Genomic DNA, 72089 nt, shown 5'->3' on the forward strand with positions numbered 1-72089 from the left:
ATAAATAAAATACCAAATCGTTTGTCATGCTTTATTAGGAATAATCCAAAAATATCAAAATACATGTTCAGCACAGCGGAAACTCATTTAACAATGTTATAACACATTTCCGATAAAATCAACGGTACATAAACCAATAATGGCAAACAATGTATCACAGGTAACTCTAAGACTATCGTCCCCCAGTGTTACAAGATCAGAGCATGACCGACACGACCCAACATAACCGGATAAACTCTACGAGTCATCCTCACCGATCGCTTAGGCCGCTACTTCAATCTGAAATCATCAAAGTAAGGGTGAGACTACATCATAATTAAATAGCATTATAAATCATCAGATATAGAATTTCATAAGCAATTATCCACCCTACTTAGCATATTCAGATTTATCAATTTATACCAATTACAAGCACAAGTCGAAAGTATGCACCAATAACACAACACAAATCATAACACTAGAATTCATCCTGACATGTCACAATTTATACAAAGACCATGCAGACTCTTATGCATGTGGTACCATACATGGGATACACCCATCCAACTGATCTTTTTCATCACCGAGATACAGTTTAACCAGCACAAATTCCACACAATGGGAATTATGCCCACCATTTTGATCCATTTCATCATCGGGATCCATCACCAAAAATGTATGCGAATGAATGCGACATATAACATGCTTACAACATCACCAATCCGATGTATCACATCGTCTCATTATCATCACCAATTCATCACCAATAAGCATGCACATGTATCATGCATCATTCAAAACAAATCAATCATCATTATACGATCACAACAATCATCACATGATCAAAATGAACAATGTCATTACCAATAACTCACCAAAACAACACCGAATAATATATTCGATTTCAGCACCATCTACAATTATATCATATATAATTCACACCACATATAACGTCAAATCACAGTTATATCATTATAACATCACCACATTGTCACATTAACCAAATCATGCACACAATGTACAAAACACGCCATAAACGAAATAAATCACGATTTCCAAAATAAATTCAAGTTATTGTTGTTTTCTTTACTTTATATTATAGATTATTTAATTTAAGAAACAACGTCCAAAACGGCGTCTAAAACGGACTTACGGTTTGAAAATTAGAGCTGTTTGAAGTTAGAATAGTTTTCAAAACGTGCTGCTGGAAATTTGTACTGGAACCCGGTTCGTCCCACATGGGAACCGGTTCCTGGACCCAAAAATGCTATTTTTAACGTTCTAACACAGTGGAACCCGGTTCCTCCCACATGGGAACCGGTTCCCACGAACCCAGAAGCTGAAAAACATGATTTTTAAGGCTTTTATGCATCCCAAACACATACCAACTCATACCATTACGAAATTGATCATCAATAACATCAAAATACTCCAAATACATGATTCTAATGCACAAATAACATACCACAACACCATATAACAATGCTACATCATCAATTGCAGTCAATTCATCAAATCATACATGTCAGTGTTGGAATTTCACAAAACCTAGCATCCCAAATAGAGATTCTAATTCCTTAATTCAATCCTATCATCATCAAAATCATAATACCATATAATTAGAGTAATCACCCCTTACCTTAGCCAAATTCTTCATTTTGGTCCTCTTCCTTTTTAGTTCCTCTTTACGTTCTTCAACTCTTCTCTTCAACTTCTCATTTTTCACGTACCGACTCCTTTTTCCATATTTCCCTTATTTTATGAAAACATAAAATGGTTAGTAATGGGCTTACTCACTTAGCACCCCCATACTACTAACCTCACCATCCAGCCCAATGGCCCTTAAATCCATAATTCTACAATAATTCAACCAAATACCAAAATAATTCTAATAAATAATTTAATTTCCAATTAAATTAAAATTAGAAAATATGGGGTGTTACAACTCTCCCCCACTAAAAGAGTTTTCGTCCTCGAAAACATACTTCAAGTGAAAAGTTCCGGATAGGAGTCCTCCATCTGACTCTCCAGTTCTCAGGTAACATTTTCCTAGTCGATCCTCAAGATTCATCTGACATAACCAACATAAGCATGTCTCATGCATTCAATCTCAGCTCTTACGTCGCATTTGACCACTCAAAGGTGTACTACTCGTTATACCTCCAAAAGGATAACAACAATAGTACATTGAGGTACAACTCATGCAATACGCCCAATAACTGAATAATATAATTACGCCACCATGGTATGATCACATTGATCAACACTGCAGTAATGCATTCCATCTACCAAAGGTACCAACCTTAGACACACTCTTCTATCTGAGCGATAAAATAATACTTACACTTTTCACCAACTGCTTCCTTCAAGAAACTCAATACTTATATTCCTATACCATTGAATTCCAATTGTCTGACTCCTCTTAAGTCACACCATCTATTATCCAACATGTTACATTCTGCTTTTGCTGCACTATTCTGATTACTCATTTCAACCATCATTACCAATTAGACTTCTGAGTTATACCCAACTCTGGCCCTCTTTACTCATTCGTTCAAGAATCATTCTTTACTATCCATGGTACTAATCCACCACTCATCAGTACTTACTCGCACTAAAAAAAAACAAATTCCTGATTTACTTCATCTATTAAACATTGCAACCATGGAAATGAGTGCACACGAGTTGTTATAATCACACTCATCGGCCTCGATATACCATTGCTTACATAATAGCTCAAACTGAATCCTACTCTCCTTTAAGAATTAAATCAACTTCGTCCTTCATAGAGTATAATTCCTCATTATATCTGGAATCCACGATACCACTTTAACAACGAAACAAAATTATTATAACATCATATAGTATAAACTCATCATCTTAGTTTTGCCAAATACATACTCGTCAACCTTGCACAACCACAATAACATATTCATCGTCTCGGCAATTATTCAAAAGAGTTTTAATCTCCGACACGACATCCTTACATCCACTAGATTCTAAATCCAACAGATAGATCAACACGTATTCTCTGCGTAGGCTCCCGACATATTAATTCCTCACTTCCCACGAGTAATACTCATAACACTACTCCACATCACACTTTCATTGCGTGATTCTGATTACCCGTCTTAAGTCTCCGTCCAATATATTGCACTCTTTCATATCCACTTATTCATAAATTCACACAACATGGTGAGTGATTATTCTCACGGCTTAGTATCCATCATATCCTAAACCATTAAGGTAACAAACAAGCTCATCCTATCTATATGATTCCGTCTACTATCAACAAGAGATTAAGGGTGATCAAGTCCTCAATTTGTCAATAGATAGCCGATAACCATATTTAAGCATAAACCGTCGTTACTACATAATAGTATCCTTTCCGAGTTTGCACCCAAACTCATTAACATCGCCATAGTCTAATAATTCACTTTGAGTCTTTACAACTCGCACACTTCCCTCTCATTGGCTCTTGTCGGTGAGACACCAACGTCCAAACATTTTACACAATCCGCTTCGTAGTCACTTAGCATCACACACTTGTTAAGTACTTCCAAACTTCATAATCACTAGTATACTCGTACATTATTATCTCGTTCCAAATTAAAATCCTCATCTTAGAAAAAGACCGCGACAACATTCATAACTCGAGGTTTTAATCTAAATCCCATGACGTCTTTCACGTCCAAATGTCATTCCACTCGGAATTTCCACAAAGTCTTCCTCACATCAATAGGTGTTAGAAATTCTCTACAATTCTTCTTTTATACCTGTCGTTACTTTGGCATCACAATTACGACTTCAACTGTTCCCGAAGTTTGTTCCACCTCTCCTACTAATTCACTTCTCACTAAAATCCATTGGAGCTCAAATCATCTTTATTACCGAACATCTCATTCACTTATTCCTTAACAACATATTCTACTCAATTTTGTTTCAAACAATCGTGGTAGTAGGCATTCCTATTCAACAAGTTTTACGCTTCCTTAACCGACTTCAGAATATCTCCTCATAGGATCAAAAGTTATGGGTTTTTAAAGTAGAAATAATTTTTCCAAAAACACACAGTAGAACCCGGTTCCTCCCACACAGGAACCGGTTCCTGGCTGCTTCCCATAACTCATCTCTGATTTTTACTATGGGGAACCGGGTTGTCCCTATCTGGGAAGCGGTTCCCAGCAACCCAGAATTCTCACGCCTCTGTTTTTATAATGGGGACACATTTCAAACAAGTTTTAAACATCAAATAACAACATATATCATGGTTATTAAGTCAGCTTCACAATGCCCCAAACGGCACTTAACTCAGATACTTGGATCTCAAGATATGAATTTTCCAATCATTGTCAAAAATTGCAACACTGACGCCATGCAGCGACACTCTAAATGATATTTTCAAAACTCCTCAAATGGTACACTTAATTCCTAAAATTTCTTCTCAACAAACCTTTTAATTATTCCTTCAATCCGTTCAACTCTGACACTGACATCCTGTGTCGTACCAACAAACAAGTCTAGTTCTAAGAGCACGCGTAACCGCAACTTCACCTCTTTCCAACATCATCCTGTCACAATTAAATATGTTACAGCTGCTGCAACCATTTTTATAACAAAGTTCATCTCTTTATCTTTCCGACGCTTCAAACGGAACTCAAATCAGATGTCCAGAACTCCAGTTATGAATTTTCGAAGTTCTGCAGCTATTCAGCAATTTCCTGCGTTTTGCTTACGAAAATTTCACTCCAAAACTCATTCTCTTCAACTCGGTCACATTCCAAACAGCCCCTTATCATATCTCTTCACTTCCAAACATTCTCATAACTTGAGCAACACATCCCATTGCCGAAGTGCGATTTCTGAAACATTACGACAACAATCCTCTCTGCAAACTTGCAGCTGAACCTCTTCCGAGGCGCACGGCTACTCAACTGACAACTTCGCAGCCCATCAGCAGAGCTGATACATTACAACTTCCTAATTTCCCTCTCCTACAAATAATCATCAATTACCTCTAATCATCTTCCTTCAAGACGTTCCAACTTAACTACCAGACAAGTCACCTTCGATTCGGAGAACAACAACTCCAACAACACTTGCACGGTTGCCAACAACAGCCTACTGAATCAATCGTCTTACAACCGAAACATAACCGAGAAGCGAAGCTTCTCCCCCACTTGTTTCAATCCAACACCTACAACAAAACAAACAAGTACCGACAGTGATTCACTCACATGCCGTGTACCAAGGGATAAAACACCGACAGTATACAACTGTCGCGCAACTCAACTGACTCGACAATTGGCCGGACGGACCGACCTGCTCTGATACCACTATTGTAACACCCTGCTAAACCTCCGCGGAAATATAATAAAATCAGAGTAAATATACAGCAAGGATGCTACAATTAATAAAATAAATAAAATACCAAATCGTTTGTCATGCTTTATTAGGAATAATCGAAAAATATCAAAATACATGTTCAGCACAGCGGAAACTCATTCAACAATGTTATAACACATTTCCGATAAAATCAACGGTACATAAACCAATAATGGCAAACAATGTATCACAGGTAACTCTAAGACTATCGTCCCCCAGTGTTACAAGATCAGAGCATGACCGACACGACCCAACATAACCGGATAAACTCTACGAGTCATCCTCACCGATCGCTTAGGCCGCTACTTCAATCTGAAATCATCAAAGTAAGGGTGAGACTACATCATAATTAAATAGCATTATAAATCATCAGATATAGAATTTCATAAGCAATTATCCACCCTACTTAGCATATTCAGATTTATCAATTTATACCAATTACAAGCACAAGTCGAAAGTATGCACCAATAACACAACACAAATCATAACACCGGAATTCATCCTGACATGTCACAATTTATACAAAGACCATGCAGACTCTTATGCATGTGGTACCATACATGGGATACACCCATCCAACTGATCTTTTTCATCATCGAGATACAGTTTAACCAGCACAAATTCCACACAATGGGAATTATGCCCACCATTTTGATCCATTTCATCACCGGGATCCATCACCAAAAATGTATCCGAATGAATGCAACATATAACATGCTTACAACATCACCAATCCGATGTATCACATCGTCTCATTATCATCACCAATAAGCATGTACATGTATCATGCATCATTCAAAACAAATCAATCATCATTATACGATCACAACAATCATCACATGATCAAAATGAACAATGTCATTACCAATAACTCACCAAAACAACACCGAATAATATATTCGATTTCAGCACCATCTACAATTATATCATATATAATTCACACCACATATAACGTCAAATCACAGTTATATCATTATAACATCCCCACATTGTCACATTAACCAAATCATGCACACAACGTACAAAACACGCCATAAACGAAATAAATCACGATTTCCAAAATAAATTCAAGTTATTGTTGTTTTCTTTACTTTATATTATAGATTATTTAATTTAAGAAACAACGTCCAAAACGGCGTCTAAAACGGACTTACGGTTTGAAAATTAGAGCTGTTTGAAGTTAGAATAGTTTTCAAAACGTGCTGCTGGAAATTTGTACTGGAACCCGGTTCGTCCCACATGGGAACCGGTTCCTGGACCCAAAAATGCTATTTTTAACGTTCTAACACAGTGGAACCCGGTTCCTCCCACATGGGAACCGGTTCCCACGAACCCAGAAGCTGAAAAACATGATTTTTAAGGCTTTTATGCATCCCAAACACATACCAACTCATACCATTACGAAATTGATCACCAATAACATCAAAATACTCCAAATACATGATTCTAATGCACAAATAACATACCACAACACCATATAACAATGCTACATCATCAATTGCAGTCAATTCATCAAATCATACAGGTCAGTCTTGGAATTTCACAAAACCTAACATCCCAAATAGAGATTCTAATTCCTTAATTCAATCCTATCATCATCAAAATCATAATACCATATAATTAGAGTAATCACCCCTTACCTTAGCCAAATTCTTCATTTTGGTCCTCTTCCTTTTTAGTTCCTCTTTACGTTCTTCAACTCTTCTCTTCAACTTCTCATTTTTCACGTACCGACTCCTTTTTCCATATTTCCCTTATTTTATGAAAACATAAAATGGTTAGTAATGGGCTTACTCACTTAGCACCCCCATACTACTAACCTCACCATCCAGCCCAATGGCCCTTAAATCCATAATTCTACAATAATTCAACCAAATACCAAAATAATTCTAATAAATAATTTAATTTCCAATTAAATTAAAATTAGAAAATATGGGGTGTTACAATAACAGGATTATAAATACAATAAAGGTTGTCATCGAGCAAGGATTAATTCAACAAAGAGTTCCCTCATAGATACACTCAAGATGTATCTAGTCATAAAAGGGGTTTATCTTAGAACACCTCAAACTTACAAGGATGCTATACGATAACCTGGAGGCAAGTATTAGTCCAACTAGGGCAAAATCCTGAACAAAGATGCATAAATAAGATGGAGAAAGGCGACGTGTGTTAACTCCACGCCAAGGGGCAAAAGGGTCATAGGCGTTCTCTCTATCAATCTACAAACTTTGAAGGTTGCAATGGTGTGATACTATCCTTAGGGAAAGCAAAAGAGGTTCAGTCAAAGGAAACTCATGAAGTCTCGATACGACGAAAACCCACCGCTAACAATTTATTCTCGACAGGTTTGACGTGCCCAAGGAAAATTCGAGGTTGCCCTCACTTCTACAAGTCTAAAGAACTAATGAGTGAAACAAGGTCAGTGGATCTACAAAGGAGATTATCCCTAGGCTCAATAGGTGTTTACCATGCTCACAATTTCAACCCTTACGACCGCTAAGTGTTACTCAGGATAGAAGTTGTACCTTCGGATTTAGCAATTCTAATGGGACGACCATGCAGGTTTTGGAGTCAATTCATTCGATCACTACTACGACTCTCCACTCGCACACTTCTATTTTCAATTTCAGATTTAAGATTATTAACAAACTTAAGGGAGAATAACGAATACAAATAACTAAATCCAGCTAAACATATGCTTTCAAGGTAAGACCGAACCGACGATGTACAGGCATTGTTTCAATTCCCAAATAGTGGAGATATAAGGATGTTAATCCCTCATTACCCCCTCGAGCCAGGAGTTGGAGTTTGTTTCTACTTTTTCAAATAAACCTTGATTTTAACCAGGGGCAGGGTAGATTTCAATTAATTCAATGGCGTACTTTGGTTGTCAAGAGAATCAATCAATCCGAGCAAGGATTCAAGCAAAGGTTCAAACATAAGGTTCAAGCACATCTTTTTCCTCGTATTCATCCAAGAATGAGGGAGCAATGGAGTTATATCCACAACAATCTTCTTCCTCATTACATCATTCAAGATCGAGGAAGTATCAAAGTCGAAGCTTACAAATCAAATTCAACATGGCAGTCACAACATTCAATATCCGTGGATCAATATTCAAACAAAAAAAAGAAGAAGAAACGCCCGCTAAGTCAAAATAGAAAATTTCATAAAAGAAAACAAAAATGACTTAGGCATAAAAGTAGGGCATCTCGATGGATCAAATTTAAAGGATTTGGTTCATGCAAAAATAAGGGATAAAAACAAAACAAAGGCAAAATACAAAGGATAATCCTGTGACTGCTAAGTCATCGAAGCTTCACATCAATGCTTGGATCTTTACAACATTCTCATCAACGCTTGGATCTCTACTAAGGCTTCTGCTCAACACCCAAACTGAAACGATTCTCTTGCAAACAAAACACATCCATTGGATTAGGCGAATTTTTAGGATCTGGAGAAAATCAAGGAGAAAAGGGTGGGTTAAATAAATTTTGAGCCTTGTATCCATTGTTCCTTAAAACCGTGAACCAGGCCAAATTACAACATTCAAAAGTCCTAATTGAGGCAAGGTTAACCACGAAAGCATATTAAGCAGGATTTTGTTATACCGACTCCTGAAGTTTGTTAAAACTATTTCTAACCGCTATGCTTTTTCAAGCATTCATTTCTAATCATTCAGTCCTAATTCATAACGGACTTCGATTTCAAAATTTGCATACGCATCGCATTGGATTTACTTCTCAAAAGGGTACAACGCCGTCTACGAATATACACTTAGCATCGAGGAAATCTCGAAATGGGTTTAATCAAAGGTGATCCTTTCTAATAAAGACTCTGGAATGGGGGAACCACATCTAGGGAGTTCTCCTAAACAGGGGCAAATTATCAAGGATTTCAGGGGCATACAATCAAAGATCCTATTCACTAGGGGCATTCTTCCTAAGGTTCAATCGACTTGGGGCACACCTCAAAGCAATAACAAACAGGGGCATGTCAAACATGGGAAGAATTCAAATTCAAAAGGATAGAACACTATGGATAGCCCTCCATATCCTGGAGACCAAGGGAATTCCCTTCAACCTAAAAGGCGAAGCATCCGACAAGGTTACTTCTCGGGACACTTCCCTTATGACTTGGAGATCATAAGCATCTTTCTCTACAAAAATATTGGGGCAATGGATATCAAATCCATAAGTCACACAACATAAGGGAAAGGTGCTCTCACACTTTACTAACATCCGAGAAATCTTTCTCCTAACTACGATCTTCAAAACTCAAAAACAGGGATTGGGAAATCGCGCTAGCATCCAACAACCATCCAACATCGGCGAGCTATATACGCTTGGTTATCAACAACCTATCATTGGGGCATCATGCATATACATACAAATCATGCATTACATACATTGGTCGATACATTACACCACACCATTTTTAGGTAGTCTTCTCTAAGACAAATCCTACGGTCCTTTCCAAGAACCTTTTTAGGTAGTCTTTTTCAATACATTCTACGAACCTTTTCAGGTAGCCTTCTCTAAGACAGTCATCGTCATTTCCAAGAACCTCTTCAGGTAGTCTTCTTCAAGATATTCCTTTTCAAAGTACCTTTTGAGGTAGTCTTCTTCAAGACATTCTTTTTCTAAGTACCTTTTCAGGTAGTCTTCTCCAAGACATTCTTTTTCTAAGAACCTATTCAGGTAGTCTTCTTTAAAGACACTCTAAGAACCTTTCTAGGTAATCTTTTTAAGACATCTTTCAGCCTTTTCGGGTAGTCTTCTTTAAGACAATCTCTTTCCAAGAACCTCTCCAGGTGGTCTTATTTAAGACAAATTTCTATCCTTGCTAAGAACTTTTTAGGTAGTCCTTCTTAAAGACATCTCTCAGCCTCTTCAGGTAGTCGTCTTTAAAGACATTCCTCATCCATTGCTAAAAAAAAATCTTTTCAGATAGTCTTCTTTAAGACAAACATTCACATCCATTCCAGAAACCTTTGCAGGTAGTCTTATAGAAGACATTACTTCGTTCTACTCATTACATCAATCAACATATACATGAGCATAAGCATTATCCACATACATATACATTACCAAGCCAGCATAAGCATAGTCATGGCATACGTGCAAGCATGGTTTAAACAAATTCAATAAGGAGATAACATCTCAGGATTACATCAGCATACATACATACGCATTAGCATACGCATATCATCTAGCGCGTTCACATATTACAAAAATCCAGTTTCCAACCCTCGTGTTGTGACAGGTGTATTTCCCGACCCACGTGTCGTGAGTTACCAACCCTAGTGTTGTGATAGGTGTTTTCTGACCCACGTGTTGGGAATTTCCAATCCTAGTGTTGTGATAGGTGTTTTCCGACCCACGTGTCGTAAGTTTCCAACCCTTGCGTTGCGATAGGTGTTTTCTGACCCTCGAGTCGTGAGTTTCCAACCCTCGTGTTGCGATAGGTGTGTTCTCTGACCCTCGAGTCGTGAACGTCCGACCCTCGAGTCGTGAGCTTCTAAACATATGGTTTCCTTTCCGACCCTCGAGTCATGAATATTTGACATGCTATTTTCTCCGACCCTCGAGTCGTGAGTCTTCAAACAGGTGAATATTTTTCATGTAGGTACGCTTGTCAGAACCATGGCAGGCAATTCCTTTGTGACAGGTAAGTTTGCTAGAACTATAGCAAATGATTTCTCTTATACAGGCAAGCTTGTCCGAACCAGGGCAAGTGATCCTAATCGTGCAGGTGAATTTTTCCAAACCAGGGAAAATGATCCAAATGGTGTAGGTGAAATTTGTCCGAACCAGGGCAAATGATCCAAATGGTGCAGGTGAAATTTGTCCGAACTAGGGCAAATGATCCTATTGGTGCAGGTGAGTTTGCTATAACCCTAGCAAAGGATCCTATTGGTGCAGGTGAGTTTGGGATAACCCTCGCAAATTATCCTAATGGCGCATGTGAGTTTGCTATAACCCTAGCAAATAATCCTAATGGTGTGGGTGAGTTTGCGATAACCCTCGCAAATTATTCTATTGGTGCAGGTGAGTTTGCTATAACCCTAGCAAATATTCCTAATGGTGCAGGTGAGTTTGCGATAACCCTCGCAAAGGATCCTATTGGTGCAGGTGAGTTTGCGATAACCCTCGCAAATGATCCTATTGGTGCAGGTAAGCTTGTTAGAATCATAACAAGTGATCCCTCTTACAAGTCCTCGCTATGTAAGACTCAGGCTTTAGCAGGACGATTCTTTTCTCTCAAAGGGGCTTCACAATGAGTTTACAATAAGGTTTTACAAAAGGTTTCTTCAATTGGGTTTATCACGTGAGTCTCTCGGCAGTGATATTCTCCAAAACACCATCAATAACAAACAAAGGTTCTATTTTTATTTTCCAAAGTTACTAACATACTTCAAATCATGCATCATTCAACTAACATACCTCATTCATACATAACGCATATACATACATCGCTCTCATTTATTTTGAGAAGCCCACTGCATCATCCATCGCATGCATCATAACATTGCATAAAATCCAGGTTGCCTTTTTAGGTCATGCTACAATCAGAATCACCTGGGTCCTTCCAAAAGGCGTTTGCTTCACACTCTGAAAAATGTTATTCGCCCCGGGAGGCATCTTTAAGCTCATCTTCCACGAAAATTTTTCCTGAAAAATGCAAATTTCAGGGCATTTCAGTATCCAATCATCTTCTACCTTTAGATCACGATAGGCAGACGTGCCTATCTGATTCTTCAGGTTTAAGAAGATTAAACAGGGGCAGTTGTCATACCCCAAAATTTGCCCGATCAAATCTACATCCATCAATTCAACAGGGGTATTAAAATAAGGGTCGCGGGGTTTAACATCTCTATTGTTAAACTCATTCTCTTATAAGCCTTTTAATTAAATATGGAGTATATTTTGTGGAGATTCTTTCAAACCCAATGAGAATTTAGGTTCATTAACTTAATCGTAATTACTAATTCTTAATATGGGTTTAAATCATATATAACATTTATCATTTTTACGTATATATTAAAATATGTTTGTTTATATATTAATCTCTTTCATATACGAATATATATAAATTTTGTCTTTGTTTTAGTATAAATTGATTAATGGGGGTGTTAAATAAGAATGTATTATATTAGTATTTTACTATTCTTATTAATTGTTATTATTTTATTCATTATTATTACTATTAATTATTATTATTATTATTATCATATTTTTAAAATAAAAAAAATAGAAAAAAAGGGAAAAAGAGACCAAAACAAAATAAGTTTACGTTTCACGGAAGAAGGGGGATCGGATTTGCAAGAACAAGGAATATCCAAAACAAATATCGCAATAGAATCCCAATCTTCTAAATTAGCAAGATTCAAACCATATTTGTTGACCTAAAGAAATCACATATAAGAGGACAGAAGGTTTTCATAGGGGGGAGGATTGGCCGCTGCAGAACAGGATTGATAGCAAAAAATATCGTGAAACCAGTGCCATGGCCGAAGGAGATTCGAGAGGACTCAAGCAGTTTTAAGGATCAATAACACGATTACGACCTTCCTTGGATCGAATTTGGTGGTCGCAGACGCTCGAAGCATCCGGAATCGTCCCTACACTTGCTCACGTTAGACTCTTTTGGCCTTATGCTCGATCACGCTCGTAGGGGCATCATGAACAAGTTTTGGTTATGTAGTTGTGTTTAGATTGATGATGAGATTATTTCTGCACATTTAATTTGATTCTTGTTGCGATTTGAACAATTCACCATAGCTAGGTTTTTTTTTTTTTTGACAGAACCATCCTTGATTTTGGGGAAATTGGGCATAAGTAGTTTTAGGTTGAATTAAGAGGTTTAATGTATTCGGGAAATTCCATATATTCAATCTGGGTTCATATTTACGGTTTATTGTGTTGGTATTGTGAGTTTGGAATCTGCAGATCGATGGCTATGGAAAAAAAACTGTTGCTAAAGGCTCTGTGCTTTTTACGAAGAAGACGAACTGGGGGTGACGTGCATTTTTTTAATTGTTTCAATTATTTTAATTTGTTTATGTAAGGTTATGGTGAACTAATTAACAACAGATGCAGCTAGCTCGTATGGCAAAAGGCGCATGGGATGTCCATCCGCAGGGTCCTGGGATCGATCCTTACCTGTGGCATATTTTTCTTTATTTTCTTTGACAATTCACACTTGCAGATCCGATACACCTGCGCTCCACAACCCTACGGTGAACCCGCAATTTCTCACCATCAGATGCGCCCAGGACCCGATCCAATGTCCAAAGATCCGCACCCCTACCATACACCATCAATAAGCTGATTCACAAGATTTCTGCCCAGGTTTCTATTAATTTTTTTATTTATTTATTAGTTTTTTAAACTTGTTTATTTGTATTTTTAGAAATAAATTTAGGGTTTCTTTTAATTTTAAATTAAGTTTAGGATTAGGCTAATAATTAACATTATGATTATTTCCCGATTATTCAATTATGTCAAGTAATTTATTTAATTAATTTTAATTATTATTAAATAACAAAAACCCTATAAAGAGTATTAGGGTTTACCCCATCCTACTGCCCATTTGGCAAAAACATCAATCCTTAACTAATTCTCTCCTCGACCCGACTAAATCTATTAGTCGCATTAGACGAGAGATAAAAATAATAAAACATTAACCTTCGATTAATTCTCTCCTCGACACGACTAAATATATTAGTCGCATTAGACGAGAGATAAAAAATATATATAATTCAAAACACATTTAATTTGCTGTCCGCGACATTCAATCTATCAATCTGAGTAACCAGCAATGCCCCTTAATCCGTTAGCTATACTGACCAAATCTATTGGTCATCGCATCTAACGGTGCCATATCAAATCAGGGTTGTACGCCCAAAACATCTAAAACACACTAAACCATAAACCACAGATTTTCATCTCTTCAATACTGCGAAACTACGAAGGTTATTCAAAATACCTTTTCAAAACTGCGAAACGGTAATTCAAAATACCGTCAACACATTCATATCAAATTCTAAGGCGTACAATCATGTGCCCGAACTACGTTGACTCTGATTCTCCATAAGGAGATACGTAGGCACTTGGATAACCAAGGCGAGTCCCCCACCCTAAAATCTCAATTTTCCCCCTATTCACCTCCTTAGCTATAAAACCTAAATATTTTAGCCATAAACTGTTACCTTAGATTCAAAGCCATAAGAAAGGGTTGAGGGTGCCTAACACCTTCCCTCAACCTGATTATAATAACTTACCCCGATCTCTAAACTGCGTAGGGTTTCCTATTCGCCCTTCAGAATAGGTGGCGACTCTAAAAGCTATATTTTTAGGGCAGGTTGCTACACTTATGTTATGAAGAGGGTTGACCAAAATTAGAAAGTTTTCATATGATTTCCAAACAAATATCAATCTTTCTAATTACATGAGATCCAAGCCCAAAGGTTTGACCTAATTGGTTTACAATATATACACAGCATGGCCAGATGAAGAGAGGACCCCTTTGGTTTAGGCCCGTTTATTTCGGACCCCTTTGGTTAGATTAATTTACATACCGACACTTGATTAATTTAGCTAAACATACTTATTAAATTAAACATGCATAAACAATCATAGTTAATATATTTAGACATATTCAATAATTTATAAGAAAGAAATATAAAACTATAATTAAATAAATGATAGAAACCTGAAAATAATACTTGAATTAATTCTTGAACTTAAAATTGAGAACACTCCACCACAAGTCGGTTGGATCTGTTCTTAAAGTTCTTCGATCAAATAATATAAACAAGGAAATAAAATAATATGATCTAACGTAAGGTTAGATCCAGTAAAAATTACACAATAGTTTCCAGTGAAGAAACTATTGTGAGAAAATAAAATATATGCCTAGAACTATGATAAGAAGAAAGAAATTATAACTTGAACTTGAATGCTGGAAAATAGTGCTGGAATTGAAATTAGGAAAACTCGACGAAAGAAACTGTGGCCGGAACTAAAAATGGTCCAACCCCTTTTACATGAATATTCCATTCTTTATATAGTGATAATTGTTGGAAGTTAGATAATGGAGATCATGGTTGAAGAAGTTGATAAAATAATGGGGTGAGTGGACTTAGTGACTATCTTTGGTGGTTGGGAAAATGCTAACGTGTGAGGAATTATAGGGAGCACTTAAATTGATTTATTTACTTGGTGGAGTTCAACGTGCATGCGAAAGTCTTGGAAAGAAAATCGGAGACGTCTCCACTTGAAATTGAATAGTCTTGAGACGGGGGTTTCAATTTGTTGAGATTAGAGACGGGCGTCTCCATCCTTGGAGGCGGGCGCCTCCCTTTGTGAGGTGGGCCTTGAGGCGGGCGTCTCCACTATTTTCGTGGACTTTTTGTTTCTTCCAATATCTTTATTTCTTTTCTTCTTCTTACCTCCTATCTTGCTATTTGTATTTCTTTTGCTTTTTGAATCAATTTTTTCTCAATTTCTTTTTCTTTTGTTAAATAATTCTCGCATGCACTTAATACCTGAAACAATGAAAATACCAGTATAATACTGTAATAAAATATAATTATAAGAAAATAAAGAAATTATTTATCTTATAATCGAGCCAAATATACGATATAATTACGTGTTATCAAAAATTGTGTTTTTCCTATATCATAATTGTCTCATGTTTTTTATTAAAACAAATATTTACAACAATTTTTAGCATTAATTAATATTATCATTTAATCATTAAAAAACTATAATTTACATAGGTATATAGTTGTGTGTAATTTCAATGTGCATATTCCTAATTCTAAATTAAAATATAACATAAATTTTAAGTTGTATTTTAGTCATAGATATCAATAGATTAAGTGATGTATAAAATAAAATAAAATTATTTATTATTAGTAATATTATTAAATTTTATAGGTAATTGTAGCGGGGGAAATCCGAGATCAAAGCCATTGGTTTGTCTTGATTCGTTATATCAGTAAAAATCGCCACCGCGCCTTATTTTTTCCAAAGGAAATGGGAAAAGAGCAAAATAAACCCAAAGTTTTTTTTAAAAACAAAAAGAGATCTTAGGAACGGATGTTGATTATACAAGGGGAAGGTTTAAGCACCCCTCATATCGGGGGTACTCCACAGGAATCTTTTTGAAAATATGTGTTTATAAAAAGATATCGTGTGCGAAAGAAAAGGGTTTTGTTTGATTTTTAAAATAAGTTCGACAAGACGTTACATCTTGTTCCTACATACCTCCTCGGTGCAATGGAGAAGTCAGGGCTAATGTAATTCCACTTAAAAGGGAAGATGTTTTAAAAAGGAATAAACACTTTATCATCGTCAGAGAAAATACTCAGTCATTGATCTTAAACATGAGAACAGATGGATTCTTTGCATCACAAATGAAAGAGGGGCTCCAACTTGGATAAAATCAACAAGTATGCCACTAGCTCTCTCAAGTGGAAAATATTCCATCATATCAATCAATATCAAAATTGTGGGGTATCGTAACTCACTACAACAATTAATCGTGTCTAAACTTTAAAAGAAACGCCAACAAGGGCAAAAAAAAAATTTTTAAAGAAAGATTTTAAAAGAGTTTGCAAACATAAGAAGGTTTTGGAAAAAGGGAGAAGATTTTGAAAATCGAAGAAGGGGAAGGAGATGAAGGGACTATCCTAAAGCATAAAATAAAAGCCAAGGAAAGAATGATCTCACCAAAATAAGAAACCAACACTTGACATTAAGAGTCAAGGTAGATTTCCTATCCTTTGGACTACCAACACTAAACCAATTATGCATTACCACTTGGGGAGCCAAATGGACTTGATTATCTTTAGCACCACTTGCACCAAATCTTTGGATCACATTTTAAAATTATGACGAAAATCGGGCAGAGTAGCGGCTGTGTACAGATGAATTCCTTATCACAATGTCTTGGAATTAACCATCAAGGACTTTCGAGGAAATACCTGCACACACAAACAGAAAACAACCCAATGCTAGACAAAACAACAATAGAATAACAAGGTCCATAGGTGCTAAGTCCAAAAGGTCCAGGTCTCCAAAATGCTCGGAATAGTAACTAATAGTCCATAGAGCCTTAATTCTTTTTTTATTGTTTTATGTTGTTTATTAATGTTTTAGCACAAAAATAGAGTATGGTCCAAATGGACAAAAAGAAAATGGCGGAAACATAAACATACGTCCAAATGGACAAAAGGAAAATAGCGGAAACATAAACATACGTCCAAATGGACAAAGAGAAAATAGCAGAAACATAAACATGATGAATGATAAAATAAAGGATAAAGCGAGAAATATAAAGAACAATATAATAAAGTACGAAAATTAAAGTCAATTGTTAATTGTTAGCGAGATAACCATCTTGAAACTTGTCAAGTATATCATCGAAATGTTAGTAATGAAGATCGATGGTCAGTGAATGATGATCTCGGGTTTAAATTCAATGAAAGTTCATCAGAAGCTTGATAAAATCATAGCGACTACACGATAATCTTCCATAAGTCTTAAGCCAACCGCATACAATCTCTGCCATATTGGATCTTTTTATTCGGGGCACGAAATGTTGCGCTATGTTAAGCAGATCGTCAAGTGACTTATGTATAAGTCACCCTACAACGAGGCCAGTCAACAATTTTTGTGTTAATGCATGCGAGAGAAACGATATATAGATCGTTCTCTGAAAGCAATACCGCACTAAAATAAAATAGGTAGTGGTCTCATCTTCATTTAGAATTCAAAATAATTCCAATGATATTGAAGATTGTCGTCGACCAAAGTAAAAAGAAGAAGAAGAAAGATGGAGTTACATTAAAATAAAATCACCCAAACTATCATTAATATCATTCACCTAATATTATGGATTTGGTTCTTTCAAACTTATCAACATCCTAGATCCGATGATATTAATGAAGTAGAGGAAGAAGAGATACCAAAAACAAGTTTAAAAAGGCAAAAAACAGTATTCTGTCAGCTGCAATTTGATTTACACAGTGAAAATCGATTTGCATAACTCAGATTTTCAAATTCTGCGTAGAAAACAACTGTGTAAATCGATTTGCACAAGATGCAAATCGATTTGCACTGCAAAGTTTTTCAAAAAAACAGCAAATAAAGAGAGAAAGACTTGTTTAAACATAAAACCAATTAGAAAGGATAAGACACTTTCTGCTTAAAGTAAACACTCTAATGGAGAGATCACACTTTGGGGAATAACAACATCAAATAGAATGGATCAAAATATTAAGAAATATGAGATGAATATGAGTTTTTATTTATTTATGCATGTTGTATGTATGAATGAATGAATGAATGTCATGTATATGCTGAAAAAAACAAACATAGAGATACTGGAAATGATAAGACATCACAGCACAACAGATACTCGACGGATCTCAATAAGTTGGAGATATCAAAGGAAGCCCTTCTAAAGACTCCTGCTGGGAATACCACTGAGGGTTCAATTGGAAGTAAACAGACGCCACTTGAGGAACAAATTCCTGCTACAAGGCTCAAGAGAAAGATACTGATTCAGGTGAAGACCCAAAGTCACACTTAAAACATCAACCAATACACTGAAGGGATAACAACATGCACTTCACACTGAGGGAAAACTTGTTTGGGATACACACCAAATAACTTTCCGGGAATTATCAACCTCTGGGAGAAATAACCAATCATCCATTTCTACCAAAAGGGATGGAAGAACCTATCCTTGCAAGCTCTGTTATGGGGGTCAGAGAAAATCCTGAACTAGCTGGAGAAATAAAAAGTTATCATCATAGCAAAAGGTTGACTAGCTGGATAAGCTATATTAGTTTTGTTTCGTCTCATAAATATACAAATTTAGTTTATCATTGGTTCTACGGTGAATAAAGTTCATTTTAGGTGAATTGATTATATAAAATTAATTTTTATTAAAAGTAATTTGAAGATAAAATAATTTATAATGGATAATTTTTTACAAAAACGAGTTAAATAATAAAGTTTATTATAAAAATTATGTTTAATCTCAAAATCTTCAAATTTTAATTTGAAGTGGAATTAACTTTGAAAATCGAGAGCAATAATAATTAGGTTAGAATCAATTCTATGCATCCAACAATTATGGATGATCTAAACTTGAAACTTTGAAAGTTAACTAAGCCCCATACTTAGAAAGTTGGCTTTCATTATTGTGGTTATCATCTCTATGTTCCTTTTCACTACTTGGAGTAGTAGTGACAAGAATGTGAAAAAATATGCAACCTTAAGGCTTTTAGCGACGAAGGAGACAGACAGTGGCTAGTAGCCAGCACTAGTACACAATTAATGTAGTGGTCCTATTATATCTCAAACTATACTAACTTTGATATTTGCAGTAAACCCTATTGTTGCTCTGTTCCAAACATTTTTCTTACAAAAGGTGAAACACAAAGCTAATAAAGCATTGTGAAAGCGAAATCACATAAGCAAAAGGGACAAACTGAGGCCAACCCTCATGCAGACCAGTGATAAGGCTGTGTGTGACCTTTCAGCATTCTGTGATTTGTCTTCTGAGTCTCACATGCTCTTACGACTCAATTATTGGTGCCATATAACTATAGTCATAGTGGCTGAGATGAAACAAATTAAGTCAAAGAGAGGGGAATTGTTCTTCAAAATTGGAATGAAATAGAATGTATCGAATGACTACACTATGACAAAAAGATAACTTCAAAATTAACTGCCTCATAACTATTTTTTTTATCAGTCATTTTCAAACTCAAATTTACCTCTAGAAACTCATTTCTTTTTTATTTTAATTCAAATTCAAATATACAACAAAATATTCTTAGTTCCTCCACGTTCCACATTGTTGCAACAATACATTACTTAATAAATATGATGTAATGTAAGGATGAATATAAGGTATTGTAATTGGGGATAGCTGCTGCTCCCACTATTTTTAAATATTGTGTTGCTTAGTATGATATATTTTAGTACTTAGTATAAACAGTGTCTTGCATCCCACTAAATATAAACACATAGCTAAGAAAGGAGTTTTTTCCGCTCTATATATTTTTATTTATGGAATTCTTTTGACATTTTTTTTTGTATGTTTAAAAAATGAGTAGAATAATTAAACTCTATAACTTATTGTATTGGTATACTTGCAAAAGTTCCACAAAAGGTTATGTGGAGGCGAGGAAAATAATATCTCGCTTACAACGTCTTCGTGATTGTCCATTTTTTTAATTGAGCGCCATTTTACTAGATTATGTCACCTTCCTTCGGGATAACTCGCTCGATGCGGGAAAGTGGGGAAGTGATGTGTCCCTATCATGTAATTACACGGAAGAAGTCATGTGGAAGTTAATCATGCTCTCTGAAATAATGGGGGATTAATTGCTCTCTCTTACATTCTCTCGGCATTGGATGCTATTTTAAAGGGGTCTAGGATCCAGGTTCATGATAGTTATAAATACCTCAACCCCAAGGCTAGGGAACATTCTTGATATTCACACAAAAATCTACATACACAGAGTTTCTCACCCCCTTATGTGAGCTAGCTCTCAACCCTACAACATACTTTAAAACGTTTGATAGCCCTTAATCACTAGGATTTATCACATATTATTCTTTTAGCAAGTACAAATGGCGTCCACCGTGGGGACAATAAAACTGACCTAGTCTCACTCTTCGTTACTCCTCGTTGCATTCACCATCTCCTCACGGGGATGTTTAAGAAAAGCTCAAAGATCGTCGTCAACACCATTGTTGCGGGTTTCACCGGCAGGGAGATTTCAGTTCCTTTAGGAGAAAGTATGCCCGACAGGTTTTAGTAGCAAATACGTACCTATTGACACTGACAAAATCTTGAGGAAAGAACGAGAAAATCACTTTCTCAAATGAGGACGCTATCGGTGTTTTTCCCCACAACAATGATCAAATTGTCATCATAATGTAGTATCACAATAGGGATGTGAAACAAGTGTTAATCGACCCTGAAGGCTCGATAGACATTTTAATCAAGAGAGCTTTCCAAGGGTTCTGACTCAACCCATAAATCATTAGAGCATTCTTGTGAGTGCTAAGTCTTTTTTGGTTTTAATGATGTAAAAAATAGAATAAGAAGTGTGTTTGTGAAGTTTGGATGAACTCTTCTTGGAATAATCATTACACTCATCTTGGAAATATGTGCATCAAGTGTTTTAAAAGATACATCGGTGAAGTGAAATATATGCATCGTGAAAAATGGATTTTTGAGGGATTTACATGGTCATGATTCAACCCCTACGTTGTATAGGTCGACTCATACTAAAGCTGATTTGTGAAGATTCGTCAAAAACCATTCAGGTGAATTTGCACTAACCTATGCATCAACTCATGACTTGCATAGATCGACGCATGCATGTTGCAGGTCAACGCATGCAGTGCAATGTTTTTCTAGGCCTCACTGCCTTGATTTGGTTGACGCACAGAAGCAATGAGTCGGCGCATACTGAGCTGAATCAACGCCAAACCTCACTGCCTTGTTTAGGTCGACGCATGAAGCCTAGAGGTCGACCTGTCGCTTAATTCTGTACATTTTCTGTGCACGGATTTTCCAGATCTTGTTCTCCTTTTCACACACATTTATACACATTCATGCACTTATTGAAATACAACTTGGCTACCTGAAAGATACACAAGTCTTCTCATCTTTGTTTTCTTGTTCGCTACACAATTACACATAATCATTTTTGTGTTATTGGTACATGATCAAGTTTGATAACGTCCATAGATAGGAATTGGAGATTCCTTTGGGTGAAGATTGTGGTGGTTTCATTGAATAAAAACATTGGGGTTTTATCCTCCAAGATAAAGGTGATTTGGAGGTTTTAGACAAGAAGCTTTGGATTACATTCAGCCGAGTGAAAGCCTTGAAGAACGGTGGGTTCGGACAAAGGAGTAACGGTAGACGGAAGATCAATCAAAGTTCTTGGGTGACAAAAATTTGAGATTTCAATTCAGCCGAGTGAAAGCCTTGAAGAACGGTGGGTTCAGTCAAGGGAGTAGCGGTAACCGGAGGATTGATTCAAGATTTTTGGGCGACTTGATCTTGCTTAAGGTCAAAAGGAGAGAAGATAAATAATCGACATCAAAACTGATTTTGTTTGTTTGTTGCTTTAACTTCTCTTGTAATAATAATTTACAAAGTAATAAAAACTATCTCAATTCCCGTTAGGAATTAGGGGGCAGACGTAGTCGTAGCGAGGACGAACGTCGAACCGCCTAAACAAATCTTTATGTTCTTGTTTCCCTACTTCTCTATTATTTGCTATTGATATCAGCTCACAATTTTTAATTAGAAAATTATTCTAAGTGTTAAATTGTGATACAAAACTGTTTTTGTTTAGAGAATTGTAATTGTCAAATTGCAATTGGATTTCACAATCAACCACACTTAGATTACATTGACTTGTTAACTATTGCACTCCAAGTGTTTGTTAATTTGTCTGTGAAACAAATTATTTGCATAACACGTATTCAATAAATTGCCTCAGCAAATTTATGGATCTTATTCTCATTGGACGTAGGTGATTAAGTGTATCCATTCAAACGAATAAGTTTTTGAAAAACGTAATTGATTCTATTTTTCAAACTTTTTAGTGTATCAACTTTCTTCGCGGTTGATACATATCCTATCCTACCAATAGCGGGTCGAAATAGACGAAAGTCGATTCCAAGATGCTTCCGTTTGTCAAAAGTTTTTAAAATCACTTTGAAATCTCTATTGATCTATTCACCCCCTCTAGCTCATTAGCATGTCGTCTAACAGGTGGCATCCATAGCACTAGTTTATCGTTACTAATTAGAAGAATGGTTTTTGAACCTACAGGGGCGCATAATAGAGCTCCAGTTTTCAATGGTGAAAACTATGGCTATTGGAAGGATTGTATGTGAATTCTTATCAACTCTATTTGATAGGGAAGTATTTAAATCCATCCAAGACAGTTCGTTTCAAATGACATTGACCAACAAGGATGGTGTTACCATTCTTTAACCCGAGGAAAATTGGGATGCGGAAGATGAGAAAAAGTACTCGTATGATTGGAAAGCGAGAAATATTTTGGTAGCCTCTTTCGGGGTTTATGAATATTATCGCGTCTCTCATTGTGCGACGGCTAAAGCTATGCGGGACGCATTACAAGTTGCTCATGAGGACAAAAATGACGTCAAACTAGCTAGAATCAATACTTTAAATCAAGAGTTTGAACTCTTTCATATGGAAAATGGTGAAACTATTTCCAATATGAAAAAGAGATTCTCACATCTTTTAAGTCGTTTGAATGCACTTGAGAAGCCCGTTCCAAATGAGGCGGCAACTAACTAAATTTTGAGATGTTTGAATAGGGATGACAACCTAAAGTTAAGGTTATAAAGGAAGCTAATGACCTTACAAGGTTGGACATCACAACACTTTTTGGCAAGCTTGAAGAACATGAGCAACATCTCATGTGTCTAAACGAGCATGAGAAATGAGTAAAGAAGGAGAAAAACAAAGATAAGGAGGTAGAGAAGAAGTCAATAGCTCTAAAGGCTTCAAGCTCCGAGACCTCAAACGAAGAGCAAAACAAGGGTGACTCAAGTGATGACGAAGTCTCCGATGATGAAGAAATGGAATCTTTGTGAGAAGGTATAATAGGTACATAAGGAAGAATGGAGTGAAACATTCCGACAAGAACCTAACCAACTATCGAAAGTAATCCAAACAATTCAACCAAGATGAAAACAAGAAGGGAAAAGCCAAAAGACTATGTTTCAATTATGGAAAATTCGGCCACTATAAACCTAATTGTCCATCACTTAAGAAGGGAAAAGACGAGAGCCAACGTGAAAATTACAACAAGCATAGAAGAGCTTACATAGCTTGGGAAAGTGATAAATCTTCATGTGAAGATAGCTCAAATGATGATGAAAAGCTGGCAAACTTGTGTCTCACGGCTCATATACATAATAAGAAGACGCACAAGGACAAAGGCAAGAGCCAAAGCAAAAATTACAACAAACCTAGTACAACAAACCTAGTAAAGCTTACACAACTTGGGAGAGTAATAAACTCTTAGGTGAAGACAACACAAACAAGTAAGAAGAAAATGTAAACCTTTGTCTCATGGCTCATCAAAACAAGAAAAATAAACATATAAGTCACTTGAAACCCGAACTTGTAGATAGTGTATCTCATTCTCAATTAAAATTAGCTTTTAATGAACTACATAGAGATGTTATTGAAGCTTTTAAAAGATTAGCTTCCCATAAGAAAATATTTTCATATCTTGAATCTAAGGTTGAAGAAACCAAAAAGAATATGGAAGCTTTAAAACAATCTATGCTAGATATTCAAAAGGATGAGAATGAGGATAAACAACCATCTTGGTTGGTTGTGAGACTTGCCACATTTGGCAAAAAGAAGTGAAAACTCTTGAGGCCGAATTAGACAAGGCTCTACAACCTAAAATAAATTTTGTTGTTCATTCGACTAAATTCATTTTTTTTTTACTCCTTTGTATAAAAAGTATAATTTTTTTCCAAAGGAATCAACTAGAAAAAGTGAACATGTTCACCATCTTAATTGTCTATATTGTTGCAAGAGAGGACGTACACACCATTGCGAAATACCGTTTTCGAAGAATTTTAGTTCCTAAAGGCGTTTTCCAATGGTTTCCTAAATGCAAATAATATGTCACTAACACTCAAGGACCCAATGAGAATTGGGAACCTATTTCCCTTGGTTAACCATGTAGGTGGAATGTCTTGTGTTTAAGAAGAGAGTATGGGATATCGATAGTGGGTGTTCAAGATACATTACGAGTCACATTATCTTAATCCTTGCATTTGTGGCATAAACGAAAGATTCTGTAACATTTGGTGATAACAACAAGGGAACTACATTCGGTAATGGTAGTTGAAGTAACGTTGCACCCTTTTCTATCTCATATGTCCTTATTTCGTTTGTTCTTAAACTTCATAATGGTAAAACCCGTGTTGTTTAAGAGATTGAAGGTAGTTTATTTAAATTGTCCTATTCTTGAAAGATATGCATGTTATTCAATAAGAAAGTATGATTGTGTTATATATGTGCTTGTGTCTTTTGATGGGTCTTATCTGAAAAATGTCGGAAAAGGTGTTTTGTTTCATGATATAGGTGTATCTTCAGAAGACGTACTCAAAGACAATAAATAGGGAATTGATCAGCCCAAAATGAGTGAAAATTGAGGAAGGAGGAAGATGACAATCATGAAAAGAATAAGGAAAATCATTCGATTAACAATGATGATATTCCTTTAGCACATTATAAAAAGCACATTAACACATGCCAGGATAAGTTTGGTTATCTTGTTATCACTTAGATTTCGTCCCTCACATTGCTTTGAAAATCATGTATGGCTACCTTACTGATGAGTTAAATTAACCTTGATTTTTTTAAAGCAACTAAATTGACGACGAAATAATAATATTGATTTGTATTATAAATTGCACCATTTACATATATTGCTCAACCTTATTTGAAAAAGTGTAATCTATATGTGAGTGCTATCTACATTCAAGATTTTGAGGTAATGTCGTTTCTAACTCTTGGTACCTAATCCCTCTTTAATATTGAATGAATAGATATTTCTTTCTATATGTACACTTGATGTTTGATAACTTACATTGTTGTTCACTTCCTAAAATCTCGTTGATTGCGTTAATAAGTCTTTCAATCTATATGTCTAAAGTGACGCTTTGATTGTTTATACTTCATGCGTATTAATTTGTATCATTGATTCATGTCATGCGTATTAATTTTTCAAATCAAGATGACAATCATGAAAAGAATAAGGAAAATCATCCAATTAACAATGATGATATTCCTTTAGCATATTATAAAAAGCACATTAACACATGCCAAGATAAGTTTGGTTATCTTGTTATCACTTAGATTTCGTCCCTCACATTGCTTTAAAAATCATGTATGACTAACTTACTTGATGAGTTAAATCAACCTTGATTTTTTAAAGCAAATAAATTGACGACGAAATAATAATATTGATTTGTATTGTAAATTTCACCATTCACATATATTGCTCAACCTTATTTGAAAAAGTGTAATCTATATGTGAGTGCTATCTACATTCAAGATTTTGAGGTAATGTCGTTTCTAACTCTTGGTTCCTAATCCCTCTTTATTATTGAATGAATAGATATTTCTTTCTATATGTACACTTGATGTTTGATAACTTACATTGTTGTTCACTTCCTAAAATCTCGTTGATTGCGTTAATAAGTCTTTCAATCTACATGTCTAAAGTGACGCTTTGATTGTTTATACTTCATGCGTATTAATTTGCATCATTGATTCATATCATTTGATGTTTGATGTGAGTCGGCATGTTATCTATCTTCGTTGCATCTCATCATGTTTATTTCCTTGTATCTTATCCTTGAACAACTTTCTATTTTGCATGCCTAATGTGTGTAATTTGATATGTGTGTTCCGATTAATTATTGACAATCTTGCATTAACTTCATTATATGTGAATTTTCATTAATGCTTGTTTACTTTACAATCGCTTCTGAATTCTATTTATGTGTTACCATCTCTTCTGCCCTTTTTCTCTTTATGATGTTGTGAAAGGGGGAGAACAAGTAAATGGGTAGTTCAAGTTTTTTTTTAGTTAATGCATATTGACAGAGGGGCATTTGTCCATCAAAGACCTTCAAAATACTCATTATTTCAAAAGGTATTTGCCATCATAAAAAAGTGGGAGTATGTGAGTGCTAAGTCATTTTTTATTTTAATGATGTTAAAAATAGAATAAGAAGTGTGCTTGTGAAGTTTGGATGAACTCTCCTTGGAACAATCATTACACTTATCTTGGAAATATGTGCATCAAGTGTTTTGAAAGATACATGGGTCAAGTGAAACATAGGCATCATGAAAAAGGGGTTTTTGAGTGATTTACATAGTCATGGGTCGACTCCTAATTTTTATAGGTCGACTCATATTGAAGTTGATTTGTGAAGATTCGTCAAAAACCATTCTGGTGACTTTGCACCAACTTATGCATCAACTCATGATTTGCATAGGTCGACGCATTCAAGATGCAGGTCGACGCATGCAGTGCAATGTCTTTCCAGACCTCACTGCATTAATTTGGTCGACTGACGCAAACATATGCTGACTCAGAGGTCGACACACAGAATCCATGAGTCAACGCACAGAAGTCATGATTTGATGCACATAAGCCATGAGTCGATGCATAGTGAGTTGAATCAACACCAAACCTCAATGCCATATTTAAGTCGACGCATGAAGCCCAGAGGTCGACCTGTTGCTCAATTATTGTAATTTTCTGTGCACGAATTTTCCATATCTTTCTCTCCTTTTCACACACATTTATATACATTCATGCACTCATTGAAAGACAACTTGGCAACCTGAAAGATACACAAGTCTTCTCATCTTCATTCTTCTTCTTGCTCACTACACAAATACACATAATCATTTTTGTGTTGCTGGTACATGATCAAGTTTGATAACATCCATAGATAGGAATTGGAGATTCCTTTGGGTGAAGACTGTAGTGGTTTCATTGAATAAAACCATTGGGGTTTTGTCCTCCAAGATCAATATGATTTGGAGGTTTTGACATGAAGCTTTAAATTAGATTCAACCAAGTGAAAGCCTTAAAGAACGGTGGGTTCGATCAAGGGAGTAACGGTTGACGGAGGTTCAATCAAAGTTCTTAGGAGACAACAATTTGCGATTGCAATTCTGTCGAGTGAAAACCTTAAAGAACGGTGGGTTCAATCAAGGGAGTAGCGGTAACTGGAGGATTGATTTGAGATTTTTGGGCAACTTGATCTTGCTTAAGGTCAAGGGGAGAGAAGATAATGAATCCACATCAAAACTGGGTTTGTTTGTTTATTGCTTTAACTTCTCTTGGAATAACAATTTGCAAAGTAATAAAAATTATCTCAATTTCCGTTTGGAATTAGGGGCAGACGTATTCATAGCGAGGATGAATGTCGATCTGCCTAAACAAATCTGTATGTTCTTCTTTCCCTACTTCTCTATTATTTGCTATTAATATCGATTCATAATTGTAAATTAAAAAGTAGTCTAAGTGTTAAATTATGATACAAAATTGTTTTTGTTTAAAGAATTGTAATTTTCAAATTACAATTAGATTTCACAATCAACCATACTTAGATTACATTAACTTGTTAACTATTGCACGCCAAGTGTTTCTTAATTTGTCTGTGCAACATATTGTTTGCACAACACATATTTGATAAGTTGCCTCAGCAAATTTATCGATCTTATTCTCATTAGAAGTAGGTGATTAAGTGTATCCTTTCAAATGAATAAGTTTTTCTAAAATGTAACTGATTCTATTTTTCAAACTCTTTAGTGTATCAATTTTCTTCGTGGTTGTAGCATATCTGATCCTACCAATAGCAATTCGGAATAGACGGAAGTCGATTCCGGGACGCTTCCGTTAGTTAAAAGTTTTTAAATTCACTTTGAAATCTCTGTTGATCTATTCACCCCCTCTAGGTCATTAGCCTATCGTCTAACAATTCTAAGGTTCTCTGATTGGTTCGTTAGGAAAACAAATACAGGTAAAGGGTTATGTAACGCTCGAAACAATGTTTTCCTCCGAGGAGGGTGTAAAAAGAATTTAAGTAAAGTAACTTGTGGTTGATGCCTTGTCTCCCCACAACTCCATCTTGGGATGGCCCACCCTCAATTTACTAGGGGAGGCCTTTTCTACATTTGATTTGAGCCTTAAATACCTATTACCTGATGGGTGAGTTGGTTCAGTTTGGGGGGATTAGGAGACCTTCTAGGAGTACAATCAAAGCAATTTGGAGATGGGAAATGAGCTCGTTGCTCTATGCAACGCCCCTCGTATAGTGGCACATGACAGTGATGTAGCAAGTTGGGATCCTAGATTGGGGATAGAGAAATAAAGGCTTATTCCTAGATAAGAATTGAAAGAAGTCCAAATTGGGCTCTTGGACCATCAAGTCACCAAGCTGGACACCTCTTTGTTTGAAACTAAGGAAGAGGAGTTGGTCGCACTGCTCAAGAGGAACGTTGACTTATTCACATGGGTATCCTAAGATATGCTAGGCATAGATACCAGAGTGGTGTGCCATCGGCTCGCCATTGACCTTGTTGTCAAACCAATATCTCAAAGGAAACGTGAGGTTGGCGAGGAAAAAAATGGCCATTGTTGGGGAGGTACAAAAGCTAACAAACGTCAGTTTCATAATAAAGGTTAAATACCCATCTTGGTTGGCTAACATGGTCTTGGTAAGGAATTCATTGAACAAATAACGAATGTCCGCTGACTACACGGACCTTAACACTACATATCCCAAAGATCCTTATCCTTTACCCAACATAGATCGCCTGATTGATGGATGTTTAGGCTACAAAATGCTGAGTTTCATGGAACCTTCTCAAACTACAAAAAAATTAAGATGGGTCCACTGGACGCACCTAAGACAACATTCATGTCTAATCATGGCAACTACTATTACAACATCATGCCTTTTGGGCCAAAGAATGTTGGCACCACCTATGAGAGACTCATGGATGCATTATTCTCAAAATAGATTGGGTATAACCTGGAAGTCTATATTAGTGATATGATATTGACGACTTCAAAAAGGACGACCCACCCGACACATTTAAAAAATATCCTGGAGTCAATCGGGGACTACAACATGTATTCGAACCCCGCAAAGTGCTCATTTGGCGTGCAAGCAAGAAAATTCCTGAGCAAGGTGTTATTTATCAGACGATGAACTAAGTACTCGTCAAGGAAACATATAAAGTGGAGCGACTTGTCTATTTCTTGAGCAATGTGTTAAAGGGCATTGATGTATGATATCAAAAGATTGAAAGGCTCACATTGGCCGTAGTGGTAATCCCAAGGAAGCTCAAGCCCTATTTTCAATGGCATCGGGTAGTGATAAAGACAAACTATCACATTCGTCAGGTCCTGAAGAATTACAATTGAATCTTGAGTCTCAAACTAGATGTGGCTTAAAATGTCCACTATGCCAAACAACCACATAGACAGCGCTTTTTTTGGCCTTTAGCAGCGCTGCTATAAGTAAAGGCAGCGCTTTGAATTAATTCAAAAGCGCTGCTATATGTCCCCTTTAGGCAGCTTTTTGACTTTAAAAGTACTGCTATATGTCCACTTTAGACAGCGCTTTTGCATTAGACAACATTTTGGTTCGTACCTGTCATACCCCAAAATTTGCCCTCATATACTTACGAACGCCATTTTATTTCGAATAAATGAATTGACACAATTGGTAAGAATTTGAGCGTGAAAGCTTCATTAGCGCGAGGTCCCGAGTTCAAATCCCACTTCTAACATTTTCCCTTTTACTTTCTTTTTAATTTTAGTTCTAACTTTATTTCCATTTATTCAAAAATTGCATTTTTTATCATTTTAATTTTGATTTTTGTACTAATTAAATAGGCATTTTTTTAAAATAGTCAATTTTCACTTTTATGTATTTTTTAGTCAAAAAATCACCAAAAATCATAAAATATTAAAAAAAAAATCAAAAATAGTATTTTTTTCATCATTTAATTATTATTTTCGTATTTATTTATTAGGCATTTTTAAAATATTATTTTTTTCATTAAAATCTTTATTTTTTGTATTTTTAGTCCAAAAATCATGAAAAAAAAAGATTTACAAAGATTTTGTTCATATTTCTAAATATTGTATAATTGTATAGTTTAGGAAAGAATCAACATAATTAGTTAAATATTTCAAAAATCAAAATCAAATTATATTTGATTTAGAGTTATGATTTATTAATTAATTAATTGATTCTTTTAATATTTTTGTTAACCTAATTTTTATGTATAAATAGCACTAGGTTCTACACTTTTAAAAAACTAACAATTCTAACCCTTATTCCCACTCTCTCTCTTCTCACAAACACAAAAAATATTTTTTCCTACTTCTCCTTCTTCAGGGTTTCAATTCCGGTTGCAGCACAGTAATAAATTTTCCAGCCTATCAGTCGAATTTTGAAACTATTGTTTCGATTTGCTCCGAATTTTTTCTAGAAGTTCAGAAAAAATCGTAGAACAATACTCCTTTAGAATAAAATTCTAATGGATTTCGACCCTAAAAATCGCAAATTCCTCGTTTTTCTATTCTATTTTTTATTTAATTTCTATTTTCATATTTTCAAAAAAATCTAAAAAAAAATTGTAGTGTCGTGTTCTTATTTTATTTGATTTATAATCAGGTTTATATATTTTTTTTGATTTTATTTTAAACACTTTTCTATTTTTCCATTTGTTTTCTTAACCGTAACATTGCGTTGGTTTATGAACAGGTTTTCTATGGATTGACCAAGTGGATGGTACCCCAATTGCTTTTTTGGCCAAAAACCTTTTGGTATTTGGCCAAATCAAGGTTATTCATATTTGGCCAAAAACCTTTTGGTATTTGGCCAAATCAAGGTTATTCATATTTGGCCAAAAACCTTTTGGTACTTCCTTTGGTCATTAACCTTGTTTTGGCCAAACAACTTTGCTGGCCACTTTCTCATGCACCCTCATGGAGCAGCCACACAGAATCCAGAGCTGAGTTTCTTTTTTACTCTCCTCTTTTTTTTTCTTTATTCCTTTCTAAAAACAACACTTTTATTAATTCTTTTTAAAAACTATTTTTTATATAACAACAACTTATTTTTAATAAAATTAACTTATATTGTTAAGTTAAATTAATTTTAGTTTTTTTTGATAATTATGATTAATTTAATTTAGGTTTGTTTAGTTATTAAAAATAATCAGGGTTACCCTCTCTCCAAAAATTTTGTTTGCCTTATGTCATTTGTCTTGCCTTATTTATTCTATTAACTATGGTTAACTTGCTCCCCATTTGGGGTTTAGCCTTTTTTTTTTCATTTGTTTGCCTAAATTATTATTATTTTAATTTTTGATCTGCCACGTTATAATTGTTGAGATCTTTAATGCACTAACATTTTTCTTCTTCGTGGCTAATTTTCAGGAGTAACCAAAATCCTTCAGCCATGCACCATACCAATCGAAAAGCTAAGTTTTAATCCTTTTCTTATTTAAATCATTTTACTGTTATTTTTTGCCTTACGAATTAAATTAGGGTTCGCATCCACCGTCAATGAATTCCTCATACACTCACTCCTATTATTTTCTGTTTAATTCTCAGATTTTCAGAGTCAATCGAGAGTTCGAGGAAATCAAAGCTCAAGATAATTAAATGAATTATTTATCCCTCTTATTTTCTGCTTTTTATTTCCCCTTTCCCCGCAGGTGTTTATTGTAATAGCGTAGGAACATTTATTTTCTCTGCTTTTAAATTTCTGTATAATATTAATTGCTGTGGTTAGTAATATAGGGAGTGCAACCATGAATTGAATTAGGATAACTAATTACAAGATAAATATCTGAATTAACCACCTGATTGTGCCACACACGCACCTTTAGGGTAATCCCTCTGGTTGCCTTGTTGCCTTATTACTGTTGCCTTGTTGCCTTAATCTTGTTGCCTAAGAATAGTCAAGTCCCTCGATTCCGATGATACCTAAAGTAAATGTTGCCTTAAAGTTATTGAAACTCCCTCGATGTTGCCTTATAAAAGATGATTGTCCCCAATTGCTAAGGTATCCTCGCATGATGCCTAAAAAGATTAATGACTATTCTATCCTTCCCTTAGACTACCTGCCCTCTTTATGGCAGGGACAGTCTTTTGGCGAACGATAAACCTCGATGACCCTTAAAATCCAATTGAAAGACTTCCTGCCCCCTCATGGTATGGATAGACCCTTTCGCCCTGAAAAGCTAAAAGAACAAATTTCTAAACTTAGGATAGTTGCTATTAATTGCTTGCTCTTTTTCAAACTCAAATTCAAATTAAAAATCTTTTCCACTTCTTTTCAAAGAAACTTTTCAAAAAGACTACGCTTATTTACAAGCTAAAGTTCTTCTTCAAAATCTTTTCCAAACGCTTTTTAAACAATTCAAACATTTTGAAAACAAAGTGAACTAAGCAATTAAGAGCCCATGGATAACCATGGATGCAAAGGGTGCTTTACACCTTCCCTTTGTATAACTTACCCCCCGAACTCAAAATCTTTTCAAAAGGTCTTTCCTGTTCTTTTAGCCTTTCCTAAATTGGATAAAATAAAAGTCGATGGCGACTCTTGCTTACCGCGACATTCCGATAAAAAGTCAGTTCACCGAGTTATAGTACCCCTTTAGCAGCGCTTTTGCATTAGACAACGCTTTTGGTCATCTTTTATGCACCACTTTAGACAGCGCTTTCTTAAAAAGGTTGTCTATTCCCCCCTTTAGGCAGCGCTTTCCCACTTTAGGCAGCGCTTTTCCCCACTTCAGACAATGCTTTTTTCTTTAAGCGTTGTCTAATGAGCATAAATTTTTTTAAATATAATACTTATTTTCACTTACAGAAAGCGCTGTCAATATATACATTAAATTTTCACCATATTTTGCACCAGGTTTTCACCGCATTTTGCAAGAGATTTGGTAGCTTTAATATATACAACAATAACTTTAAAATTCTACATATATATATAGCACCAAATTTACATATGCAAAAATCTACATATATATAATTGATGATATATAGAACAACAACTTGATAATTCTAAAATGCTAAATTGATGTTAAATCTACATATTACTATCTTCGAGAATTTCTAAAAAATAACAACAATGAACTTGTTAGCTCTATCATCTACATCTGCACCAATAACCTGAAACAAAACCAAAAGATCGAAATTCATACCATGATAAAACAAAACTTTATTTGAATCTATACTCAAAACTCTAAAGTTATACTCAAAATTCTCATCAATTAAAGAAAGACAACACACCTTATAAAATTCTTAACTCCATAATGAATTCACACCATTCCTCCATAAGTTCATCCAATTTATCTTTTGAGTAATGAGCACACTTGAATTCGTCAAAGTACTACATAATAATATAACATGGTATGTGATTTAGTTAAAACACTATGTCATTTTATGAGAAATATTAAAATGTTTCTTAAGTTAGAAATCCATACCGTGGATGGAATCTCTATTCGATCCAAAAGAATAGTTTATTTCATAAACCTCAACATGAAATAACCGCAATCTATACCATTACACTGACTAGTGTGAATACAAGTTCATACTCACAAAGGAGTTTTTGATCCATGGTGTTATACCCCAAAATTTGCCCGCATCTTTTTCCAAAAAGAAGGCAACAGACTTCTGTCTAAAAATTGGGAGTTTCATATAATCTTGGATTTTTATTTCATAAATATCCTGATTTTATGAATACTCGGTTTTTAGAATATTTCTTATACGGTATTTTGGTTCGCTGTTGAATTTATTCTTACACAAACGCCAAGTACTGTTTATCACTTCACACACGCTATTTATTTGAGATTTATTTACAGATAAATAGTACTGACGCAATTGGTACATAATTAAATTTTGCAGGCGCAGAGTCCGGGGATTCAGACTGTACTGGTAACAATTAATTTATTATTGTTTTTGTTTCCCACTAATTTTTGTACTATATTATTATTTTCAAAATCTCTTCTATTATTTTCAAAATATCTTCCTTTCTTTTCAAATCTCTTTCTTTCAAATCAAATCCTAACTTTATTCCATACATCTCTCTTTTCAAACCCTACCATACACTTTCTTTCAAATCATACTACCACTCAAATTTTCCTTTTTTGTACGGTATCATTTCATTCCCCAACGTCTTTATCCTACTTTTCACTCTATAAATACCCCTCATTTTTTCCATAAATTCTCACATCAAATTTCACTCATTTCTCAAACTTCTACCTCATAATTATTTTCTCTTCTTCCCCGACAAAAATGGCAAAGTGGATGGATACGTTTTTTCTTATGGTCATCACTGTTTTGGTGGTGATCATGTCATTTTTCTGTCTGCATAGTCCTGAAAAATGTGGATCTGGGTTGCTTACACTACCGTTCATCTATATGTTGTTATTTATAGCATGGGTTTTTAATCGTCATTTTTAAAGTTTGTCGTATCTTTCGCTTTCAAATAAAAAGTACACTAGTCAGAATTAAAATTGAGGGAGATATGCCTTGTTGAAGTTAGCTATTTTTTGGGAAAATGCATGAAACTAGCATTGATCAAAAATAATTTTTAGAGTACATCTTGAGGTTTCTAAAAAGTTTCTAAAAAGTACAAGAAAGTTTCCAAAGTAGCTTTTAGAGTACATCTTGAGGTTTCTAAAAAGTACAAGAACTCCTTCATATGATCAAAATTGAGGGAGATATGCCTTGTTGAAGTTAGCTATTTTTTGGGAAAATGCATGAAACTAGCATTGATCAAAAATAATTTTTTTTCCAAAAGAGGCCAAGTTTTCATGATCCAAACATGTTCCCAATAATGTTAAAGGTCTTCCACGACCAACATTGGGCCCATAACATTTTTATTTCTTTTTTAATTTAATTTTATTACCTTTAAAATTAAATTAAAAAGAAATGGTGCAAGATCATTATCCAAAGCTTTTGTCTCTTGCTTGAGTCACCAAGGTAGCTTAACTTCTGCAACATAGAGATGGTACAGCAGGCCTAGAGCAAGAGGGTGAAGAAAATTCAAAGCCATGGCCAAAGAATTCAAAGATTTTTATATTAAAAAATTCAAAGGTTCAAAGATCATCAATGCAAGATAGCTTAGCTTTGCAGCACATTCATTGCTTATAAATGAAGTAGAACACTTCAGTAAGAGGACACACACGAATTCAGAATCAAATCCATGCTTGTAACACACTTGTATCATACTTGAAATTTTGCAAGAAATTTGAAATTCAAATTTTAAGTTTCAGCTCAATTCAATCCAAATTAAATACTTAAACACGATCCCTGAACATCATTGAACCTTTCCAAATCAATTTCAAGCCTTGAAGCTCACTGAATCGAGCTCAAAAGCTCACGGTTTGTCCAAACTAAAATTTACAAAAATACTATTATTCATGCATATTCAATAAGATGTAATCCCATATTTGTGTTTAGTTTTGTGCCCTGATCGTTTCTGGAGCTTTAATTTAATTTTTATGAAGGTTTGAAGCATATACCATTTTAGGGTTCTTGGAGCTCGAAATGGGATCCTTCGATTTAGGCAAAATTAGAATAAACCAGAGGCATGTTCAAGTTCAGTGGATCTGGACGAGTCAAATGGACATGTCGCAAAATATTTTTGTATAGGTTTGCCCCTATTCGTTATTTTGCAGGGATGAAGGAGGTGTATTACAGCGCTTTTGGTAAAAAACATTGTTAAAAGTAGAGGCGAGAGGAAGAAGACGACGAGGTGTCATCTCCTGATTGGCTGATTCAAATTGGTCCGCGCGCGTTTTGGTTTTTGTTTGCAGATGGATCACGTGTGACATGAAACACGCGTTAGCATGTACCCTCGCACCATCAGTCCTCAGATCTCATTAAAGTTTCATCCAACGTGCCAGAAGCTACAGCGCACCATGGACTCTCAAAGCTTTGCCACACAGAATCATAATTTAATATATTTTCTATTTTATTTAATTCTCTTTTTGAAATTATTTAAAAATATTTTTAAAAATCAGAAAAATACACAAAAAATATTTTAGGTTAATAAAATATTGTATTAATTTTTGACACAAAAATATTTTATTTTTCTTAATAATTAATATATTTTGTTTAATTAATCAATATATATTCATATATTTCATTTAAATTATTTCTAACCTATCAAAAAATCAAAAAAAAAATTATTTTATTAAATTGAGTTTATATATTATAAACTAATTTTGTACATATTTAGAATATTTTTCTCTTTAAGTTTAATTTATGTGTATAATTATTTGTATAATTATATGTTAATTAACTTAATAATTTCAAAAAACAATTTCAAAAATCCCAAAAAAATTAATTTTATTTTAAAATTAATTAACAAGCAACATGAACATATTTTAGACTTAATTTTTAGGTTTAAATTTTATTTCTACCTTTTTCTCATTTAATTAAATTAATCATGCATTAATTCTAATTAAAATCAATCATCAAAAATCCAAAAACATTTTCCCTTTATCTTATTGCAATTTAAATTCATAGATAAGTGTATAGGTTGTCAAATTCATGTAAATAGTGTAGTTTACATTTCTCGTACAATCGATGTAATAGCGTAGATTTATTTTCCGCATTTTACATTCCCGCACTTTAATTTCTGTACATATAAAACTGTGTGTATGTCAAAAATAATAACTGAAGCGCTAAATCACTAATTTCAAAGATAAAGATATCTGGAAATAAAACACAATCACACTTGCACCACTTAGGGTAATCCCTCTGTTACTCTTTCCAAAATCAATTCTATTGTTTCAAATGTAACTCAAATAATTTCTTTCTGTATCCAGTCAAAGAAAATTTTCTAAAAGAAAATAGGAAAGGACCTTATAAATTTAGGGTAGATCTCCTAATTGCTTGCTCAAATCAAACAAAACAACAAATGTTTCACATATCACTGTATTTCCAAAACAAAACTTTCAAAAAAGACAACATTTTGTATATATCCAAACAAGGATCATTACGAAGTTAAAGATCTTTTTTCAAAACATCTTTCGAAAGATAAAACACTTTGTATACATCCGCGCAAGGATCATTACAAAGTCAATTTACAAAGGTATTTTAAAACCACATACAAGCATTTCAAAGCAAGACAAATGATTCAAACAAGTGAGCTAAGCAATTAAGAGCCCATGGATAACCATGGATATAAAGGGGTGCTAATACCTTCCCTTTGTATAACCTACCCCCGAACCCAAAATCTCTTAAAGGTCTTTTTCTGTTTCTTTTATAAACCTTTCCTTAATTGGATAAAATAAAAGTCGGTGGCGACTCTCTGATTTTCACAAACTCAAAAAAAATAAAAGAAGAGTCAGTTCGTATCTCACGAGAAAAAACCGAGGACGACAGAACTGGCGACTCTGCTGGGGATTTCAAAAAAAAAAAACAAAATGTTTTCAAAAGGGGTTACCTTAGATTTTAGATCACTTTGATGTTTTCAATTGCTTGTCTTGATTTTTCTATTTTTTCAAAGGTTTGTTTGGGTAGTTACTTGTGTGAAAGATTCTAACCCGAATCTCGAGATACCTTAAGTATGTGACAATAGACCAAGGAAACTGTACGGCATGTACCAATATGGTTGATCTGGTAGTCTCCGTTAGTGCGACACTTTAGTCTGTACTGATATCCCTTGAAAACGATCAAGGAGTATGTTAGGCTTCCGAAATGTCATTAAACACTAATTTGTCTTAGAACCTTTAGTTGAACTTGACTTGTGGCCTATTAAGTGACTGGCTTTGAAGTTGATCAAAGTTGGTTATCCTCGAGGTATGTTTTGATCGGCCGTCCGAGTGCCGTATTGAGATGTTGTCTCCAAGGATCATAGAACCCGAATACTATTTTAAGACAGGTTTAAACCAACTCAACTTCAGTGGGGAGGGTATCACATATAAACCTCGTGCAAGCCTTTAAACCTAAGGCTATTGTGTGATTTGTTTGTGTGTGCCACATGTTTGACATCATGACATCATAAGCATCATAAACATATCATTTTCTCACTAATCATTTCAAGGATCGAAGAGTTTACTTTTGTTCTATTGTTGCAGGTAATGGCTCCCGCTACCAGAGATTATATCAGGATCAACATCTCAACAGTACCATCTGAACTTAAGGACTTAATATCAGAATTTCCCAGAAATGCTCAATTCACTGAAAAGCACGGTCACCTACTCCATTTGGTTACCTCAAAATTTGAAGAAGACATGATACGAGTCCTGTTCCAGTTCTTTGATCCCGAACATCATTGTTTTACATTTCTTGATTACCAGCTAGTACCCACCTTGAAAGAGTTCTCTGAACTAATTGGGTTACCCGTTCGAGATCAATTACCTTTCACTAGTTTAGAAAAGATTCCAAAACCTGAAATCATTGCTGCTGCCTTACATTTACGAAAGTCAAAAATCGAGTCCAATTGGGAAACAAAGAGTGGAGTCAAGGGTTTACTTGCTAAGTTCTTAATGGGAAAGGCTCGATCACTATTAAAAGATAGAAGTTACCAAGCTTTTGAAGAAGTTGTGGCTCTTTTGATTTATGGGATGGTTTTATTCCCTAATCCCGACCAGTTCATAAGTGTGCACGTTATCAAACCGCAATCCGGTACCTACTTTGCTGGGAGACATTCTACATTCTTTACACACTCGTACTATGAAAAAGCGAGGAACTCTTATGTGTTGTGTACCACTGCTGGCTAGATGGTTTACATTACACCTTCCCCGATCAGTGTTGAGAAACGAACAAAGGATGCAATGGTCTCGCAGGATTATGTCTTTGTCTCATTCAGATATCCGGTGGAACAAATTCTTTCAAAGAGACATCACTCTCATTGACCATTGCGGGGAGTACCCTAATGTACCACTCCTTGGCATTAGGGGGGGCATCACCTACAACCCCTCTTTAGCTTTGCGCCAATTTGGATATGCACGAAGAAATGATCCTCATGACATGATTATCCATGGCATTGTGTTCGACTACGAAGATGATTCCCAAAGATATCGACGAAGGTTTATACATGCTTGGGGCAGTGTCTACAAAGTAGAAAGCAAGACTTTAGGATAATGGAACTCTATTACCATGGAGCCTTACCTCAAATGGGTGCGTGTTCATGCTCAGAAGTTCATCATGCCATATCCCGCTATCCTGCCTGTGACCATTGAGCCAGAAGTCGAAGGGGAGGAACCTCGAGTTATTCTACATCCAGACATGCCAACTGACCTGGAAGAGCTGCAGAAATCTTGGGTTCAACTAAAAGGAGAAAGAGACACCTTCAAAGTACACTGTCAAGACTATGAGAGGAAAGTGTTGGAGCTCACCAGACAACTCCATGAAGAACAGCAGATCAACACGTTCCTGGGAGCAAAGAGAAAGCGTCCATGGGAGGCTTGAAGAATCCTTTATTTTCTTTATTTTATCTTGTAAGCCCGAAAAAAGCAAAAAAAAAAGACAAAAAAAAGAAATAAAATGTTTGACTAATAAATGTTTGTTTCTCTTTTGTTTAAACAAATTTAAATTCTGAGATCCTTGAAAACATTGCATATACATTTCATTCATAAACATTGCATAACAGGTTCACATAACAGGTTTCTCATCTCCTCGTTGTTTATTTCACGTTAGAAGGGATGGATTCTGAAATAAGCATCAAGAATCTCGAAGCACAGAACGCCCAAGTTCAGATAGCAATTCTGGAGCTAGCAAAGGGGCAACAAGAACTGAAAGCCTTGATGATCAAGAAGAAAAAGAAGCCCAAAGGATCTGTATGCTTAAGTCACCTTGCAAGGAAAGTCAAAATCCCTGTCAGGATGCCCAGAAAAGCGTCAATCCTTGAAGTAGTCGGTGAAGGTGATCAAGAAGACAACCACAGCAACCAGGGTTCTGCCAAACTCTCTCTCTCTCTCTCTCTCTCTCTCTCTCCCCTGATGAAGAGGATTATCACTCCGAAGACGAACAGGGTGATAGCAAATACCAGTAGTTGGAAGAAGGCATGAAAGCTATGGAGATATAGAAAATACCTGGTTTAGACTTCAATGATCTTGGACTCGTCTCAGATATTGTTATCCCTCCAAAGTTCAAAGTTCCTGTCTTTGCAAAATATGATGGGGTCTCTTGCCCAAAGCTGCATCTAAGGTCCTATGTGAGGAAGATACTACCTCATACAGCAGATAACAAATTGTGGATTCATTTCTTCCAAGAAAGTCTGTCGGGTACTCAACTCGAGTGGTACTACCAACTGGAAAGTGCAAAAGTTCACACCTGGGAAGATCTGGCTGCTGCTTTCTACAAACAGTATCAATACAACGCTGACCTTGCACCAACCCGTACTCAATTACGAGGCATGACTATGGCACCAAAAGAAAGTTTCAAAGAGTATGCACAAAAATGGAGAGATCTAGCTGGAAGGGTTCAACCACCCTTATCCGATCGCGAGCTGGTCGACATGTTCATGGGCACTTTAACTGGCCCTTTCTACAGTCATTTGCTGGGAAGCTCGTCGTCAGGTTTCACTGACCTGATATTAACTGGAGAGCATGTCGAAAGCGGCATACAAAGTGGAAAAATTCAAGTAGGCTCCTCCTCTGGTACTGCAAAGAGGCCCATCATTGGGAGAAATGAAGTCAATACAATGCATAGTCAGAAAGGTCACAAAAGTGAGCATCACCAATCTGTAGGGGACTAGGGGATGTTCTAATCTCTGCATCTGCACCTCAAAAAGATCAACCGCTGAAGTATACGCGTCGACCAGATGCACCAAGAAGAAACTTCACCAGAATCAATATGCCAATCTCTCAAGCATTGCAGCACTTGTTAAAAGAAAATTTGGTCACATTGAAAGACCCTCCAAAGAATGTCAACACTTCCTCTCCTAGTTATCGCCCCGACGCAACATGTGCATATCATTCCAACTGTCCTGGACATGACGCAGATCACTGTTGGGCCCTGAAAAATAAAATCCAAGACATGATAGATGCTGGGAAAATTGAATTCGATCCTCCAGAGACTCCAAATGTCATCACTGCACCTATGCCAAAACATGACAAGACCGTTAATGCTATCATAGACACTGTTTATATCTATGATGTGAGAGAATTGTCAACTCCGCTCCTTGAAGTCAAAAGAAAGCTAATACGAGCTGGTTTATTCCCAGGTTGTGACCCTGATTGTTTTTATTGTGCACACCTACCCAATGGGTGTGAGAATTTGAAAGGAGGAATTCAAAAATGGATGGATCATCGTATCATTATGTTTGAGAAGCTCCCTTCTATAGACAATTTGTGCGAAGTTTTTTCAAATGGGATGAAGATAGAGGACGTTTCAGTGGTTTCTAACATACCATTGAAAATCCCTACCAAAGCTCCCTTCAAAATTTCTGCTGCACCCAGAGTGGCATCTGTAATCATCACCAGTCCGGCTCCATTTCCATACTCATCAGACAAAGCTGTCCCGTGGAGTTATGGCACTAATGTTTATATCCATGGAGTTAAACAAGACACCTTGACTGAAGAGGCCATGAATTTTACTACTCCAACTGTTGATAATATTGTGGGTACAAGTAAGATTACGAGAAGTGGAAGGATCTTTTCACCATAAATTTCTCCAAATATTGCTACTAATCCAGTCCAGGTCCCAGTTCCTAATCAAGATATCAACGCTCGAGGCAAAGACCCGCTAGTTGAACCAGTTCAAGTACCTGTGGAAGTCACTATTAAAGATCCTTCGAGGCAAGAAATGGAGGAAATATTGAAAATCATCTGCAAAAGTGATTACAATATTGTCGAATAACTAGGGCACACTGCTTCAAAGATTTCAATGCTGTCTCTGCTAAAGTATTCCGAAGCTCATGCCAAGGCCTTAATGAAGTTCTTGAAAACTGCACATGTACCACAGGAGATTTCAGTCGACCAATTTGAAAATTGTGTTGCCAATCTAACAGTAGATAACGGTCTCGGTTTCTCTGATGCTGATTTAACCCCTGTTGGGAAAAATCACAATAAAGCCCTGCACATCTCTATTGAATGTAACGGCACCACTCTGTCTCATGTGCTGGTAGACAATGGTTCCTCCTTAAATGTGTTACCAAAAGTAGTACTGGAAAAACTTGACTTCGAAGGAGTTGTGTTACAACCAAGCGATGTTGTGGTAAGAGCCTTCGACGGATCAACAAGAACAGTATATGGAGAAGTTAAGCTCCCAATCAGAGTGGGCTCTCAGATCTTTGATTCTACCTTTTATGTGATGGAAATTCATCCAGCATACTCCTGTTTACTAGGACGCCCTTGGATACATGGGGCAAGCGCTGTAACTTCTACCCTGCATCAAAAGTTAAAGTATCCGGTAAAAGGCAAGGTCGTCACAGTTTATGGCGAAGAAGAATATGTGGTTAGCCATTTGAGTAACTCCAAGTATGTTGAGATGGATGGCGAATTCATCGAAACCCCCTGCCAATCTTTTGAGGTGGTCCCTCCAGATGTCTCTACTGCCAAACATATTTATGCTACTCTTGCTACAAAAATAACTCCAACTATGGCTTCTCTCAAAGATGCTAAAGCTGTGATCGAAGAAGGTGGTTGCACAGTATGGGGACAACTCCTTGATGTGCCTTACAAGTTCGATAAGCTAGGTCTGGGCTATGCTAATGGAACTCAGAAGAATGATCAAAGTCCTCGTTCTGGAGGATTAATGTCACATTTCATCAGCCAAGGAGTAAATGCTATTGAAGATGAAGTTCCACCTGTTTCCAAGGAAGTTTGGGATACTTTGGGAGAACCAAGCGGCAGGTATGATTTTCTAGTAAAGTACACCGCTCCTCAGAGTTCTTTTATTTCCATTGAAGACATCGTCCCAACTAGATGGGATGATCAGTTCGAAGATTACAAAAGTTTCACAAGTTCCATTACTGAGCAATGCCAAAGTCCACCTAGTCCAAAAGAAGTCTGGGATACGCTGGGAGAACCAAGTGGTAAGTATGACTTTATGGTGAAGTGTTCCGCTCCCCTGAGCTCGCAAGTCGCTATTGAAGACATCACCCCAACTGGATGGGACAACCATTTCAAAGACAATATGACACTCACAAGCCCTGTCGCTCCTGAAGAAGTCTGGGAAACACCAAATAACGAGAATGATTTTCTGATGCAATACACTGCTACCCAAAGTGCACAAGTCTCCCTCAAAGACATCATCCCAACTGGATGGGACGATCTTATCGGGTATCTCTCTCAGCCAACAGTAGTATCTCAGCCTAGGCTCTTGTATCCAGCAGAGTATCTTGCTCATCCTAAAGGATCAACAGCTCATTTCACCACCAAAGAAGTCAATGCTGTGGAAGACGAAGAAGACAACTGCAACTGGAGCAGCTGGATATTCCCTACTCACAACAATGGATTGAACAACTGGGAAGCCGAAGATGTTATCTCCTTTGATCAGGAGTAAATGCAATTTCCTGTTTTCGTGGTTTATATGTTCAAAGATAAAAATGGTTCCTGCACTATCGAACCATGAACTTAAAAGCCAGGTGCCTTGCCCGAAGCACACTGGTCCTTTTTATAAGGGTTTGTCATACCATGATCATATGTTCATTCAATAAAATCATGGGACGTTTGCATATTCAAATCTTGTGATCCTTTTTGTTTCTTTCTTTACTTCATTCATTTTCAAATAGCTATGTGTTCTTACACACACCCACATAATAAATGCAGATTCACATTCACTCTGGATCCTGTTGATAACGATTCTGCTATTGCCAATCATGACTTTGAAAATCCGATCTACCAAACTGAGGACGAAAGTGAGGAAGATTGTGAAGTACCTAGGGAACTTGCAAGGCTATTAGAACAATAAGAAAAGACTATACAGCCGCATAAAGAGCCAATTGAAGTTATCAACCTGGGCAGTGACGAAGAAAAGAAAGAAGTCAAGATAGGGGCTGATTTGGAAGACAGTGTCAAGCAAAGACTGAATCAAATGTTACAAGACTACATTGAGATATTCGCTTGGTCCTATGAAGATATGCCTGGCCTTGACACGGATATTGTGGTCCATCGCCTGCCAATCAAAGAAGGAAGCACTCCAGTTAAGCAGAAATTGCAGAGAAGTAGGCCCGACATGTCCAAGAAGATCAAAGACGAGGTTGAGAAACAATTCAATGCTGGCTTTCTAAAAGTTGTAAGTTATCCTCCATGGATAGCTAACATCGTGCCTGTACCTAAAAAAGACGGGAAGGTCAGAATGTGTGTAGACTACAGAGATCTGAATCGGGCAAGTCCCAAAGATGATTTCCCTTTACCTCACATCGATGTACTGGTTGACAATACTGCACAATGCAAGGTATTTTCCTTTATGGACGAATTCTCCGGTTACAATCAAATCAAGATAGCACCCGAAGACATGGAAAAAAACAACCTTCACAACACCCTGGGGAACCTTTTGTTACAAAGTAATGCCCTTTGGTTTAAAGAATGCAGGAGCAACGTATCAGCGTGCAATGGTAGCTCTGTTCCATGATATGATTCATCAAGAAATAGAGGTTTATGTCGATGATATGATTGCAAAGTCCAACACCGAAGAAGAACATCTGGGTCATCTGCACAAGCTGTTTGACAGACTCAAGAAGTACAGGTTGCGTCTGAATCCAAACAAGTGTACCTTTGGAGTAAGATCCGGTAAACTCTTAGGTTTCATCGTCAGCAGCAAGGGTATTGAAGTTGATCCTGCCAAGATCAAAGCCATTCAAGAAATGCCCATACCCCGTACCGAGAAACAAGTCAGAGGATTCTTGGGACGTCTGAACTACATCGCCATATTTATTGCCCATATGACTACTACTTGTGTGCCGATCTTCAAATTGTTGAAGAAAAATCAAGTGGAAAGATGGAACGACAAATGCCAGATATATGCCGACAAAGTACATGTACCTCCAGTCCCATTAAACGTCCTGATGGCTCATTGGCCTTTTGCAATGTGGGGAATCGATATGATTGGAGAAATCAAGCCTACTGCTTCCAACGGACATCGTTTTATCCTGGTCGCCATTGATTACTTCACCAAATGGGTAGAGGTAGCCTCATTTGCTTCTGTCACCAAGAATGTGGTTGCCCGGTTTATCAAGCACAATCTCATTTGTCGGTATGGAATTGTCATACCCCAAAATTTGCCCAATATATTTATTCATATTTCAGTCCATCTGACTTTCAAAGACATACAAGAAGAAAGAATGCAGTCTCTCTCCTAAACAACAGCCTCTAAATTAGGGTTTCTGATTTAATCAAGGAACTTGAACTTCTGACACCTCAAGTGGATTTCATGATCTCTCATATGATTCTAAATACCCTCATGCCAAGATTCAAGCTCTGACTCATAAGATTGATCAATCAACTGCCCAAACGATCAACAGTCGACTGATTTGACCTAAAAGTCAACTGTAGTCAAAGTACAGTCAAAACTTTTGATTTTTGGTCAACATCCTCATTATGAAGTATCATTCATCATTTGATCAAGGATTGATCATGATTCATCAAGAAAAGATCAGAAATCAATACATTCAAAGGTTTCTAAATTAGGGTTTCATAGGAGAAAGTCAACTGAACTTTGACCAGCCATAATTTCCACATGGAACATCAGAAATTTTCCATCCAAAGCTCAATTTGAAGGAAATTGAATTCTCTACAACTTTGTATCTCACATGCCAAGGCTAAAAATGCTTCATTTTAGAGATATGAGCCAATACATTACAGGTCCTCCAAAAAGGTCAACAAAAACACCTTTTGGGTCAAAGCTCATAACTTGAGCATGGAATATTTAATGGAGATGAAACCAAAAGCATAATTTAGAGGACATTCTAAGCTTTATAAAAAGTTCAAGTACACTTCCATACAATAAAAAATGAATGAGTTATGGCTTGCACAAGTTGGTCGATTTTTGAGAATTACATGAACCCTAAGTGATGAAATTTATACTTTTGAGTGTTGGGCCCATAAATTTGTATTATCCACGTGATATTAAGCTTAAAAGAGGCCCAAAGATCAATTGATCTTTATTTTATTATTTTATTTCATTTATTTTTGAATTTATTTATTTAAATTCAATTTAAATCAAATAAAATCAAAATAAAATCATAGCTTGATGCTCAAGGATCATGTGGTTAATTTCTAAATATTATAATCAATCCAAAAATCACTTTAGGGGCCCATAAAATAATCTCATAACGTTATGATTTTTTTTGTTTCTTTATTTTTTTAATTTGAATTTATTCATATAAATTCAAAATAAAATGATATAAAATCATTCAAATTATGTGATTAATCTTTTAAGATCCTAATTGATTCATAAAGATCAAGAAGGCGTGGAAAGGAAAGATTGGGATAAGATTGGATCAAAAGTAGCATGATTTTATACAAATAAAATCAATTATTTTCTCAATATTCCTCTAAATCAATTACATGGCTTTCACCTCAAGATTATAACCCTAAAATCATCACTATATATAACACAACACATTCAGCACAAGGGGACACGCAAGGCTGCTTCCAAGAGAAGACCATAAGGGTTCAAACTTTCTTCATAGCTAGGGCAAGAGTAAAGAACGAGTTCCATCCAGATTCAGCCCAAATAAATCATTCAGTCACACTCCCAGGAATCCCAGGAGGCGTTCTCGTTCAGTTTTGGAGCTTATAAGCGCTCAGAGTAAGCCTATTCGAGTTGCACCATTAGTAAGTCATTTGAATCTTGAAACATCTATTCTACAGCATTTAAATAATTTTTATGCACATATTCATGTTTATACTAAGGTTTGTGAATGTTCAGAGTCATCGAGCATAAGTTTTGATGCAGGATTGTCAATCCACCATTGTTAGGGTTCTAAAGAACCAAGCCTTCGTTCTGTTAGGTAGACGCAGTTTCAAGCCATGAAAACCACACCATTGAATTCCTGGCCCTCGATTTAGGTGAACTGGGCCGTCTTTTGTTTTGCTTGGTCTCTATTCCGCAGGTTCCAAAACTGAAGAATTCACCATGGAGGATGGAAGTAAAATCCGCAGGTATCTTCACAACAAATGTCGAAGCAAAATCCGCAGGTATGCGGGTTGAAGATGATGAATAGAAGCTTGGACTCCTTGACCACGCGTGGGAGAATGTGATTCGCTGGTCAACCAACTCAGCCACTCTCTCCTTTGTTCATTGGTTCGCGCACACTCATGTGGGCCCAGCGCTGGTTTGGTCTGACTTTTCCATTCAATTACGTTTATTTTATATACTTCATTGCAGCTATTATAATATCAACATAACATTGGTGGATGGTTGGCAAAAGGAGAGTTGTAGTAATCTTAGTGACAAGGGATCGAATCCCCCCTACGCCACAATTTTTCCTCAAATTCTTATCATAATTCCTGCGCTCCTCATGCACAAGGGCACACCGTGCAGCCTCAGCGCCAAGCCGTCAGATCTTCACCCAGTCAGATCCAACGCCCTGCAAGCTGATGGTCCACCATACTCCTGCACAAGCTTGTCACACTGAATCGAAGCTAAGTGATTTCTAATTTTTTTTTATATATTTGTTTTATTCTTTTAATTACACAAATCTTTTTTTTATTTACTTTCTTTTCTTTTCTTTTTTTATTTATTATTTTGAACATATTATTTATTAATTAAATAAATATTTTCATGACTATTTAGTTTATTTTATCAAACCTTCGATTTTTTTAAATTCTCAAAGGTATTAAAATTAATCATTTTTCATGTTTAAACCAATTGCTTTAAAACCCTAATTTTTGTCTTAATTATTGTTTTTCCTCATCATAACTAATCACATAACTAATCACTGTTAGGTAGATGTCATCCATCAACTTAGTGTTTTTTCTCCTAAAACCACATTCCTTAAAAAATCAGGGTTTGCCCTGAATCTTTTCCAAACCTTTTCTTTTTGTGTGTTTTATTTGGTTTGTTTTCACCAATTAGGGTTGTTGATCTTTAAATGCACTAACATTTCTCTTCTTTGTGCCCAATTTTCAGGGTTAATCAAGATCTTTCAGCCACGCGCCCTATCAGATCAAAAAAGCTAAGTTTTCTAATTTCTCTTGTGTAAATATCATTTTATTTTTATTTTATTTTATTTTGCCTTTTAATAGGGTTTGCCTCAATAGCCATTGAATCTGTAATACACTAACCCTTGTTTATTTTTCCTTTTAATTTTTAGAGTCGATTGAGAGTTTGAGGAAGATCAAGGCATTCAAGGGTTTATCTTAATTATTGTTCCCTCTTATTTTCTGTCTTTTATTTCCCCTTCCCCGCAGGTGTTTATTGTAAAAGGACATTATGTTTTTCTGCCTTTATTTTTTTTTACTGTGTGGTTAGTAATCCTAGGGAGTGCAAGCCTTGTTTAAAACAAATTAGCTCACTAATTATAAGATAAATAACTGAATTGAACCACGTGATTGTGCACCCACACACCTTTAGGGTAATCCCTCTGGTTGCCTTGTTGCCTTATTACTGTTGCCTTATTGCCTTAATTTTGTTGCCTAAAAATAGTCAAGTCCCTCGATTATCGAGGATACCTAAAGCAATGTTGCCTTCAAAGTTATTGAAACTCCCCCCGAGGTTGCCTTATAAAGAATGATTGTCCCTATTGCTAAGGTATCCTCGCATGATGCCTAAAAAAATTAATGACTATTGTATCCTTCCCTTAAACTACCTGCCCTCTTTATGGCAAGGGACAGTCTTATGGCGAATGATAACTCGATGACCCTTCAAACATCCAATTGAAAGGCTTCCTGCCCTCTCATGGTATGGATAGACCCTTTTCGCCCGAAAGACTAAAAGAACAATTTTAAAACTTAGGGTAGTTGCTATTAATTGCTTGCTCTTTTTCAAACTCAAATTCAAATTCAAAATCTTTTTCCCACTTCTTTTCAAAGAAACTTTTCAAAAAGACTACGCTTATTTACAAGCTAAAGTTCTTCTTCAAAGTAAATGCTTTTCACACCTCCTTTTCAAACAATTCAAAAACAAAGTGAGCTAAGCAATTAAGAGCCCATGGAAAACCATGGATGCAAAGGGTGCCTTACACCTTCCCTTTGTATAACTTATCCCCCGAACTCGAAATCTTTAAAAGGTCTTTTTCTGTTCTTTTAGCCTTTCTTATTGGATAAAATAAAAGTCGGTGGCGACTCTTGCTATCCGCAACATTTCTTTAAAGTCAGTTCACCGTGTTACAGGCATCACTGAAAGGATCATCACAGACAATGGCACAAATTTAAACAACAGGATGATTACTGAACTCTGCACGCAGTTCAAGATTAAACATCACAATATCGACCAAAGATGAATGGCGCTGTAGAAGCTGCCAACAAAAACATCAAGAAGATCATACAAAAAATGACAGTAACCTACAAAGACTGGCATGAAATGTTACCTTTTGCTCTTCATGGTTATCGCACATCAGCGCGTACTTCAACAGGGGCAACTCCATTTTCCTTAGTCTATGGTATGGAGGCAGTTCTTCCAATTGAAATTCAGATTCCTTCCCTGAGGATTATGAAAGAAGCTGATCTAGACGAAGACGATTGGATTCAGACTCGGTTGGACCAGATAAATTTGATTGATGAGAAGAGGCTTGCGGCTATTTGTCATGGTCAGTTGTACCAGAAACGCATGATCAAAGCCTTCAACAAGAAAGTGAAAAGTCAGGCATATCAAACCGGTGATTTGGTTGTCAAACATATCATCTTACCACAAGGCGACCCCAGGGGCAAGTGGACTCCCACTTATGAGGGACCATTTGTAATCAAGAAAGTATTCTCCGGCGGAGCCATGTTGCTTACCACTATGGATGGCGAGGATTTCCCACACCTTGTAAATGCAGACATAGTCAAAAAGTACTTCGCTTAAAGAAAAGCTCGCTAAGTTGAAAACCTGAAAGGGCGACTTAGGCAAAAAATGAGCGTCTCGGTGGATTGAAAACCTGAAAGGGCGATCCAGGCAAAAATTAGAGACTAAATAAATAATTATCCCGGTAGGCTGAAAACCTGAAAAGGCAGCCTAGGAAAAAGTTAGGGAATAACGTGTACGACTATGTCCCGTTTGGCTACCTACTCACCTTCAAGGTTCAACACATCAAAGGCACTAATCAGTCCAATCATTTTCTTCCAACAAGTGAGGGATGAGATACTCGAAGACAGATTGGCAATAGCAGAGTTGAAACTTGACTAGATTGTTTTCACATAGCTATTTCCCTTTATAAGTACTTTTCAAAGTTTTATGACAATTTCCTACTACTAGGATTTTTGTCTCCTTATACTAATCCGCCTATTACGGCTCTCTTTCAAAATCAATACAGTTCATGCTCAAAATCAATGTTTTCACTTTTTCTGTTTTGAACGCGTAAACGTCCCAATGATAATTTTGAATGAACATATGCATTTGAATATGATTGATGTTTATAAGAAAAACAGGAATAGCATTCAGGTAATGTCCCAATCATCTGGACGTCATCCCGAAATCAGCATCAGAAGAAAAGTTCCCCAACAGAGATATGTTTCACAGCAGATTCCTCAATAAAATTTTTCTCTCCAACAAAGTGATTCGAGAAACCTTATTCCCCAGCAGGGCTGTTCAAGATCACTATCCCCAGAAGGTGTGATCCTCCACACCAAGGTTTAATCAAATAATGCATCGGAGGATTACACATCTTTCTTATTCCCATTCAGGGTACATCAAAATCAGAACTTTCAAATTACCTTCATCCTCGAGCAGTAGTCAAATATCCCTCAACAGAACACCCTGGTCCGTAAGGAAGTTCCCCAGCTGAGTGAACTCGAACAAGATAGCAAAGATCATCAACGATCACAATACCTTCGTTTCCAAAATAGCAAGCAGGGATTTATTTTCCCAACCAGAAGATTGATACGCTCTAAACTGCATACTGCATACATCATACGCATATTCATACATAGCATATAATGTTTCATGACAAACGCATACATAACATGCACGGTTCTCATTTAGATTAAGAATCTCAACATATATATTACATGCATCATGACATTACATGTCACTAACTTGGTTTTTCAGGTAGACAAATATACTCAGCAAGCTATTCTCAATCACATGCAGTACTCTCCTGGATTCTATTAAGACAAACATTCCTCTCAGATATAATCAAACCAAAGATTCATTCTGAAGAAATCTCTCTTCCCGAACCACTTATCAACTCAAAACAAGCAACGCATATCTAAGTCGATACATTGGACGGTTCCTTAATGATCTACCTTCAGATCTAAGTCGATACCTTGGACGGTTCCTTAAAATGATCTACCTTCAGATCTAAGTCGATGCCTCGGACGGTTCCTTAAAGCAGTCAATCTTCAAGATCTAAGTTGATACCTCAGACGGTTCCACAACGATCAACCTTCAAAGATCTAAAGCGGATACCTCAGACGGTTCCACAACGATCAACCTTCAAAGATCTAAAGCGGATACCTCAGACGGTTCCACAACGATCAACCTTCAAAGATCTAAAGCGGATACCTCGGACGGTTCCACAACGATCAAACATTCAAAATCTAAAGCGGAAAAACTTTGGACAGTTCTGTAACGATCAGCCTCCAAGATTTAAAGCGGTAACCTCAGACAGTTCCGTAACGGTCAACGCAGAGGTTTTCAAATCCTTCATCAAGATATAATCAAAGGATTCATTCTGATGAACAAACCATCAATACATTTGCCAGATGGCATCTGAAAGCTCCTCGCAGGTAATGTTTTGATCTGCCAACAACATTTCTCAGACAGCATTCAAAGCAATTTCCGACATCACTTCTGGTGGAGGTAAGTGCAAATTTTCAGGGCATCTAAATATTCAATCATCTTCTACCTTCAGATTCCAATCGGTCTCTTCAGGTTTAAGAAGATTGAATAGGGGCAACTATTATACCCCAAAATTTGCCCGCATCTTTTTCCAAAAAGAAGGCAACAGACTTCTGTCTAAAAATTGGGAGTTTCATATGATCTTGGATTTTTATTTCATAAATATCCTGATTTTATGAATACTCGGTTTTTAGAATATTTCTTATACGGTATTTTGGTTCGCTGTTGAATTTATTCTTACACAAACGCCAAGTACTGTTTATCACTTCACACACGCTATTTATTTGAGATTTATTTACAGATAAATAGTACTGACGCAATTGGTACATAATTAAATTTTGCAGGCGCAGAGTCCGGGGATTCAGACTATACTGGTAACAATTAATTTATTATTGTTTTTGTTTCCCACTATTTTTTGTACTATATTATTATTTTCAAAATCTCTTCTATTATTTTCAAAATCTCTTCCTTTCTTTTCAAATCTCTTTCTTTCAAATCAAATCCTAACTTTATTCCATACATCTCTCTTTTCAAACCCTACCATACACTTTCTTTCAAATCCTACTACCACTCAAATTTTCCTTTTTTGTACGGTATCATTTCATTCCCCAACGTCTCTATCCTTCTTTTCACTCTATAAATACCCCTCATTTTTTCCATAAATTCTCACATCAAATTTCACTCATTTCTCAAACTTCTACCTCATAATTATTTTCTCTTCTTCCCCGGCAAAAATGGCAAAGTGGATGGATACGTTTTTTCTTATGGTCATCACTGTTTTGGTGGTGATCATGTCCTTTTTCTGTCTGCATAGTCCTGAAAAATGTGGATCTGGGTTGCTTACACTACCGTTCATCTATATGTTGTTATTTATAGCATGGGTTTTTAATCGTCATTTTTAAAGTTTGTCGTATCTTTCGCTTTCAAATAAAGTACCGTTTATTTTATTTGTCGTACTGTTCATTATATTATGTAATATTTGTACTGTCAGTATTAAATGTCGTACTATCTATCGTACTGTCGTTTAATTATTAAGATAATATTATGTGTAATTTCTGCTAGTTAAATATTTATTTTTCTGTGCATTAAATATTTTTCAAGGTTATTATCGGTAATTTCGTTCGCGTACAGTATATTCTATTTATTTATTATGTTTGTGTTTTTCTAACAGCTGAGGTAAATAAATTTTCACCATTAACACAACAAAAAACAAAAAGAAAAAATTAACTTTAACTGTTGAATTTTCACTTTAACTGTTACGTTAATGCCCGGACAGCCAGTTGACAGTTAAACCCGCTGACAGCACGATTCTCCGTGTTTTGTACCATCAATCAAGACAATCTTTTGCATTTCAAAAATTCCAAGATTTTTGTTCTAGAAGTCTTCTGATAATCACATGATCAGCAGAGACTCAACACTGCACAAAAATCAGGTACGCTTAACTGTTTTCTACACAAACAATCCCTAACTAGGGTTTTTGTTTTTTTCAGAAGAACAAGTTTTTTGAGACCTCAAGTGGATTTCATGGACCTCCATATGTCTCAAAGTACCACCAGACAAAGTTTCAAACTTCAATTCGCTCAGATGCACAGTCAGCAGCTCAAATAGTCAACAGACGACCAGTTTGACCGAAAAGTCAACAGACAGTCAAAAATGAAATTTTTTGTCAACATCCATATTTTGTCAAAAGATTCATCATTTGATCAATGTTTAATCATAATTCATCAAGAAAATATCAGAAATCAACAAAACCCTAAGTTTCAAAATTAGGGTTTTCTCCTAAAAAGTCAACTGAACTTTGACTGGCCATAACTCTCTCCTTGTTCATCCAAAAAATTCCAACCAAAGCTTGTTTTGAAGGAAATTCAATTATCTTTCAAATGAAATTGATCCCATGGTCATTGGATTTACCATTTGGAAAATATGAGCCAGGACATTACAGGTCATTTTCAAAGTCAACAAAAAGTGGTTTTTTGTCAAAGGCCATAAAATCAAGATAAATTCTCCAAATGCAAAAAAGTTTCCAAAGTAGCTTTTAGAGTACATCTTGAGGTTTCTAAAAAGTACAAGAACTCCTTCATATGATCAAAATTGAGGGAGATATGCCTTGTTGAAGTTAGCTATTTTTTGGGAAAATGCATGAAACTAGCATTGATCAAAAATGTTTTTTTTTTCTAAAAGAGGCCAAGTTTTCATGATCCAAACATGTTCCCAATAATGTTAAAGGGTTTCCACGACCAACATTGGGCCCATAACATTTTTATTTCTTTTTTAATTTAATTTTATTACCTTTAAAATTAAATTAAAAAGAAATGGTGCAAGATCATTATCCAAAGCTTTTGTCTCTTGCTTGAGTCACCAAGGTAGCTTAACTTCTGCAACATAGAGATGGTACAGCAGGCCTAGAGAAAGAGGGTGAAGAAAATTCAAAGCCATGGCCAAAGAATTCAAAGATTTTTATATTAAAAAATTCAAAGGTTCAAAGATCATCAATGCAAGATAGCTTAGCATTGCAGCACATTCATTGCTTATAAATGAAGTAGAACACTTCAGTAAGATGACACACACGAATTCAGAATCAAATCCATGCTTGTAACACACTTGTATCATACTTGAAATTTTGCAAGAAATTTGAAATTCGAATTTTAAGTTTCAGCTCAATTCAATCCAAATTAAATACTTAAACACGATCCATGAACATCATCGAACCTTTCCAAATCAATTTCAAGCCTTGAAGCTCACTTAATCGAGCTCAAAAGCTCACGGTTTGTCCAAATTGAAATTTACAAAAATACTATTATTCATGCATATTCAATAAGATGTAATCCCATATTTGTGTTTAGTTTTGTGCCCTGATCGTTTCTGAAGCTTTAATTTAATTTTTATGAAGGTTTGAAGCATATACCATTTTAGGGTTCTTGGAGCTCGAAATGGGATCCTTCGATTTAGGCAAAATTAGAATAAACCAGAGGCATATTCAAGTTCAGTGGATCTGGACGAGTCAAATGGACATGTCGCGAAATAGTTTTGTATAGGTTTGCCCCTATTCGTTATTTTGCAGGGATGAAGGAGGTGTATTACAGCGCTTTTGGTAAAAAACGCTGTTAAAAGTAGAGGCGAGAGGAAGAAGACGACGAGGTGTCATCTCCTGATTGGCTGATTCAAATTGGTTCACGCGCGTTTTGATTTTCGTTTGCAGATTGATCACGTGTGACATGAAACGCGCGTTAGCATGTACCCTCGCACCATCAGTTCTCAGATCTCATTAAAGTTTCATCCAACGTGCCAGAAGCTACAGCGCACCATGGACTCTCAAAGCTTTGCCACACAGAATCATAATTTAATATATTTTCTATTTTATTTAATTCTCTTTGTGAAATTATTTAAAAATATTTTTAAAAATCAGAAAAATACACAAAAAATATTTTAGGTTAATAAAATATTGTATTAATTTTTGACACAAAAATATTTTATTTTTCTTAATAATTAATATATTTTGTTTAATTAATCAATATATATTCATATATTTCATTTAAATTATTTCTAACCTATCAAAAAATCAAAAAAAAAATATTTTATTTTATTAAATTGAGTTTATATATTATAAACTAATTTTGTACATATTTAGAATATTTTTCTCTTTAAGTTTAATTTATGTGTATAATTATATGTTAATTAACTTAATAATTTCAAAAATCCCAAAAAAATTAATTTTATTTTAAAATTAATTAACAAGCAACATGAACATATTTTAGACTTAATTTTTAGGTTTAAATTTTATTTCTACCTTTTTCTCATTTAATTAAATTAATCATGCATTAATTCTAATTAAAATCAATCATCAAAAATCCAAAAACATTTTCCCTTTATCTTATTGCAATTTAAATTCATAGATAAGTGTATAGGTTGTCAAATTCATGTAAATAGTGTAGTTTACATTTCTCGTGCAATCAATGTAATAGCGTAGATTTATTTTCCGCATTTTACATTCCCGCACTTTAATTTCTGTACATATAAAACTGCGTGTATGTCAAAAATAATAACTGAAGCGCTAGATCACTAATTTCAAAGATAAAGATATCTGGAAATAAAACACAATCACACTTGCACCTCTTAGGGTAATCCCTCTGTTACTCTTTCCAAAATCAATTCTATTGTTTCAAATGTAACTCAAATAATTTCTTTCTGTATCCAGTCAAAGAAAATTTTCTAAAAGAAAATAGGAAAGGACCTTATAAATTTAGGGTAGATCTCCTAATTGCTTGCTCAAATCAAACAAAACAACAAATGTTTCACATATCACTGTATTTCCAAAACAAAACTTTCAAAAAAGACAACATTTTGTATATATCCAAACAAGGATCATTACGAAGTTAAAGATCTTTTTTAAAACATTTTTCGAAAGATAAAACACTTTGTATTCATCCGCGCAAGGATCATTACAAAGTCAATTTACAAAGGTATTTTAAAACCACATACAAGCATTTCAAAGCAAGACAAATGATTCAAACAAGTGAGCTAAGCAATTAAGAGCCCATGGATAACCATGGATATAAAGGGGTGCTAATACCTTCCCTTTGTATAACCTACCCCCGAACCCAAAATCTCTTAAAGGTCTTTTTCTGTTTCTTTTATAAACCTTTCCTTAATTGGATAAAATAAAAGTCGGTGGCGACTCTCTGATTTTCACAAACTCAAAAAAAATAAAAGAAGAGTCAGTTCGTATCTCACGAAAAAAACCGAGGACGACACATGGCAAACTCCACAAGCAAACAAGCAACAAGGCACAAGCAAAAGAACTCAAGGAAAAGCAAGTTTGGCTATTTAAGACAAATCAGGTCGACCTGCTCTGCATCTAGGTCGACTCAAAACAAGGAAAACATAGAAGATTCAGAAATGCCACAGACAGGTCGACCTACTCACACTCCAGGTCGACCTAAAATGATGAAATTTACATACCTCACTGTTAGGCCGACTCACATAACAACTAGGTCGACCTAAACTGAAGAAAAGTCTTCAGAACATGTTTCAACAGAATTCTGGTCGACCTAAACCTTCGACAGGTCGACCTAACTGGCAAGAATTTCATCCAAGTTGAATCCAGTTCTGTTAGGTCAACCTAAGCACTACAAGAGGTCGACCTATTTGCTCAAAAAGGCCAAAATTACAGATCTGCTATGCTCCAAATGACCAGCTCTCATATATATTATCTAATGTCAATTATTGAAGAAAAAACACCAACAACTGAAAGATACACAAAGGCTTCTCATCTTCGATCATCGACACGACTCCAACACAACTACACACAATCATTTTTGCGTTGAGGGTTTGCGTTCAAGATCGATAACGTCCATGGAACGGAATTAAAGATTCCTAGTGGGTGAAGATTTGTGGGGTTTTTGGTGAATAAAATCTGCGGGTTTTGTCCTCCAAGATTGATGAATTTAGGGGGTTTTTATCAAGAGGCTTCATCAAGGATCCATTTGAGTGTGAAGATTGAAGAACAAGGGTTCAAGAAATTCAAGACACTGCAGAAAAGGATCAAAGTGAAGCTCTTGGAAGACCTTGATCTGGCTCAAGATTAAGGGGGAAGAAGATTCAAAGGATCGACAAAATTGGTTTATTGTTTATAGCTTTGTTATCTTCTTTGTATAAACTGCTTTCAATAATAATGGAAGACTTCCCAATTCCCGTTTGGAATTGGGGGCAGATGTAGTCGTAGCGAGGACGATCGACGAACTGCCTGAACAAATATCATGTTCTTATCGCTTTTATCTTTTCATTTACGTTCTGTTCATATTTGGTTATAATTGCAAATTGATCAACGATTCAAGTGTTAAAATTGTGTATTAAGAACTTGTGTAAACATCACAATTCACCACACATTGAATCACAATCAATTTGAATATTATCACCAAGTGTTTATCTTTTTGCTTCATCCATTATCAAAGCATTGGAAACAAAGTTTATCAAAATAGAAGTTAATCATTTTTCATTGGTGTAACGAATTGCTTCAATAGTATATCCTTTCATTGTTAATCCAAATTATTTTGTGGTTTCACCACATATACAACCTTTTCAATAGCGGTCCGGAATAGACGAGAGTCGATTCAGAACCGCTTTCGCTTAAGTTTGAAATAATTCCGAAAAACTCTGAGAGATCTATTCACCCCCCCTCTAGATCCTTAAGCCTAGCGTCTAACAAGTGGCATCAAGAGCTCTGGTTTATTCCGTGCTACGTGAAACACTTATTGGAAAGATGGCTTCCGGACCTAAAGGGGCTCACAATAGAGCTCCAGTTTTCAACGGTGAAAACTATGGCTATTGGAAGGATTGTATGTGTGTTCACATCAATGCCATTGATAGGAATATCTGGACAGCAATTGTCAATGGTCCCTTTCAGATCACCATGACAAATGCAGCTGGTGCCGTTGTTCCAAAACCAGAAAATACTTGGGATGCTGAAGATGAAAAGAGATATGGATACGATTGGAAAGCGAAAAACATTCTAATCTCAGCTCTAGGAGTTGATGAATACTATCGCGTTTCCCATTGTAGATCTGCTAAAGCTATGTGGGACACATTGCAAGTTGCCCATGAGGGAATGGATGATGTCAAACTAGCTAGAATCAATACGTTAACTCAAGAGTTCGAACTCTTTCACATGGAAGATGGTGAATCCATCGAAAACATGCAAAAGAGATTCGTACATTTGAAAAATCGTTTAAATTCTCTTGATAGACCTGTTTCTAATGCAGTTGCTACTAACAAAATCTTGAGATGTTTGAACAGGGAATGGCAACCTAAGGTTACAGCTATAAAGGAAGCAAACGATCTAAATACCTTAGACATCACCACTCTCTTTGGTAAACTGGAAGAACATGAGCAACATCTTAAATGCCTTGACATGCATGAGAAAAGGGCAAAGAAAGATAAGAACATGGAGAAAGAGGTAGAGAAGAAGTCAATAGCTCTAAAAGCTTCAAGCTCTAAGACCTCGAGACAAGAGCTAGAGGATAGTGATACAAGTAATGATGAAGACTCCGATGATGAGGAAATGGGACTGTTTGTGCGAAGATATAACAAATACCTAAAGAAAAATGGAGCAAAACATTCCGACAAAGGCTTGATCAACTATAGAAAGCAATCAAACAAGTTCAAACAAGATGAGAATAACAAAGGAAAAATCAAAGGTCCTTGCTTCAATTGTGGCAAAGTCGGTCACTACAAACCGGATTGTCCATACCTTAAGAAGGAGAAAGAGAAGAACCAAAACAAAGGTCACAACAAATCTAGAAGAGCCTACATAGCATGGGAAAGTGATTCATCTAGTGAAAGCTCATCAAGCGATGAAGAAGAATCAGCAAACTTATGTCTTATGGCTCATCAACACAAGAAAAAGAAATGTGTAAGTCATCTTAAACCTGAACTTGTAGATAAAGTATCTCATTCTCAATTAAAACTTGCCTTTGAAGAATTACATAGAGATGCAATTGAAGCTTTCAAACTTTTGGCCTCAAATAAGAAAATCTTTTCATATCTTGAATCAAAAGTTGAGAAAACCGAAAAGGATATGGAAGCTTTAAAACAATCTATGCTAAATATTCAAAAGGATACAGTTGAGATAGATCCTACATCATGGTTTGGTTGTGAGACATGTCATATTTGGCAAAAAGAAGTAAGAGATCTAAAAGCCAAATTAGACAAGGCTCTACAACCAAAAGTGACGTATGCGGTTGATCCGAATAAGTTCAAAAGATCGTATACTCCTTTATATAGTAAATACACTTTTGTACCAAAAGTATCAACTAGCAAAACAACATATTCTCATCATATTACCTGTCACCATTGTTGTAAGAAGGGTCATACCATTGAAAAATGCAAATTTAGGAGGATTTTGGTTCCTAAAAGGAGTATTTCAATGGATGCCCAAGTGCAAAAAATTATGTGCTCACTACCAAGGACCCAATGAAAATTAGGGACCTCCCTCTCTAAATTAATTTTGCAGGAAAAGTGTCTTGACATCGCCGAAAGGTTGTGGTTCCTTGATAGCGGATGTTCAAGACACATGACGGGAGACATATCTCTTTTCGTTGAGTTTCACGCAAAGAAAAAGGGGTATGTCACCTATGGAGACAACAATCGGGGAGCTATACTTGGTAAAGGAAGTATAGGTAACCCCTCCACCACAACTATAACTGATGTATTGCTAGTAGAAGGTCTTAAACATAACCTCTTAAGTATAAGTCAATTGTGCGACAAAGACTTTAAAGTAACTTTTACAAATTCTGGTTGCACAATAGAACATACTAAGAAAAGAGACATTATGTTTAATGGCTTAAGAGTAAACAACATCTATATGCTAAACTTGGACGAAGTATCTAAGTCAAGTACCAAGTGTCTAATTGCTCTAGGCGAAGACTCATGGCTTTGGCATAGACGCCTCGCTCACATTAATTTTGACTTACTTAACAAGGTTGTCACAAAAGACTTAGTAATCGGCTTACCAAAAATAAAGTTTTCAAAGGATCATCTATGTGATGCTTGTCAAAAGGGAAAGCAAAAAAAAACCTCTTTTAAATCAAAGAACGTGGTTTCAACATCACGCCCTCTTGAACTCCTTCACATGGATCTCTTTGGCCCTTCAAGGACTAAAAGCATAGGTGGAAACATCTATGGTTTTGTCATTGTCGATGATTACTCTAGATTTTGTTGGACAATCTTTCTACCTAGTAAGGATCAAACTTTTCCAGCTTTCATGCAATTTGCAAGATTATGTCAAAATAAAATGAACACCAAAATAGTTGTAATTCGAAGTGATCACGGTGGAGAATTTGAAAACTATCTTTTTGAAAAATACTGTGATAAACATGGAATTGAGCATAACTTTTCAGCTCCTAGAACACCACAACAAAACGGAGTGGTTGAACATAAAAATCGTGTTCTAGAGGAGTTGGCAAGAACAATGCTAAATGAGGGTAGTCTACCTAAGTATTTCTGGGCTGACGCGATTAGCACCGCGTGTTATGTTTTGAATAGGATAATAATACGTCCTATACTAAACAAAACGCCATATGAATTATTAAAGGGTAGAAAACCAAATGTGTCACATCTCCACGTATTCGGTTGCAAGTGTTTTGTATTGAACAATGGTAAGGATAATCTTGGGAAATTCGATGCTAAAGCTGACGAAGGTATCTTTCTTGGTTACTCACAATCTAGCAAAGCATATAGGATATACAACAAAAGATTACTTATAGTAGAAGAGTCAGTACATGTGTCATTTGATGAATCTTATACAAAATCTGTCGAGAAAGGTCTATCTTTTGATAGTGCAGGTCCATCTACTGAAGACATTGTCAAAGATAATGAAGACGAGAGTGAAATTATTGTGAAGAAAGATGCTGAGAAAGAGAAAGATGAGTCTCATGATGATGATGAAAGAGAAAGCATCTTAAACAATGAAGAACTTCCTAAGGCCTGGACAAATGTGAGAGATCATCCAATTGACAACATAATAGGGGACATCTCAAAGGGCGTTACAACACGCTCCAAGATAAGTAACTTTTGTCATCATTTTGCTTTCGTTTCACAAGTTGAGCCGAAAAACGCTAAGGACGTATTACTTGATGAGCATTGGCTAATGGCCATGCAAGAAGAATTAAACCAATTTAAACGGAATGATGTTTGGGACCTATTCCCTCATCCGGGAGATCATCAAGTAATCGGCACTAGATGGGTTTTTCGTAACAAACTTGATGAAAACGGCGTTATTACTAGAAACAAAGCTAGATTAGTTGCCCAAGGTTACAATCAAGAGGAAGGTATTGATTATGAAGAGACATACGCTCCCGTAGCACGTCTCGAAGCTATTCGTCTCTTACTTGCCTATGCTTGTTCAAAAGATTTTAAACTATTTCAAATGGATGTTAAAAGTGCCTTTTTAAATGGCTATATAAATGAAGAGGTCTATGTCGCTCAGCCACCCGGCTTTGAGAATTACATGTATCCAACTCATGTCTATAAGCTGAAGCGTGCTTTATACGGTCTCAAACAAGCCCCTAGGGCTTGGTACGAACGTTTGAGTAAATTTCTACTTAGTCAAGGATACTTTAGGGGTAAAGTTGACACTACTCTCTTCATTAAAAGAAAAGATAAAGATATACTCTTGGTTCAAGTTTATGTAGATGATATTATATTTGGGTCGACTAATGCAAAACTTGTCAAAGAATTTTCTAAGCTTATGCAGAGTGAATTTGAGATGAGTCTCATGGGAGAGCTGAATTTCTTCCTTGGCCTACAAATCAAGCAACTTAGTCATGGAACGTTCGTAAGTCAAACCAAATACTGTACAGAGTTGCTTAAAAGATTTGGAATGAGTGAGGCAAAGGAGATTGACACACCTATGGCAATAAATAGTAACCTAGACAAAGATGAGAAAGGTAAAGAGGTTGATGTGAAATTGTATCGAGGTATGATAGGTTCACTATTGTATCTTACAGCCTCAAGACCAGACATCATGTTTAGTGTATGTATGTGTGCAAGATATCAATCTTGTTCAAAGGAATCACACTTAAAAGTTGTCAAAAGAATTCTACGATATCTACGTGGAACTACTACATATGGCCTATGGTATCCTAAAGGCAATGAGTGTCATTTGGTGGGATTCTCCGACTCAGACTTTGCTGGCTGCAAATCCGACAGAAAGAGCACCAGTGGGACATGTCATCTATTCTCAAATTCATTGATAAGCTGGCATAGCAAGAAACAAGTATCAGTTGCATTATCTACCACTGAGGCAGAATATGTAGCTGCCGGAAGTTGTTGTGCTCAGATATTATGGCTCAAGCAACAACTCATTGACTTTGGTATTAAGCTTGATCGTATACCTATCATGTGCGACAACACAAGTGCCATAAACTTGAGCAAGAATCCTGTTTTACACTCACGAACCAAGCATATTGAAATAAGGCATCACTTCCTAAGAGATCATGTAGAGAAAGGAGACGTTATATTTGAACATGTAGAGAGCAAGAAGCAACTAGCTGACATCTTCACCAAACCTCTAGCAACGGAGCAGTTCTTCAACATTCATAGGGAATTAGGGATATTAGATATCTCTAATTTGAGCTAAATGTGTTTGTTGTCTTAATTTTATTCCTTTACTCTATATATATATATATATTAATTATACTCAAGCTAACATCTCTTTTAGTATGAAGGTAGTTCATCATCAAAACAAGCATCATTCCACATTGACTAGAGGATTATACTTCATTCTACGAAATGATGACGAGACACCTACATATTGAGAAGGCGGTAACATGTTTGTTGTTCACTTCCAAAAATATTATTGATACTATAATATGCTATCAATTAACATGTTTATAGTGACTTCATATATGATTATCCATATATCTCACTTACTTGTATATGTATTTCATCTTATTCATAACATATCATGTCTTGGGCATACAAGCAAGTAACTAAGCATAAATCCATCATATATCAACATCACCAAAGCATTTCAAACAATTGAAATAATTTAGGTCGACCTACCTTGCATCTGAGTCGACCTACAGAAGTTATTTTTCCACAGAAAAACAAAAATGCCCAGTTACGTCGACCTACCCTTCTTTTAGGTCGACCTAATTTGATATTTTTTTTCAATACTTCTGTTAGGTCGACCCAGCCTTCATTTAGGTCGACCTACTGCTGCAAAATTTCCCAAATTTGGGTCTGTTGGTCGACCCGACCCATCCCCATAAATAACTAGACATTCCATTTCCATATTCCTCATTCTCATATCATTGTGTACGGCCAACCCTAAATTCTCAAGTTCAAAGACAGCCAAAGATCATCTCTCTCACTAAAATCCTCAACAATCATGGCACCCAAATCAAGAAAAGGAAAGGAAATCGCATCCGGATCATCCTCTCAACCGGTAAGTGCTATAGCCCTTGTTCATCCTGATTGCAAAGAAAACTTTGAAAAGTGGCAAATGAAGAGGAAGATAGTCAAGCAATATATCTATAATCCACATGTTGCTAAACGTATGCACATCCCTGAGGTTGTCAGTCTGATTCAACATCAAAATATTCACCCTCTTTTGGAATGTGACACACCGTATTGTGAGAATACTGTTAGGGCTTTCTATGCAGGGTTCACAAGAGAGGAAGGTTGTAATTTTCGATTTAAGATGGGGTCGAGATCACATGTTGTTGACAAACGGGCCTGGATAAGTATCTTTGGCCTTACACTTGTAGGAGATGAAGTCCGTATAGAAGACGGTGAGATCCCGGCCAACTATGATCATGTGGCCTACATGAAATCAATTCTCAAAGACCCTTCCGTCTTTGATAAACCGAATGAAACAATCACAGCTGGGCACTTAAAGAGAGATCCTAGGCTCCTCAATTGGATTATCTCACGAGTCGTTCGACCACGAGCAGGCGGATTCTCAAGAATTGAAAGAAATGAAGTTGTGTTAATGTATCTGCTGCAAAACAGGACGCGTGTACACTGGCCACACTTTCTAACTGCCAAGTTCCATGAGGTACAACAGAAGACTACTGCTCTATGTTATGGCTCGATCATTCAAACAATCGTGAACCATTTCGGCATGAGACTCGATGGATTATCCTACATTCACATGAAGCAGTCCCAAGATTTCTCCCAAACAACCTTAACCCTCATGGGATACCATTGGGATCCAGATAGGAAAACCTACTATCTTATTCAAAAGGGAACCGGAAAGATCATATACAACTATGACGATTCTACGGAATTTGGCCACCTTGCAGGTAATGAAGAAGAAGGAAATGATCAAGAAATAGCAAATGATGAGGATCACACTATGGAAGATGTAGCTCATGACACGGATCCAAATTGGCAATATGTCCCTCCTCAATAGGAAGAAATTCCTTGGGGATACACGGCTCCACCTCCGCCGGATCAGTCCAACATCATTTCCATGCTTGAAAATATGCAACTCCTACAACAACAACATTTCGACACACAACAGCTCCAATTCCAGAACATGCAATAGCTTCAACAAGATCGCTATGACGAACAACAACGACAATATCAATCGTTATACAGCTTGGTTCAAGACCACAAAAGCGACTTTGAAACGTTTGCATCCAACTCGACCTTAAGACAGAATCATTTTGAGGAGACTGCATTGAACCGCCATGCCAATCTAAGTCAAAGCTTCAATACTCTAAACATCTTCGTGCTTGATCTGTTGGAACAAGTTGAAGAGGACCGTCCTCAATCGTTTCAAAGAGGAAGAGGAAGACGGGGCAGGCGTTAGGATGCATCTCACTTCATATCATCATTTCATTGCATTTCATTCCATCATCATTATGTTTACTTGCTAAACTTTCTAGCACTTAGTCTAGTTTCCCTTAAATTAGCTGGAATATTATGTGTGCTTGGGTGTACCTTTAAATTTGTTTGGATATTATGCTACCACTACTTGCCTTTTACCTATTATGCTATGCATGTTCGTGTTATATCTATTTTATCTTGCTACTCTCTCCTACTATTCCTTCGTTGTATTTCTTTTGATGTTGTCAAAGGGGGAGATAGGTGCTGAGACGGTGCTGAGAGTACGGGGGAGCTCCGTATGAAGGAGCTTACGCATACAAGTCCGGGGGAGCTCTCACTACTTGTTTGCCGGAGCTCTCACTACTTGTTTGCCATCATCAAAAAGGGGGAGTATGTGAATACAAGTTCATACTCACAAAGGAGTTTTTGATCCATGGCAAACTCCACAAGCAAACAAGCAACAAGGCACAAGCAAAAGAACTCAAGGAAAAGCAAGTTTGGCTATTTAAGACAAACCAGGTTGACCTGCTCTGCATCTAGGTCGACTCAAAATAAGGAAAACATAGAAGATTTAGAAATGCCACAGACAGGTCGACCTACTCACACTCCAGGTCGACCTAAAATGATGAAATTTACATACCTCACTGTTAGGCCGACTCACATAACAACTAGGTCGACCTAAACTGAAGAAAAGTCTTCAGAACATGTTTCAACATAATTCTGATCGACCTAAACCTTCGACAGGTCGACCTAACTGGCAAGAATTTCATCCAAGTTGAATCCAGTTCTGTTAGGTCGACCTAAGCACTACAAGAGGTCGACCTATTTTCTCAAAAAGGCCAAAACTGCAGATCTTCTATGCTCCAAATGACCAGCTCTCATATATATTATCTATTGTCAATTATTGAAGAAAAAACACCAACAACTGAAAGATACACAAAGGCTTCTCATCTTTGATCATCGACACGACTCCAACACAACTACACACAATCATTTTTGCATTGAGGGTTTGCGTTCAAGATCGATAACATCCATGGAACGGAATTGAAGATTCCTAGTGGGTGAATATTTGTGGGGTTTTTGGTGAATAAAATCTGCGGGTTTTGTCCTCCAAGATTGGTGAATTTTGGGGGTTTTTATCAAGAGGCTTCATCAAGGATCCAGCTGAGTGTGAAGATTGAAGAACAAGGGTTCAAGCAATTCAAGACACTGCAGAAAAGGATCAATGTGAAGCTCTTGGAAGACCTTGATCTGGCTCAAGATTAAGGGGGGAGAAGATTCAAAGGATCGACAAAATTGGTTTATTGTTTATCGCTTTGTTATCTTCTTTGTATAAAGTGCTTTCAATAATAATGGAAGACTTCCCAATTCCCGTTTGGAATTGGGGGCAGATGTAGTCGTAGCGAGGACGGTCGACGAACTGCCTGAACAAATATCGTGTTCTTATCGCTTTTATCTTTTCATTTACGTTCTGTTCATATTTGGTTATAATTGCAAATTGATCAACGATTCAAGTGTTAAAATTGTGTATTAAGAACTTGTGTAAACATCACAATTCACCACACATTGAATCACAATCAATTTGAATATTATCACCAAGTGTTTGTCTTTTTGCTTCATCCATTATCAAAGCATTGGAAACAAAGTTTATCAAAATAGAAGTTAATCATTTTTCATTGGTGTAACGAATTGCTTCAATAGTATATCCTTTCATTGTTAATCCAAATTATTTTATGGTTTCACCACATATACAACCTTTTCAATAGCGGTCCGGAATAGACGCGAGTCGATTCAGAACCGCTTTCTCTTAAGTTTGAAATAATTCCGAAAAACTCTGAGAGATCTATTTACCCCCCCCCCCCTCTAGATCCTTAAGCCTAGCGTCTAACAACTAGGACACTACACATGGAAAGAATATACGAATATATATATATATATATATCAGGATATACCCCTTAACTTGTTTCATCAAGTATCATCACTAATATAATCAAAATTGTGAAAATATACATGCACTCTAATCCATGTAATGTTGTTGGCTCTACTCTTTGGTACTTAAATATCTCTTTGTGTTCGAAAAGCTTGTAGAACGCTATAATAAAATATAAAGGACTATTTAGAACAATCTCACATAGATAAATAAATATACACACGAATATTTAGAACAATCTCACTTACGTATCAATCATCGTCTTCAAATCTGGGTATGTACTCCAATCATTGTCCATCCTTACCCACACGGGCAGCCTTCCACAAAACATGTTCCCGAAGAGATGTTTCAAAACTATTCTCCTCTTTTAACTACACATTATGACAAAATAAGATAAATTATAACTCATTATGAACAACTATATCATTGCAATGTATATATACTTACTATTTTTTGTTATAAGCGTGCATATCCCATACACCCTTTTTTGTATGAATACGCGGGACTTAATGCTCGTTGGCAATTTACGTCACTTACACTCTTAAAAACCGGATAATTCGTTTGGATTAAAAAGTTTCCCATTCTTTATTTGAAAGCAGCTTGCATATATCTCTGGACGCTTTGCATCAACAAAATTGTTATCGGCATCTCTAAGAAAACTCCTTGTTAAATAAGTTCGAAACTCTCAGAGTCTTTTTCCAGCCAATTGAATACAATAATCTTTTCTGGTGTCATCAATGTTGAAAGACCTCTACGAAAAACATACACAGAGTGCGTTATTATAAGTAATTTAAAGACATAATCGTAATAAAAAACAAATAACATCACATATGGTACGTACCTTTATCTCACTCCAGATTCTATTTTTAGTGTCTTCCAACTCCTTCTTTCTCCAATTATCACAAGTGATCAGAACTTCACTCCTTACAACTGCACCAATGTAACTTGTTAATTGAGAACCGTTAGGCTCAATTAATTGGTCATTCTCATTCCAATGCACATCATATTTGATTCCTCTATCTCTTTCACGAATGATTTTCTTCATAATAGTTATTCCTCTTCTAATTCCCCTTTCCGTTGCATTAACAAATTCATCTCCATCATTAATAGAATCATCATGTGGGTGATCCTCGTTACTAGCCATCTAATCTGTAATAAAGAAAAACATAAGTATCTGATGACAAATATATAATTCCAAATATCTAACCTGTAAGATTCTTGGAAACAGTCAAGAAACAATGATATCAGCGCGAGCAGGTAACGTCTGAAGTCGAAGAAACTCAATTTGGGATTTTAGGGATTATCTTCGATTTTTTAGATTGAGAGTTTAAGAAGATGAAATCAATGGACAAAGGGGCAACGGATGTTTGTTTCGGAAACGAGAGTGGACGATTTAGCCTTTAGGGTTTAAAAGTTTGAGAAGAGCTGAAAGTTTAGGGATTAGGACGAATGGAAATTAGTTCTATGGACGCTTTCTTATTATTTTAGGAATTTTGTAAGTTTTTAGAAATTAATTACTTAAGGCAACGCTTTCTAAATAATGCCTTTAGCAGCACTTTACAGAAGCGCTGTCTATAGTTAGCCTTTAGCAGCGCTTTTTATAAACTTTTAGTTTTTCAATTTTTTTTGGACTTATAACAGCGCTTTAGGAAAAAAACGCTGCCTATGCGATGCTGCCTATAGCAGCGCTTTTATGAAGCGCTTTATTTCTAAAGTAAACCTTTAGCAGCGCTTTTGCTCAAGTTTTTTTAAGAACTTATAGCAGGGATTTGGGAAAAAAGAGATGCATATGTAGCGCTGTCTAAAATCAATTTTGGCGTAGTGGTTATTAAGTTTGGTCACCATTATCAGAGAGTTGCAATACCATTACCACCGAGTTCATAAACTACAACAGTCATAAGTTTTGTAGTCATCAAAACTTTAGTAAGGTTATCAACGGGATCATTAACTGCACACTTGCAAGTGTTGCACCCCAAAATTTGCCCATTTATTTATATCCAATTGGCTTTCATATCACATTCATGTACATACCTCATGTAGGTCATTCATCTAATACATTCATCCATATCACAGTTACTGCTCAAGAAAATTGACAAAAAGAGGCTGAGGTTGGGGAAATTCTTGGTTAAGAAGAATCAGATCTGAGGTCTTATTGAAGAGGATCATTTCCATGGGCATACTCTTAAAATCAGGGTTTCATTCTCTCCGAGTCAAAGCTTTGGTTAAAAGATACAATCCTCAAGTTCATCAGGCTTTTCAAACTAGGGTTTTGACCAAAGTCAACCCAATTGACTTCTCGGTTAACATATAATCAGGAGATGATTTTTGAGTATGAAATATGGTTGTCTGGAGGAAGTATTCATTGGAGCCCTTGGTTGAAAATTGATTGAGAATTAGATCAGAAACGGATTAATCGGGAAATTCATCTGAAATCAGAAAAATCAGGAAAAGTTGACTTTTGTGGTCAAAATCAGGGCCAAATGTCAAAATATTGACTTTTGGCGGAAAATCGGCCAAGGAAAGTCAATGGAATAAATAAAATCAAGAAAATGTCAAAATGGCCATAAATGGAAAGTTCCATACTTAGAGGAATTTTGGAAAGGTTTGAAAATGGTTGACCAGCTCACTTCAGGTCCAGTTTACACGTGTTTTTAGGTCCCAATTCAAAACAAGCTCAACACAAGAATTGCTCCTCTCATGGAATAGAACAAAAGTCTAGTTGGGAGTTTTCTAATTGGAAGCATGGATAAGAAGTTATGAAAGTACAAAGTTGGAAGATTCTCACTGGATCAAGTCAAGCTGCCAAGCAAGTCTTCACGCTAACGCAAGCATTTGCTCAAACATGTGGTGGGTTACTTTCAAGTTCAAATTTTAGGAGCTACAGGTGCATTTTCAATACAAATTAAACACCAAGCTCTTGTATCCCATGATTTCTATCTAATGAGACAAGTACCATGAATTTCGGTTGTGTAATGAGCAAATTACAAGACTCTAAAGTCATGTCCTCGCAAAGTCTAAAGTGCACATCTGGCTGGGCACAAAGGTCACAGGCACGCGAGGCATTTGGTCGAACAGGTGGTGGGCCGATTTGAATTCAATTTTTAAGGACATACAAGCATCTGGTGAAGTTTATTTCTAGTGTACCATCAACATCTCCATGCCCTCTTTCGTATGAGAAAAGAATCACACCATTTAGTTACTTATTTATCAAGATACGAAGTTGTGAAGTGAGTTGTTTGCTATTTGCAATATGACCAAACTCTAGCAGCAGGTCACGCGCGCGGGACATTCAAATGCCATCACTACGTATCACATACAGCCATGCATGATCATGAATAAAGCTTTCCATATACACTACCCCTTGGCTTGTTCAGATGGAGAGTGGAAAAGAAATGCTACAATACAACATACACACCATAACCTCCATGGACACTCACCCTATAAATACAAACAGATCCTCCATTCATCGAGATCACACACGCTCCATGCAACACATCTTCATTTTTTCAGTTTTCACATTCTTCCGATCCACTCTCTCTCTCTCTCTCTCGCTCTCTCTCTCTCTCTCTCTCTCTCTCTCTCTTCATTCATCTCCAAAAGTTTGTTACGTTTTGTAACAAACTCATCCTCCATTAATATTCATCTCCTTCATCATCATTCCACCACCATCAACTTTCTCTCTCCACCACAACAAACTCCAACCACCACTACTCCACCATCAACCATCACCACCTTCATCAGGCTGCAACCTCCATCTTCATCTCCCTCTCTCACCATAACTGTCACTGCAACCACCACTACACACGTTCATCATCTCATTCTTCAGCCTCACCGCAATCATCTTCAAGCCTCTGGTTTTTGGTTTCTTCATTCATCAATCTTCGATTCATCTTCAACATCATC

The sequence above is a fragment of the Vicia villosa genome, linkage group LG6, assembly GCF_029867415.1.
Source record: "Vicia villosa cultivar HV-30 ecotype Madison, WI linkage group LG6, Vvil1.0, whole genome shotgun sequence".
NCBI lineage: Eukaryota > Viridiplantae > Streptophyta > Magnoliopsida > Fabales > Fabaceae > Vicia > Vicia villosa.